Genomic DNA, 72,089 nt, shown 5'->3' on the forward strand with positions numbered 1-72,089 from the left:
AAAACAGAGCTCCTCATACTTCCTCCCAAACCTGGCCCTACTACCTCCTTCCACATTACTGTTGGAACTACGATCATTCACCCAGTAGCCCAAGCACCCTGCCTAGGGGTCACACTCGACTCCTCTCTCACATTCGCCCCTGACATTCAAAACATTTCTAAAACTTGTCGCTTTTTCCTCCGCAATATAACAAAGATACGCCCTTTCCTCTGTTGCTCGACTGCTAAAACTCTGACTCAGGCCCTCATTCTCTCCCGTCTTGATTACTGTAACCTCCTGCTGTCTGGCCTTCCTGCCTCTCACCTGTCTCCCCTACAATCTATCCTAAACGCTGCTGCCAGAATCACTCAACTCTTTCCGAGATCTGTCTCAGCATCTCCCCTCATGAAATCCCTCTCCTGGCTTCCGATCAAATCCCACATCTCACACTATTGTTCTCCTCACTTTTAAAGCTTTACACTCTTCTGCCCCTCCTTACATCTCAGCCCTAATTTCTCGTTATGCACCATCCAGACTCTTGCGTTCTTCTCAAGGATGTCTTCTTTCTACCCCCTTTGTATCTAAAGCCCTCTCCCACCTTAAACCTTTTTCACTAACTGCCCCACACCTCTGGAATGCCCTTCCCCTCAGTACCCGACTAGCACCCTCTCTATCCACTTTTAACCCAACTTAAGACGCACTTGCTTAAAGAAGCATATGAATAGCACTGTGGATATTCTGAACACATGATACATAAAGCTTGGCCCCCTGCAGACGCACTTACCAGAACTCCCTCCTACTGTCTCTGTACATTCTCCCTACCTACCAATTAGACTGTAAGTTCCTCGGGGCAGGGACTCCTTTTCCTTAATGTTACTTTTATGTCTAAAGCACTTATTCCCATGATCTGTTATTTATATTATCTGTTATTTATTTGATTACCACGTGTATAACTGCTGTGAATCGCTATGTACATTAATGGCGCTTTATAAATAAAGACATACAATACAATAAAGACATACAATACAATCCTTATATCTAGAGAATTGGCTGGCCGGATAACAAAAGCAGATATAGACAATATAACATGGTCAGATCACGCCCCGGTATCATTAACCATAAGAGACATGCACCAGAGGCTGACAAGCACACTCTGGCGTATGAACGACCTTCTGCTCAGGATACCAAAAACCAAAAAAGCCATAGAAACTGACATGTGAGATTATTTCTCACTAAACGACAACGGCCAAGTCAACGACTGCACACTATGGGCAGCGCACAAAGCCACTCTAAGGGGCAAGGTAATCTGCATTGCCTCTTATAGGAAAAGGGAGAAAATAAAGAGGATAAACAGCCTCAATTATAGCATTAGTAATAACGAAGAGATTTATCAACAAAATCCAACTGATCCCGTTAGAGCCATGATTGATAAAGATAGATCAGAACTTAAAGGTATAGTGATAGAAGACACCGAGAAAGCAATGAGGTGGACAAACCAGACCTTCTATGAAAAAGGCAACAAAGCAGACAGACAATTGGCAGCCAAACTCTGAAATAAAACAGCGAGCCTTAATATATGTAGCATTAAAACAAACCAAAATAATTTAACTTACTGTCGCGGCCAAGTTTATTCTAACATTTGCCCGGTCTCGGCCGCGACAGATACTGGGCGCTCGCCAGGTTGTCCCGCACGCGCGCCAGAGCCTCGGAGGATCGGTCCTCCGATCGAGGCATCCCGCTCCCCTCTCCAGGTCCACCGGGTCCCCCGGAGCCCCCCACCACCTTCCCCCACATCTCGGGACACCAGGGCTCCCTTCGGGGAGCCCTGGGCATGCGCACGCTCCCGATGAAGCGTGACCGCGCATTGGTGACGCGCGGCACGCCGAGGGAATTTAATAACAAAGCCGGGAAACCTCGCGGCTCTAGTCGCATTAGAATAAACTGTGTCGCCACTGTATAACCCAGCCAAAATCAATAAAGAGTTCGTTCAATACTACAGCGACTTATATAACCTGACAAACCCAGCCCGAGATAATATGGAGCTAGAAACAAAACTACTGCACCGACACACTTTATTCGAGCAAATACCCAGTATGTACCTGGCAGATACCTGGAATGCGCCGCTCCTCACCTCTGGCAAGCCCCGTTGCGTTTGCCTTCCCAGCCTGGGTTCATGCCTGGCTGACGGGCGGCTGATCTGTTAAATGATAATGATTAGGATTTAATAGGCTGCAATGCTTCGCGTGTCTACCAGATGGCATAAATTCATGAATTGTAATGCAGTATATATATATATACTGTGCAGTATTGCAGCCAGCGGGAATAAAATGCTTCAATCCCTGCTTGGAAAATACCTCAATGCACTCGGGCAGAAAACAGTCACAAACCTCAATACACCCGGGTATACCCGAATTCGTGGGACTAGCCGAGCTCGAATAAAGTGTGTCGCCAGTGTAGATGAATACATAAAAGCATAAAAATTAACCAAACTAGATGAAATAGAATCTGCCCATTTAGGAGCCCCAATAACATTTGAGGAGTATCAGCAGCTATTAAATCCCTCAAGAACTCTAAAGCCCCGGGCCCAGACGGGTTCACTAACTTCTACTATAAGAAATTTGAAAACATATTGAAACCATACCTAGTCCGATGGTTCAACAAGATTCTAGATGGTGAAGCCCCGCCGAAAGAATCCTTACAAGCCTCCATTATCGTCATACTAAAAGAAGGGAAAGATCCTGCGCTATGTTCTAGCTATAGGCCCATCTCTCTGATCAACACAGACATAAAACTATTCGCCAAAATTTTAGCAACTAGATTGAACCGAGTACTAAACACCTTGATCCATCCGGACCAGGTGGGGTTCACCCCAGAACGTCAAGCTTCCGATAACATTCGGAGAATAATTAATTTCATTCACAACAGTAATACGAACCAACGCCCCACCCTGATCCTGGGGCTAGATGCCGAGAAGGCTTTTGACCGAGTGGACTGGTCGTTTATGTTTCGAGTTTTCAGAGAGATGGGCATACACGAAAATTTCATCATGGGCATTAAAGCGTTATACTCCAACCCAATAGCTACAGTACGTACCTCAGGCTACACTTTAGCACCATTTAAAGTCTCCAACGGAACTAGACAGGGATGCTCACTCTCACCTATGCTGTTTGCCATGTGCATTGAAGTATTAGCATCAAGGATTAGAGAGAACCAGGGGATAGAGAGAGTGCCTATAGGAAGCAATATATACAAATTGTCCTTATTCGCAGACGATACCTTACTTTCCATGACTAACCCAGAAACTTCTCTAAAAAACCTATTTGATGCATTAGACGAATTTGGCAAATTATCAAACTTCAAAGTGAATCACACTAAATCAGAGGCTATAGGCCTACACATACCTATAGAAACAGAAAGTGCACTAAAGAAAACATTCCCAATAAAATGGATGCCAGACAAAATGAGATATCTGGCAGTGTACATAACTAGACATTATGATGTCTCCCGGGTGCTCGGGTTTGGCACATTGCGGATCGGGTAGACAGATTGTTGGGGGGGCTGGGATTGACCCGGCAGTCTTGCTACACGTTGGCACCAATGACAGTTAGAGAAAGATGGAGGGTCCTAAAACATGATTACAGGGATCTAGGCCAAAAGCTTAAGGCAAGGACCTCCAAGGTAGTATTTTCTGAAATACTACCCGTGCCATGCGCTACCGCAGGGAGACAGTCAGAGATCAGGGAGGTTAATGCATGGCTAAGAAAGTGGTGCAGGAAGGAGGGGTTTGGGTTTTTAAAGCACTGGGACTCCTTTTCTGAGAGGTGCCATCTATATTCTAGGGACGGATTGCACCTCAATGAAGAGGGATCTTCTGTGCTAGGGGGGACAATGCTAAAAAGGTTGGAGGAGATTTTAAACTAGGATAGAGGGGGGAGAGGAATGAAACAGATAATGAACTAAATGGAATAGATGAGGATACAAGGTGGTATGGAGGTAGAATGGGGGCAAGTGCAAGTTTGACAAGCAGTGAGACACCCATAGTAAATACAGATAATACTAGAAAACTTCGAAAAACTAAACAAAGTGGGCACAGTAAAGAAGGAGCAGATAAGATAATAGTACAGGCTGAAAAAAAACTGAAATGTATGCTTGCTAATGCAAGAAGCCTGACAGATAAAATGGGGGAGCTTGAATTAATAGCTGCAAGGGAGCAGTATGATATCATAGGCATTACTGAAACATGGTGGGATGAAACTCATGACTGGACAGTTAATTTAGAGGGTTATTCTCTTTTTCGGAAGGATCGAACAAATAGAAGGGGAGGTGGAGTATGTTTATATGTTAAACCGGATCTAAAACCTATTATAAGGGATGATGTCTATGAAGGGAATGATGAAAATGTAGAGACCTTGTGAATAGAAATTAGCAGTGGAGGTAAAAGTATAAAGAAAATGTTTGTGGGAATATGCTATAAACCACCAAATATCTGTGAGATTGAGGAAGCTAAAATACTTTTGCAAATGGAGAAGGCCTCAAAACTGGGTCATGTTTGCATAATGGGGGATATTAATTATCCAGACAGAATGGGGCAATGAGATTAGCGCTACAACAAAAGGGAACAGGTTTTTGGGGGTGCTTAAAGACAATTATATGACCCAAACAGGAACCAACAAGGAGAGGGGCAGTTCTGGATTTGGTCATATCAAATAATGTAGAAGTAATAACAAATATTCAAGTCCTAGAACATTTGGGTAACAGTGATCATAACATGGTCTCATTTGAAATAAATTATCAAAAAACAGATTACTTGGGTTCAACAAAGACTTTAAACTTTAGAAAGGCAGATTTTAATAAACTGAGGTCTAATCTAGTAGTAATACATTGGGATGATGTTTTTGCAGGGAAAAATGTAGAAGATAAATGGGCAGTCTTTAAAACATTGTTAGAAAAGCACACTTATCAGTATATACCCTTGGGTAATAAGTATAAAAGAAATGTCAAAACCAATGTGGCTAAATAAACAGGTAGGGGAGGAAATGGACAAGAAGAGGAAGGCGTTTAGATTCTTTAAGTCAGAAGGGACAGAGACATCATATCAGAATTATAAGGAATGTAACAAAAATTGCAAAAGGGCAATCAAATTAGCAAAAATGGATAATGAGAAAAGGATTGCAATAGAAAGTAAGGTCAACCCTAAAAAGTTCTTGAAGAACTTAAGAAAATATAGGACCCTTTCAGTGTGAGATGGGTAGGCAGATTATTGGAGATAAGGAAAAAGCTGAGGTATTAAACAAATTCTTTGCCTCTGTGTTAACCAGGGAAGACTCAAGTTCAATAGTAGTGCCGCAGGAGGACGCCACAACCTCCATTTTAATGAACAATTGGTTAACTGAGGAAGAAGTTCATAAGCGACTTGAAAAAATTAAACTAAATAAGGCACCTGGCCCCGATGGCATACATCCAAGAGTTCTCAAGGAGTTAAGCTTAGTAATAGCAAAACCATTATATTTAATATTTAAGGACTCAATTTCCACAGGCTCAGTACCACAAGATTGGCGTAAAGCAGATGTGGTGCCTATATTTAAAATGGGAGCTAGATCACAACCGGGAAATTACAGACCTGTAAGCCAGACTTCAATAGTAGGGAAACTACTTGAAGGTTTAATACGGGATAATATTCAGGAATACCTAATGGAAAATAAAATTGTTAGTAATAGTCAGGATGGATTTATGAAGGATAGATCTTGCCAAACTAACCTTATTTGTTTCTTTGAGGAGGTAAGTAGGAATCTAGACCAGGGTAATGCTGTTGATGTGGTCTACTTAGATTTGGCAAAGGCTTTTGATACGGTTTCACACAAGAGGTTGATGTACAAAATAAAGAAAGTTGGACTCAGTAATAATATATGCACCTGGATTGAAAACTGGTTAAAGGACAGACAACAGAGGGTTGTCATAAATGGAACTTTTTCAGGTTGGGCTAAAGTCGTGAGTGGAGTACCTCCGGGATCGGTACTGGGACCCCTGATTTTTAACTTTTTTATTAATGACATTGAGGTTGGGATCGAGAGCAAAGTCTCCATCTTTGCTGATGATACTAAATTGTGTAAGGTAATAGAATCAGAGCAGGATGTAATTTCTCTTCAGAAGGACTTGGAGAGACTGGAAACGTGGGCAGGTAAATGGCAGATGAGGTTTAATACAGATAAATGTAAGGTTATGCATTTGGGATACAAGAATAAAAAGGCGACTTACAAATTAAATGGAGAAAAATTGGGGGAATCCTTGATGGAGAAGGATTTAGGAGTGCTTGTAGACAGGAGGCTTAGCAATAGTGCCCAATGTCATGCAGTAGCTGCAAAGGCAAACAATCTTATCTTGCATCAAACGGGCAATGGATGGAAGAGAAGTAAACATAATTATGCCCCTTTACAAAGCATTAGTAAGACCACACCTTGAATATGGAGTACAATTTTGGGCACCAATCCTAAGAAAAGACATAGAACTAGAGAGTGCAGAGAAGAGCCACCAAATTAATAAAGGGGATGGACAATCTAACTTATGAGGAGAGGCTAGCTAAATTAGATTTATTTACATTAGAAAAGAGGCGTCTAAGAGGGGATATGATAACTATATACAAATATATTCAGGGACAATACAAGGAGCTTTCAAAAGAACTATTCATCCCACGGGCAGTACAAAGGACTCCTGGCCATCCCTTAAGGTTGGAGGAAAGGAAATTTCACCAACAACAAAGGAAAGGGTTCTTTACAGTAAGGGCAGTTAAAATGTGGAATTCATTACCCATGGAGACTGTGATGGCAGATACAGTAGATTTGTTCAAAAAAATGTTGGGCATCTTTTTATATGGGAAAGGTATACAGGGATATACCGAAAGTATACATGGGAAGGATGTTGATCCAGGGATTAATCCGATGGCCAATTCTTGGAGTCAGGAAGGAATTAATTTTTCCCCTTAATGGGGGTTTTTGTTTGCCTTCCTCTGGATCAATAAGTATAGATATAGGATAAAGTATCTGTTGTCTAAATTTAGCATAGGTTGAACTTGATGGACGGAAGTCTTTTTTCAACCTCATCTACTATGTAACTATGTAACTCTGTAACTATGATGATATCTATAGAGCAAACTACCCAAATCTTATCAAAAGCTTGAAAAAAGACCTAGGGATCTGGTCAAGATACCAGATATCCTGGTCGGGCAAGATTATATCAGTAAGTAAGTTATTTTCTGTACCCGCTCCCCACCCCTCCCCCCTCTCTTTTGTTTTCTCCTTTGTTCTTAGTTTGAAAAACAATAAAAAAATACAAGTTACAAAAAGAAATGTTGTTGCAACGTAGCACTAGAACTAGTGAAATTAACTTAAATGTGTCTGGTTTTAGTGTAATTGGCAAGTTTTGCCAGCAAATATATAATTTTAAAACATTCAGACCCTGAAAGAGTAATTTTGCGGAAGAACAGAAAGAAAGAGTGTTTAATAGAGTACCATTGACTTACATACTTCCCAATAGAGTCACTTACATTTCAAATGGAAAGATATCTGTGAGCATACACAAGATCATTTAAATATGCCAAATATATTCATATTTAAATTATTTCAATTACCATATTTCCCATATCCCTTCGTGTATATTATATGTGAGCCACATTTCGTTTTTTTGCGACAGAACAGTTTCAGGATGATCCTCTGGTTCTGGTGCATTGCCTGCTGGATCTCGTGGCTCTGGTGAACTAGTATAGCAGTCAGGTGGATCAGAAAGGTGGGTGTTGCCTGAAAATGATACACATTACTTGTCACTATGGTTACTGCATGGAAGGAGCAATGATCAGCGTACTTTTATTTTGTATGACTTGAGAAGGTTCACGTTGATGTGGAGTTGACAGATTATTAAGGAGATAAAGAAAAGCTCCATGTACGCCGCACTAGAGATCACCTATATCTATGTTAAAACTTAATATTTAATAGTAAACAGTTAAAATTTGTTTATTGCAGCAGTAATGTGAACCAAAGTAATTAAAATAATGAAATAAAAACGGAGAGGTGAACTGTGTACCTAATAGAAATGACAGTGTAGAACAAAAACCACTATCGTCAATTAGAGTGTCCCACCACTATATAATTATACTAGAGGTGGTAGTGATTAAGCTACAATATTCTGTCATATGAAACCTACTCCTAGATGGTAGTGAGGGGTGTAACCTGAATTGATATGTACGCTTGGTTTGACAAGTAGATACAGTAATAGATCAGGTATACATACACATTTGTGCCAGACCGTCAGGTTCAATATTTAGTGAGCCTGTGGGTCTGTCATGGTGAACACTAGCAGTTGATGCAAGATCACAAAGTATGTGTCTTGTACTGTGAACCATGAACCATAATAGTTAAGGAGTAGTCAGTGTTGTGCTTCCTAATGAAGTCTCCGAAACACTCTGAAAGGAATAGGCAACAGACCTCTCCGATATAGCCAGCGTACTAGGTGGTAACGCTTAGCTTGCCCTACATATGTTTCACCTGTAGTGGCTTCAACACCCCTCACTACCATCTAGGAGTAGGTTTCATATGACAGAATATTGTAGCTTAATCACTACCACCTCTAGTATAATTATATAGTGGTGGGACACTCTAATTGACAATAGTGGTTTTTGTTCTACACTGTCATTTCTATTAGGTACACAGTTCACCTCTCCGTTTTTATTTCATTATTTTAATTACTTTGGTTCACATTACTGCTGCAATAAACAAATTTTAACTGTTTACTATTAAATATTAAGTTTTAACATAGATATAGGTGATCTCTAGTGCGGCGTACAGGGAGCTTTTCTTTATCTTTTTGATCAACATTAACCTTTTCCCTGCCAGCACCACTTATACACTTTATTGCAGTTTTTGTTCCTATATCACACAGGTTATATCATTTAGGTTTTTTCCTCCTTTCACATTAGTATAGTGCAAGGTGCACACATTATGACCTTCTAGTCATTCCACTCCCCCCCAGATTATTAAGGAGTATCAATTATTTCACAGCACCCAATCTCCAATGACAATTGGAGGCTTTTTGTTGTGAAGATGAGGGTCTGTATATCTCCTAGTCTGATGCCATGGAAATAATGGCACTGTTGGAGGACTTGGCCGCTTGATACGTAGGGGTCTGTTAAAACTTGTAACTTCTAGCGCTGTAATTATATAAGAATGTAGCGTTGCACTCTAGATTCCGAGCAATTTGTACAACTCTTGGTTCAGGTCCTTGTGTTAGATGGTAGCAATTTGTTTTAACGTTTTCTTTAACGTTTGCATGAACCTTTGTACTTTCCCATTGGCTTGAGGCCAGTATGGAGTGATTCATCTGCAGTGAAATAAAGATAGTGTAGGTTGCAAACAGAAGACTGGACACTTTCCTCAACTTTTGCAGCAATGCTGTGACAGTGCTCGTCTTCACTCAGGAAACGGACCCGTAGGGATGCAGAATAACGGACCAGAGCTCTGGGACAGAGTCCAGTTAGAGTTTCCGAAGTCGGAAAGCAGGCAGGTCAGGACTGGCGGCAGTGGTGCAAAGTCCAGTGAACAGGCAAAGGTCAGGGCAGGCAGAAAGCAGCGTGGTTGGGGTCACGGTGCGGGGTCTGCAACAGGGAAATCCAAACAAATGAAAGGGTAAGGCGTGACAGCGAAGACAACAGTAACTGTATACTATACATTAGAACCTTGCTCGGCGACTCCCACCAGGAACTGCAGCCTTATATAGCTGGCTGCCAGTACACACAATGGCCAAATTGAGCAGAAAAGGTAGGCAACCTGGAAAAACCGAACTGGCAGCAAAACCTGGCATGGATCGGGCAGAATCCTTACAGTACCCCGCTCTTTCTAGGAGAGACCTCTGCGCGATCTAAGCCAGTTTGGTAGGAAATCTCTGATGAAGCACCCGGACCAGTTTGGGGGCATCGACATTCCTGGATTTAATCCATAAATTCTCTTTGAGTCCATAACCCTTCCAATGGACCAAGTACTGTAGCCCACTACGGGATCTACGTGAATCCAGTATCTGGCGTACTTGAAATTCCTATTGGGCCTACACCAGAAACGGTCTAAGATTAAAACGAATATGAGGAGAGAAAGCGTTCTGGATTAACGGTTTGAAGAGGGAGACATGGAACACTGGAGGTATCCTTAAGTTATCCTGAAGTTCCAGTTTTAACACCACCGGGTTGACCTGTTTCAGAATTTTGTAAGGTCCAATGAACTTGGGCCTGAATTTGGAGGAAGGCGGTTTCAGCAGGATATTTTCTGTAGACAGCCAAACCTGATTTCCCATTTGAAATGGGGAAGGTGGTCATCGACGTTTATCCACCTTGGTTTTTTGCTGGATGGTGGCTTTGGTCAGATTGGTCTGGATCTTCTTCCAGAGTGATTGAAATTCCTGGATCTTATCATCCACTGCAGGAACTCCGGAGAGAGGACTGGAAGGAGGATGGGCAGCAGGGCGGTACCCGTTTGCACAATAGAATGGAGATTCCAGTGTGGAATCGTGCTTCATAGAGTTGCGGGAAAACACGGCCCACGGGAGCAGATACCCAGATGTCCTGTAGTTTAGATTAAAAAAACATTGCAGGAATTGTTTATGGACTGATTGGCCCTTTCCGTGAGTCAGTTGGGCTGAGAATGGTACAGTACGAAGAAGAAAAATGAAGGGAGAAGTCCATTCTTAAGCAGAAGGCCTTCCAAAATCTTGAAACGAATTGGGATCCGCGGTCCGAGACTATATCCGTCGGGACTCTATGAAGACGAAATATCTCTTTAATAAAGATTTCAGATAGTTCTGAAGCTGTGGGTAGCTTCTTAAGGGCAACAAAGTGGGCCTGGTATGTGAAGCAAGCTGTGGGTAGCTTCTTAAGGGCAACAAAGTGGGCTTGGCGTGTGAAGCAATTTGGTAGTCATACCCCTGGCGAGTGGTAGCTCCACAATAAAATCCATGGAAAGGTGGGTCCATGGGCGGGTGGGGACTGGCAAGGACTGGAGCAACCCACAGGGTAATGTCCTCGGCACCTTAGTCTGGGAGCATACAATGCAGGCTGCCAAAAAATCTTTCACGTCTTTGCAGATCTCTGGCCACCAAAAGATCCGTTCAACGAAATTACGTCTTCCTAACTCTCGGGCGACCAGCCGTCTTGGAGTTATGATCCCATTGTAACACTTCACTACGAAATTGGGGAGGGATAAATAGTTTGAACGAGTGGATGTTGACCTAGGATCCTCTGCCTGAGCCTTTGAAATCTGTTGCAGAAGTGAAGATGATACGGCAGAGATAATCTGTGAAGATGGGATGATGCGTCCCTGCTCAATCTCCTTGGAACCGTCAGGAGTGAATTACGTGGATAGCGCATCTGCCTTGACATTCTTGGATCCCGGATGATAAGTGATCATAAAGTTGAACCGAGTGAAGAAGAGAGCCCACCTTGCCTGACCCTTCCCGAGTCTCTTTGCTCCTTCAATGTATTTGAGGTTCTTGTGATCTGTAAGGATTGTTATCGGAGAAGTTGACCCCTCAAGCAAATGTCTCCATTCTTCTAGAGCCATTTTCATGGCCAGAAGTTCCAGATTCCCAACATCATACTTTCTTTCGACGGCAGACAATTTTTTGGAAAAGAAGGCACGGGGGTAAAGTTTCCCCTGAAAATCCTTTATTTGAGAAAGGACAGCTCCGGCTGCCAGATCAGATGAGTCAACTTCAAGCACGAAGGGTTTCGTAGGATCTGGATGGATCAGCACAGATGTGGATGAAAGGGCAGTCTTGAGCTTCTCAAAAGTTAGAAGAGCCTCCGAGGGCCATATCTTAGGGTTCGCCCCTTTCTTAGTAAGAGCCGTTATTGGTGCAACCACCTTGGAGAAGTTCCTATTAAAACGTCGGTAGTATTGGCAAACCCAAGAAATCGTTGAGTTGGTTTGAGGCCTGTCGGTAAAGGTCAATTCTGTACTGCCGATACTTTTGCACGATCCATCTCAAACCAACGAGATAAACTACCCAAGGAAGGAAATCTTCTTTTGTTCGAACTGACATTTCGAGCTTGGCAAAGAGGGAGTGGTCCCGAAGTCTTTGGAGGACAGTCTAACCTGTGCCCGATGTTCGGTCAAAGAACTGGAAAAAAATAAGGTCATCATCCAGATACACTACGAGAAATTGGTCAAGTAAATCCCGGAAGATCTTATTAATGAAATTTTGAAATACGGCCGGTGTGTTGCATAAGCCGAATGGCATGACTAGATATTCATAGTGACTCACGGTATTGGAGGCTGTCTTCCACTCATCACCCTCTAAGATCCTAATTAAATTGTAAGCTCCTAGAAGACCCAGTTTGGTGAAAATCTTGGCCTTGCGTAAGCGGTCTAACAGTTCAGAAATGAGGGGTAGAGGATACCAATTTTTTACGTTTTTTTTATTTAGGCCTCTGTAATCGATACATGGTCTGAGAGAATGTCTTTTTTTTGGAAACAAAGAAGAAACCCTCATCAGTGGGAGAACTTGATTTTCAGATAAACCCACACTGAAGGTTCGCCGAAATGTATTCCCGCATAGCCTTGTCGTCAGGTTCCGAAAGGGGTAAATGCGGCTTCGAGGAGGGATGGCCCCTGGGAGCAGATCGATTGCACAATCATAAGGTCGGCAATAACTCCCCTGTGTGTTTTTGTCGAATACATTGGCAAACTCCTGGTAAGAAACTGGAAGGCATGACGAGGAAGTCTCTGTAGGTAGTCGAACCTCGGAGATGGTGCGAGACACCAGGATCCATGGCGATGTTGTCACCAGGCTGTCACTTAAATGGTCACCCAATCGATTTTAGGTTTATGGTGCCGCAACCAGGAAAGTCCGAGGACCACTTGAGTCAAGGGAGAGCAAATAACATAGAATTACAGTGTCTCTTTGTGAAGTGCTCCAACCGTAACCAGCAAAGGCTTAGTCTTGAGGGTGTTGGTCCCAGGTATCAGAGGTCTTCCATCAATGGCCACTACCGCTAATGGATTCTCCCTAGTACGAAGAGGAAGGGAGTGGAGTTGCGCAAATGCCTGAGCAATAAAATTCCATGCGGCCCCTAAATGCACAAGCCTGAGTGAAGATGTAGGCTGGTCCCCAGGAGAGTGAAACCGGCAAGAGCAGCCATGAAGGTTGTGATGGAGGAGGAATAGAAGAAATGCCCAGAGAATATTCCTCTATCTTCACTGGCACTGGAGTTTCCCGATTTAGGACAATTTCAGGCAAGATGACTTTTGAGCCCACAGTGCCGACACAGTCCCCTGACACATCTCCTAGCAATCTCCTGCTCAGATAATTTTGTATCACTCCCTCCCACATTTAAATGGTTAAAAGCTCACTCCATGGCATCTCCCACTCTCAGGGGAACTTGTTTGCATACAGTGTGATTGTGACAGATCTATTACAGAGTGCTTTTCCTGGTAATGTACAGGTTAATAAAAGCTTCAATCAGACTTAGAACTTTGCAACTAATTTTGACATATTTATTATAAATCATTCTTCCTGGCAATGCACATTAAGAATCTATATTAGTGTTAGGGACCCTTGAAACGTGGTCTGCCGTGCAGTTGGCTCAGGGGCTTACAACAATTTGGCCAAAATGTTAAACTAAAAGACAATTTTATTTATTAGTTATCTATACATGTATATTTAGGCACTGTACCATTTATAAGTTTTACTGGATGTGCACTGAGCTTTGTCTGTGTTTTATGTTATGTCTTTGGTTTTAAACGTAATCTGGTGGAGCCAGAACTGGAGCACTAGCCAGTGCTGTCTTCAGTGCCTGAAAAGCTTTTTCACAGGCAAGAGACCAGCCTATCAGAACTGGGAGTCAATTCTATGTTAAGTCGGGGGTTTTGCAAGGGCACCATTCAGAGGGGCAAACTTCCTATAGTAGCCTGCGGTACCTAAAAAAAAGCCATGACCTTCTTTTTGGTCCTAGGTGTACTGGCCATTGCACTATAGTTTCCACCTTAGCTGGTTCTGGCTTAAGGTGCCTGTCACAGGAGACCAATCCTTTTAACACCAAAATACCCGGATCCTTTGATTGAGCAAAGCAAGAGATAAAATAAATTGTAATTTATTTACAGAATGAACATACACACAATTTTTTGCAAAAAACACTTGAAATATACTTACTGAGACGGGGCAAAATGAAATCTCCTATTTCCAAAACGAAATCTTTAGAAACTGAGTCTTTAGGCACAATTCCCAGGTGCTTGAGTTGTGCGCAAATAAAACCGAAAACAGTCTTTGGATAGGGGCTCCTCTCGCAACCCCTGTTTCTCCTCCGCAGCTGCTTACTATTTTCTACCGCCGTAGAATTGGTTCTGGATTCTTTAGTTCTTACGAATTCTTGACTTGGGTTACGATGTTGCAAAGTTTAAAATCCAGCTTTGATGAATCTGACTCCCGGTCGGCTGCAGGGATTTTTATGCAGTAAAAATCCATATCTGTAACCTCTGCAGCCAATCTCGTTTGTGGGAATAATATTCCTACCTATCCCAGGGTTGCCCTTACTTGGCAAAACCCGGCAGAGGGCTTTGTAGTTTGCTAAGGCCATGTGCGAACCTCGCACCTTTGCCGCTTAGCATACCAGACCAAGTCCCTTTACCTGGCGACATTTTGTCTGAGCCGACCGGACATCTGGGACATTTGCTAAGATGGGTGATACTTGAATTGCCCCTCCCCACTTCACACTTTTGGTCGGCTAATGCTTTCAACTACGGGCTTTTCCAGACATTGGGGAACCAAAAGCAAAAAAGGAAATGGAGTGCGCCAAATATAGATGCTACTAAAAATAGGGGACTAAAAATATTGAATGAATGTACAATAAATCATGTGACATGAACCAATCCGGAGCGTGAAGGGTCTTGAAAAATTAAATTGATAAGTGTGTAAGAAAATCAAAACCCAATTTGTAGCGCAGCTTCCTAAACAAGGAACCCCAGTCCCTGATGATAAGGTACAAAAAGAAAGAAAATGATTTGGAAGTGCAGTCAAAGGGGTAGTGGTAAAACTAAACACTTTTATAATAGATCGTGTCCACTGATGATCCGTGGGGGTCCGATGGTTCTCTCCAAAACACAAACTTTCCGGTCACGCTGTAAAGGTTGCAGGCACCGCACAGCCCTCCGGGTGTCCAGGTCTCACGTCACTTCCGGATATGACGCATAGACCCTTTCCGGTTGTCTCTGGGCTGTGTCTGACCTCCTCCGATCCTCCTCCGCAGTGAAAGTGTTGCCTCTACTCCGTGCGGCTTCCAGGTGATGATCTGCAGGGCCTCTTTGTACACTGTAGGGTTCTCCCTCCAGTCAACGTCCGCTCTCCCTCTTAGTGGGACTCAGACTAGCTCCGGGTCAGTCTCGATCGAGCCTGAACTCATCCAGGCTCATGCAGATCTCCTGTAGCAGCTATCCCCTTGCAGATGCTGCCAGGTACTCCTCAAGGCCCCTCTCTTAGCGGGAGCTTCTCCAGAGTCTAATCTCATTGGCTGATCAGTGGATTCAGGGTGAGCACACTGAGCATTGGCTCAACCCTGGGGCACCTCTCTCAACCAACATATGCCCTGACAGTTCACGTTTTCATCTCGGGGCAGTCTCCTGGGTCCCAAGGACTCTGATCTTAAGCCAGGATTTTCCCGTTGTTAACCCCTCTGAGACTCAACAAGCAGGAACTTGCTTCATTTGCACACCAGTATTTATTTTAATATAGTTATTGTTTGATTCAATTGTGATCTTTCGTTGGTATTGATTGTGATCTTAGGGACACGATCTATTATAAAAGTGTTTAGTTTTACCACTGCCCCTTTGACTGCGCTTCCAAATCATTTTCTTTCTTTTTGTACCTTATCATTGGGGAACCAAACCAGCGGGGTGGCTTAGAAGTCCTAGCTACATATGCATTGCTCACCTCGCAGGAATTTCCTGCCAAACATTTCTAAAGTACTGCAATTACAACTTGAGTGTTTCCCTCCTTTCCGGCTGTCTGAAGGAAAATCCCCCCATGCCTATAATGTTGGTACAATTAAAATAGGGGGACTTTCATTCATCAATTTTTATGAAACTTTATAAAAATTGTGTTATAACCTTTTGTCATGATTTTACTCTCCCAGGAAATCTCAGCGCTCTAGGACCTTCCTAGCAGAAGTTAGCCAAACGCTATGCGTTGTGCTGCGGGCTTCTTGGTTTTAAAACCATTTTTCCTTTGTGCGGTTACAGGAAAACACTGCTATTGAAATACATTTTACAATAGAAATAACATTATTCTCGCCACCTTACTGTATATCTGGTGGGAGAGAGACAGACATTTTTATTAAAAGCACAGTTTTACTGCCATTACTGGGCTGAAGAGCTGACAATCACAATTCCCCAATATGGCTCAGGGGCACCCAGTCAGGCATAGTACATTTATTTACTGGCCTGGGTACACCTTCACCGTCACCGTCACTGTGCCCTCCACCCACTCTGTGCCATAAATACAACACCTCTGACATACCCACTAGATACTTGGCAGGCTTCAGTGTCAGCCCTGCTTCCTTGATCCTTGTCAGCACCGCAGCTACATGCACTAAATGTGAAGCAATTTCTTCTGTTCTCTCCATATTCATGGGAGAGTGCCCACATCGTTATCTGGGGCTCCAGCACCAAGGAGGACTTTTCTTCGTGCACGATTACCAAGAAGGATTTTTTGCCTTCTAGTCTTCTAGGCTGCAGGACACTGGACACTAACAAAATCGGTATTGTAATAATCGCCTTTACATACATCACTCTGACTAAGGTTGCATTCGTGCTAAAGTTGTGTTGTTTCCATCATATCAAGGGAGTTTGACACCCCTGCCTTAAAAGTTGTGACACTGACTAGATCTGTAATTAAACTTCACACCAAAGAATAATTATACTGTATGGTTGTTTAGCCAGTTTGATGCCAGAGGCGTTTTGGGAATCTGTTGAAACACCTTGTTCTGAGAATACATAGCCAGGGCCGCCGACTGGGGGGGAGAGCCAGGACAAGTGCCACCTGACCCAGGCTCCCCCCAGATGCTGATAGCCTGCGCCTCTCCCCCGCACCGGGCCTCTCTTTTGCGTCGGAAGCTGAGGCCAGCTTCTGGTCGGGCCCAAATTACGGCATGCACCGGCTCGGTGCGGAGGAGAGGGGCAGGTGCGGCGCAGCATGGGAGAGAGGCTTGTAGCAGCTGAGAAGAGCGGCCCGTAGCAGCTGAGGAGAGCGGGAGCATCAGTGGACTGAGACTATCCCCAAGGTAATTGGGTGATGTTTTATTTGGGGATGTGGGGGAGCTTGTTTGTATTTGGGGGTGGGGCATGTCTGGGTTGGGGGTGTATGTATTTGTAGATGTTGGGGGGTTATGCATTTGGAGATGGGGAGGGTGTTGGGGATGTGGAGAGGTGTGTGTATTTGGGGATGTGGGGGGTGTATGCATTTGGGGAGGGTGTACACTACCGACACACTTTATTAAGAGATTTCCCGGCTTGCTAGTGGCCGCCCTCATGACGCGCGGTCACGCGTCTTCGGGAGCGTGCGCCCCCTGCACGCGCGTCCAGGGGCTCCCCGAGGGAGCCCTGGTGTCCCGCGATCGCGGGACAGCGGCAGGGGGTTCCGGGGGACCCGGCGGACCCGGCAGCGGTAGGGAGAGCGCCCCGATCGGAGGGCGCTCTTCCGCTGCTTCGGCGCGCGCCCGTCACTCTCGGGCGCGCGCCAGGCTACTGCTGCGGCCAAGAACGGGCAAATGCTCGAATAAACTTGGCCGCAGCACTATGCATTTGGCAATGGGGAGGGTGTATGCATTTGGGAATGGGAAGGGTGTATGCATTTGGCGATGGGAGTCTATGCATTTGAGAATAGGGGCAGTGTTGGATGCATTTGGGGATGGGCAGGTTGTTGTATGTATTTTCTGGGTGGGGGTGTAATTATTGTGGGGGGATTGTGCGTGCCCATGGGGAATTGTGTGTGGGTTTGTGTATTGCCAGGGTGGGAGGAGGGAATGATTGAGGAAACGGGATTAAGTAATAGCGGGAGTGGGGGAGAGAGTGATAGGGGTGAGTGAGGAAGACAGGGGAAAGAGTTAGAGACAGAGGGGGGAGAGAAATAATAATAATAGCATGTTCTTGTATAGCACTGCTAGTTATACATAGCGCTTTACAGAGACATTTTGCAGGCACATGTCCCTGCCCCGTAGAGCTTACAATCTATGTTTTTTTTTTTTTTTGGTGCCTGGGGCACAGGGAGATAAAGTGACTTGCCCAAGGTCACAAGGAGCCGACACCGGGAATTGAACCAGGCTCCCCTGCTTCAAACTCTCAGTGCCAGTTTCTCAGTTACTCACTGAGCCACTCCTTCTCCCAGAAATGCATTCGGAGGAGGTTGACAAGGGGCGGGGGGCTTGCAAGGCTGCTGACATGGGGGGCAGTCAAAACTCTAGTCCTGGGCCCTCAGGAACTCTGTCGGCGGTCCTAGACATACCTGTAGCTAAAGAAATGCAGGGATTTTTGTTTGTACATAGATTGTAGGTTGATTAAATGCAGTAACGTCCCTGGAAAACTTTCCCAAAGTGCTCATCATGTTTCTGATTAATTGTTCTTAACATTAGTATATCAGCATACACTACAAAAGTGTGTTTGTTGAACATGTTGCATCTTCTTCTCTGATTAACTTACTCCAACTGCAGACTCAAAATAGGTGTTCCCATGCAAGAATAAAATGTATTACGTTTTTATTTTAAGACTGCGAAGATTAATAACGTATTCACATAGACCATGTCATGCTTGGCACACACGCTTTTCTCTGGCAAGTAAAGTAGAGAAGATAGGAGGAAATCCATAAAAGGAAATAGTCTTTAATCTTACTGATATAACAAATTTGCAATGCTTGTTAGTGTCATCACACATAACCAGCGCATTTGCAGAAATTCTTATTATAGCTGATTTATGGTGTGCAGGTGCCCAACGGCTTTCAGTAGAGAAAGAAAATAAGCAATAGGCTATGAAGGGGGAGAGAATAAGAAACAGAACCTTGTGTTTGCTTGTGTGTCGTCTTGCATAGAGACTAATTCAAGCACCTCTGGAATTTTGAATGTTGGAAATTGAATGTAGATCATTCCATGAAGAGGAGAGTTAGGACTTTATTTTACCTGGAATATTCTGGCGGATGGCTAAATAGTGATAAGGAAAGGACACAGGAATATGGCCACTTTAAAGCATAGGGAAGATTGTTTCCTAGCCTTTTGAAAGAGGCAGCAGCATCTAGAATTAATAAGCAATGTGGATGCAAATGTTGCTAAATTTGGCTTCCAAACATGAGGCATATACAAAAACTTACCTTAGGAAACATCATCAGGTGACGCAGCTAAAACTGAAATACTAATCCTATCAAGTAAAAACCATATGAAATGGGAAGGAAAATGCCCCTTCAAGATAACTAGGAAACTACTTATATATTTAGGAATCTATATTGATCCGGAGGGTAAATAACTTTACAAAAATAATTTCAGGGCACTCATTCTTAAAATAATCACAGAATTAGAGGGGTGACAAAATGTACCACATCATTTGTCCAGCAGATGTCAGATGTTAAAATGATCAGTTTCACAAAATAATTTACCCTCTACAGATATTACCAATATTATTGAAACACACTTATGTTAAACTTCTAAATAAAGCAATTTCTAGTTTTATCTGGGGGGAAAGGGAGAAATAGAATCACTATTAATACATTTTGTCTGAAGAAAGAGTGGGGGGCTTAATTTGCCTGTCAAAGCTTAGAAATAAGATCAATGAGTCAAATACAGGGTTCAAAAAGTAACACATGAGTTTATCTGTACCAAGGCACAATTTGGGAGACAAGAATTCAGAAAGAACTCAAGCCTCTGAAAACATATTGCTTAGTATCACATTTTTATACATTTCAAAATGAGTAATACACCCCTTAAGGGGGCTGGCTTATAGATAAATGATGATATGATGACATGCAAAAATATATTTGCTGATACATATATATGCTTTACATTGCTATATTCTTATCGATAATTTACCATAATGTGGGCCTCCCAACCCTGTGACATAAGGGAGTTACTCTGTCCAGCCCTGTATGTGACTGTATCTGTCAGATAAGAAAGAACTCAGATCAGCAGGAATGTCTAATCGCTTACGAATGCTATTTCAATTCTTGCCTGCCTTGTAGGAATTAAAAAGGGTTTGTTATATCTAGGAGCGATACTCTGCAGATTCAAACATTCATAGTTCATTCATTCATTCACGAATGAGACAAATATACATTCATATAGCAAACACTCAGAAAATGGTGGTTTAGGCCAAAATGGAGGTGATGATAGCCACTCACATTATCTCAATCTTCACATGCCTAATATTAGAAAATATAATAGGCCTGTGTAGCAAGCCATGTAGAAGATTAGATAACTGGAAACGGCTATTACTCATTGTAAGGCCTCGGCCAGGGTGGTGCTGAGCAGGCGGGCACGCTCACACTTGCCGCTCTGAAACACATTGTAGCAATGTGTGTGGCAAGCGCCTGCACATGCTCGGCGCTTAGATGCTTTCAGAGCAAGCACATTTGATTTTGCTGCTCGCAAGCGTGTCATGTGAGCGGTTCGCCCAATGAGGGTGAACCAGCTCAGTGACGTGGCCACGCCCCCAGACGAGCACACACCAAGCCAGCAACGAATCGCCCGGTCAAGCAGGGCGCAGCGTACAAGCGCCAGCGCGCCCACTCCCTGCCTGGCCGCAGCCTAAGAGATGTGTACAGAGGTATGCAATGGAGACCATTTTTTTTTTTTTCAACTTTGTCTTTATTGTTTTTTTGTGCATACAGACACGAAAATACAGGGTGTTGATAACTATTCATAGTATACACCTAACTATCGAGGACAAACCACATAAAACGAACACACCTTGGGGAGACAACAGGACAATACATCAACAGACTAATGACGACAGAGGAGAATGAGAGGGAGGGAAGGTGGGGAAGGGGGGGGGGGAGGAAGGGATCAGCGAAGAATAACCTCCTTTATCGTGTTTTCAGGTGCGGAGCATCTCAGCCACTAGCGCTTTGCCCGTCACCACCTCATAGGGGGCCCTAGAATAGTTCCACTTCGAGTTTTCGTTGTTATTTATTTAGTGTATCACTAGACCCTGGGGGGGATCCCTTCAGTCCGTCCGTCCTAACTAGCTCCCTGTCACCTATCCGAGGACAACTCATCTAAATCTATCAAAGCCATATTGTGGCATCATTCACCCCCTGGATATCAGTCTGAGCCAGCCATAATGACCAGACCTTTTCGAATTTATCGGCCGAATTGTTAACTAAGCTCGTTAACTTCTCCATTCGGCATATGAACCAAATTCTGTTTCTGATTTTCGCTATAGAAGGAATTGCATTCTGATTCCACAATGCTGCGGTCTCACACCTCATAGCTGTAGCAAAGTGTGCTATCAACTTGTTACCCGATCTAGATACATCATTTGTAGGTTTGCCTAATAAAAATAGCCACGGGTCCAGCTGAATTTTGAGCCCTAAGAAGATCCTCTGCAGCCAATCGCGGATCTGGGTCCAGACAGGCACTATTTTCGGGCAAGACCACAGCATGTGAACCAAATCCCCCTGTTCCCCGCACTGCCTAGGGCAGAGCGGGGAAGAGCCCGGGATGAATTTTGCTAATCTAACTGGGGTGAGATACAACACTTTATATGAGTTCTCCTTTAATGTTGTACAGATGGAGCTACTAGCTGCAGCTTTAAACACCGCAGACCAGTCCTCGTGCTCTAATGTGCCCTGTAAATCCGCTTCCCACTGGACCATAAAACGGGGTTTGGCTGTCATAGCCGTGTCAGCATTAACCACCCCTCTGTATAAGGCAGATATCAGTCCCCGCGTGTCTGCACCGCGCACGCAGAGCTGTTCAAAATTCGTTAACGGTGGTCTCACCGGGTGTGCGTTGTAGTATGCCCGAACCTGGAGGTACCTCATAAATTCAGTGTTAGGTATGTCCGTTTCCGACTGTAATAGTTCGAAGGATTTAATCTTGCCACTAGCCTCCAGGTCCTTCAATCGCCTAATCCCCAATTTGCGCCATAACGGGAAACTCTTGTTTGCTAAACCAGGAGCAAAGTCTGGGTTGCCATATAAGGGAGCCATAAGTGTGTTTTTGGAGGTTATCGAGCGGTTACCTTTAGTAGCCTCCCAAACCGAGAGTGAGTTAAGAACAGAGGTCAGCGGTATGAGTACATCCTTCACCCGTGTCCTCGGGTACCAGATCAGGTCCTTGAGCTCAAGCGGGGCGCACATCTCCTTCTCCAGCGCCACCCACCTCCTGAGCTCCGGATCTCCATGCCACTGCGTAATTTGGCACAACTGCGCCGCTTTATAGTAGGATATAACACTCGGGACCGCCAGGCCACCAGCTTCCTTAGCTTTCTGCATCATTTTTACTTTAATCCGTGGTTTTTTACCATTCCAAATAAATTGCGAGATTGATTTTTGAAGCCCTGTGATGTCTGCTCGTACCACGGCTATCGGGAGAGTTTGGAACAGATATAGAATCCGGGGAAGGATATTCATCTTGACGCTGTAAATTCTCCCCAACCAAGAAATACCATATGCCTTCCATTCCTGTAGCTATTTTTTGAGAGTCTTCAACAGGCTCGGATAATTAGCTTGATATAGCGAGCCTACCTTTTTTGTGATCTGCACTCCTAAGTATTTCATGGATGTGGGACGCCACTTAAACTCAAAATTGAGCTCAATCAGCTTCTCCATCTCTCTAGGTATGTTGAGGCTTAAGGCCTCTGATTTAGTCTGATTTATTTTAAATCCAGAGATCTGGGCAAAACGCTCTAGGAGCTGGAACAGATTGGGTAGCGAGATGAGCGGCTTAGTAAGAGTTAGAATAATGTCATCAGCGTACAAAGCCACTTTGTGTTCTTGGGAGTGGATTTATACACCAGAGATATCAGCGTTGTTCCGAATTTGTGCTGCAAGTGGCTCGATGCATAAGGCGAATAACAGAGGTGACAGCGGGCACCCCTGCCTCGTGCCACTTTTAATTGGAAATAAGTCTGAAGGGAACCCCTGGTGGACCACTTTAGCTGCTGGTGCGGCATATACTGCTGCGGCAGAGTTTATTCGAGCATTTGCCCGTTCTCTGCCGCAGCAGTAGCCTGGCGCGCGCCCGAGAGTGACGGGCGCGCGCCGAAGCAGCGGAAGAGCGCCCTCCGATCGGGGCGCTCTCCCTACCGCTGCCGGGTCCGCCGGGTCCCCCGGAACCCCCTGCCGCTGTCCCGCGATCGCGGGACACCAGGGCTCCCTCGGGGAGCCCCTGGACGCGCGTGCAGGGGGCGCACGCTCCCGAAGACGCGTGACCGCGCGTCTATGACGCGCGGCACGCCGAGGGGCGGCCACTAGCAAGCCGGGAGATTTCCCGGCTTGCGGTACCGACCACACTCGAATAAAGTGTGTCGGTACTGTAATGCTTTGACTGCCTGCCGGAATATGCCTCCGAACCCAAATGCTCCAAGCGTGGACTCCAAGTATGGTCAGTCAATCCTGTCAAAGGCCTTTTCCGCATCTAGGCTTAAGGCTACGCTTCGGATCTCATTGGCTCCTATAAAGTCTATTATATCAACAATCCTTCTAGTATTATCGTCCGCTTGTCTATTTCTAACGAAGCCAACTTGATCCGGATGGATTAGCCTCGGCAGGATGACACTTAATCTGTTGGCCAGTAATTTGGAATAGATTTTAACATCTGTATTAATTAATGATATTGGCCGATAGCTTTGGCAATTTGTGGGATCTTTGTCCCCTTTATGAATTACCGAGATTGACGCCTGGAGCATCTGTCCCGTGAAAGGCTCTCCTGCTAATACTCCATTAAACAACCGGAGCATATGTGGAGCTAAGACTCCGATAATTTTTTTATAATACAGATTGGAGAACCCATCCGGGCCTGGGGCTTTTGATGCCTTTAAATTTTTCACTACCGCTGTCAATTCCTCTCCTGTAAAGTCGCGTTGGATTGCCTCTCGCTCCAATCTGGTCAATTGTGGCAGTGCAGCGTCCGCTAAGAATTTCCGCAGTTTACTGCTTGTCTTAGCGTTGTGAACTACCTTCTCCCCATTATATAGCTGTGTGTAAAATTTCGCAAACTCCCCTACTATAACTTTGGGGTTAGAGGAGACCCGCCCCTCTGCTGTCTTAATAGAATGAATATTAAAATTTGGTTTCCGATTACGGAGTCTGGTGGCTAGCATAGTGTCCGGTTTATTAGCTTTCTCATAAAACTTCCTCTGCGTCCAACTCATGTCTTTCTCAGCTCTGGAGGTAAGGAGGAGATTTAATTCAATCCTAACATCCTTCAACTCCTTCAGTGTGTCATCTCTACCTGTCCGGTTATGTAGTGTAGAGAGCTCGTGTAACCTTTGATATAGCTGAGTTAATTTGGCTTCCTTTCTCTTTTTTCTACCCGTAGCTATACCAATTAGTACCCCTCTGATCGTGGCCTTGTGAGCCTCCCATAACATAGACTGGGATTCCACACTGCCTTCGTTTGTCTGAAAATAGTTCGAAATTTCAGCTTTGACTTGTTTCTGTATATCCGGTATTTTAATTATAGATTCGTTTAGCTTCCAGTTTGCTCCCGGTTTAACAGACCCAATTTGACTGCATCTTAGCTCTACTGATGCATGATCTGACCATGTAATATCATGGATGCTCGTGTCGGATATTTGTGGTACCATTCTGCCAGACACAAAGAAGTGATCAATCCTACTGTAACTGTCATGGGGATGTGAATAGAAGGAGTAACTACGATCTCCGTGGTGCTGCTCTCTCCATATGTCTACAAGACCATGTTGTTTTAGTCCCTTCAGTAAAGGGACATTTCCCTCACTCCGCGTGGGTTGCTGAGACGAGGAGCGATCAACTCTCGGGTCCATGACCGTATTAAAGTCTCCACCTAAGACTATGTGTCCCTCCGCCCACTGCTGTAGTTTCCTAAAGAACGTGTCGAAAAAGTAAGATTGCCCTTCACTCGGTGCGTATACACAGGCCAGTGTTATTCTATTCTGTTTGAGGTGTCCTATCAGAACAATGAATCGTCCCTTAGGATCTCGTTTGATCTTTTCGACCTGAAAGGGAGTGTTATTATGTATCAGTATAGCTACTCCTTTTTTTTTTTCTTCACCTGAAGATAGGTATATCTTTCGATAATGTGTGTCTAGGAATTTTGGGCTGTTCCGAGAACTAAAATGGGTTTCCTGGAGGAAGACTACATCTGCCCTTCTCCTTTTAAACTCCGAAAAGGCGACCCGCCTTTTGTGTGGACTATTGAGCCCCTTGGCATTTTGTGATAAAAAGGTTACCCCCATTGTATAAGGAGGAGTGTGTGTAGTAGTAGTTTACAATCAAATTTGCGCTTACCCCGACCTATGATCTCTTGACGGACTTGTGAGTTGTAGTGCTGGCACCTGCAGAGCTTCTTCTTTCTTTCACCTTTTGGGGTTGGGGTGAGGGAGGGATAAAACATGAGGAAAGAACACATATACATATCACACATCAAAACATAAAGAACCGTATTGGTCCTGTAGGACCTCGGGTTCAGTGCCCGGTAGAGATATTCTCTCTCTGGACCCCCCTCCCACCCGATCCAGTTCCATGGCCCCGAGTCCCGGCCATGGACATCCGGGTCTTTGCCAGGAAAGTAGGCCAAGCCCATCTTCCTGGAGTTGACGCACATACCTGCAGGCAGAGTGGTAACAACCCCCCCCCCCCGCCGACAGTCATGCCTAACCAAAACCTTACCGCTAACCACTAATCTATCTACTACTGTAACCTTAACTACCCCTATCCCTCCTCTCTCTTCTCTCCTTACGCTATCTCTTTTAACCCTAAACTAAGTACCCCTTTAAGTCGACTACCCCCTTTAGGGACTCTTGCCCCCCCCCCACCCCCGTCCTTCTCGTGCCTTCTTTCCTTTGGTGAAGAGGATCCCGATCTCCTCGGTGAGACCTCCGCCCTGTTCACCTCCGAGTCTCCACCCAGAGCGGCGTCCGAGGTCCCCTTGACCCCCAGCTTTTTCAGGAAGGACGGACCCTCCGAGGGGTGTTTAAGTACATGTTGGCGGCCATTTTTAATGGCCACAAGGGCAAATGGAAAAGCCCATCTGTACCGGATCTCCCGGTCTCTTAATGTCTTCGTGACATGGGCTACTGCTCGCCGTCTGGCCAAAGTGAGGGGGGACAAGTCCTGGAACACCGTGAGGGTAATTCCCTCGTAGGTGATATGAGGGGTGGCTCGGGCAATCCTGCTCACCTCCTCCTTTATGGAGAAGTAATGGAGCCGCAGGATAACGTCTCTGGGGGGATTTGAGGGCATCGGTCTCGACCGCAGAGCCCTATGGCACCGATCCATCCTCAGTTCTGATTCCGGTTTGTCCGGAAGGATAGAAGCCATCCATCGAGTCAGCAGGGCCTCCGGGTCCAATATCTCCTCAGGGATCCCCCGGGACTCTTAAATTGTTCCTCCTGTCCCTGTTCTCTCCATCTTCTTGGTGGGACTCTAACTCAGCCACTCTCTCCTCTAAGGCTTGCATCCTTGAGTTAGTTTCTTCATGTTGTTTAGAACTGACATCCATCCGCTCCTCCAGTTCATTTGTTCTTGTCCCGATCTGGAGGATATCTTTCCGGAGCCCCTCCACTTCCCCCCTAAAGAAGGATTTTAAATCAACCAGCAGCCGAGATATTTCCTTTTTTATTATTTTGGACTGTTCTGCAGCCGCCGCTGTTCCCTCCATGTCTTGGGCTGAATCGGAGTCAGATATCGCCGAAAGCTCTGCTGTTCCCGCCTTGCTCTGGCCAGTGAAGTAGGCCCGTACATCTGACTTTCGCCGGGTCTTTTGCCTCGTCGCTGCCATAGCTCTTCTGGGCTTAAATTCTGATCCGGGGAATGTTTATGATTCCTTAGCGCTATTTCGAAAGTTTCCTAAATCGGTTTTGTTATTGTTTAATATCTATTTTCTGCCGGCGGTTGGTGGAGCTGTGCAATTACACCACCATCTCCAACCTGCTACGCATGCGCATCCACCAATGGAGACCATTTTTAAGGTGAAATTAAAATAAGGCTTTGACTGTTCCTTTAAACCATACAGCAATAAAAAATATACACAACACAATAAACGCCTATCCCTGTGTAAAGGTGAACTTACTTCCCCAGTCCCTTTCTGCAAGGTTGGGGGGGGAAAGCACCTTACCAACTTAAAACCCCAAAGTGACAGCGGTACCTTAACACAGATGGCCTTTCAGGTCAGTGGTGTCCGGGTAGGTGTCTGCTTGAGGGTCCAGGTATAGAGATCTGGTCCCCTTGTGTCTTTCTCTCAGGACACGGCCCTCCTTTTCCTTCTGTCGGCTCCCTTGTGAGCTAAGGAATCTCTTTCCTGTTACTCAGACCAGGCTTTTTCTAACCGTCCTAAACAGCCAGTCGGAGTCTGATTTCTTGCCTGTGTAATTAACCAGCTCCCTGCTGGATTTAGAGGCAGTTTCTCTCCAACAGTAATAAATCCCTGTTACATACCTCCCCTGTTTGTGGGAAGCTTGGGCTTACCATGGCCAAAGCCCATCCTTCCACTCTTCCTCGAGATTTCTCTGCGGCTTGAATGAGTGTGGATGGAGTATGTGAACCCTCAGTCTCACGGAGATTGGAGCCCTACCTCCAGGTTATTAGTGTCTCCTCCAGAAGGTTCTTGAGAGGACTTTTTCCACGTACAGTCTTTCTACTGGCTGCTTGGTCATGAGATTTCCTCTGCCGATCCTGTCTATGTAGGCAAACTGTATGGCGACAGTCGCAAAGCGTTTACACAAATAACTTTCTCTCGCTATCTTATCTATGGACTCCAATTTAGCACTAAATGTCCATTCCTTGTAACCCTTGCTCAGGTCTTGAAAAGCTTCTGTCAGCATACTTTTGAATTCTGTCTGTCTGGAATTTATTTCTACTATCCTAGGCTCATGCCATTTCATGGTATCACTTAAAGAGTGTTCAAGAATAGCTATTTGAGTTTTCAGCTCTTGAAGCTGTCCTTCTGCATTTTTTCCACTCAATGCAGTTGCCAGTTCAGCTTCTTTGGAATTGAGTTGCGATTCCACATCCATTTCCAGAGAACATCCTATCTTTTCAGCTTCATCAGATAAGGATTCTTCTGTTTTTGATTCTGTACTCATACTGTACCTTGGTTTGTTGCCTGTTGGGCAGCTGAAGGTTTAGCTAGTGCTTCCTCAGGCGGTTCAAACTTTGCAATCTCTTTTTGCAGTTGAGTGGTGTCTTCAGCTCTTACTGAACCCTTTTCTTCATGGGCATTAGTTGATGTGGGATACCGATGCTTGGGCAGGGCCAGTACCTTTTTCTGTAGTGGAGACTCTGTACTTAATTGGTCCACAGAGCCTCACTCTGTTTTAATTCTGTAACCTTTTTCTCCAATTTGATCTTTTCAGACTCCAAGGTTGTAACCACTGACCGTAAAGTCTTTGCATACTCTCTCTCCCTGCAGTACTGTAATCTAATTTCTCAGTCTTTCAAGCTCTTCCACTTCTAGGATTTTCTGCAAGTTGAATTCATCCGCGAGAGATCCCTGTTTCATTGAGTGCATCCTGCAATTCTCCTCTCAGGCTCTTTATCTCTTCACTGTTCTCACTCTGAGCTTTCTTCCACGCCTCTTTCGCCTGGGCGTAATGACTTTTGGGGATGGAGCATAGTCTCTTTATTTTTTGTAGCTCGTGCAGCTTTTCCGTTTCATTGACGAGGTCAATCAAATCAGAATTTTCTTCTTTCAGCCTTGTATTTTCTCTTTTTGCAGTCTCTGTAATATTCAGGGCCTCTTTGTAGTCCCCATCAAATGGAAAAATCACTCACCATAATTATAATACAAATTAATTATGTAGAAACCGGTGCATGTAGGAATAACATATATCAAATATGTGAAAAAGGAGGGATCAAAAGCTGACAACTCGCCAAGTACCCTACTTCCTGCACTCAGTATGTGTCCACCTTATTGGTGCTGTATAAATACCCGAATATACTTGGTTGTAGGTGACCATATGGCATCAATCACAGTTAGCAACTGCTCCCATCACTGTGGAAGGACAGATGCTACTAAAAGCTATAATTGGCTAAAAAAAATTTTTTTATTAAATCAAGGGTGCGTCTTAGAATCGATGGCGTCTTACAATCGAGGAAATAGGGTATGTAGATATGTAGATATCCTCCTTGCTGAATAATTGGTCATGTTTGTGCTGTATTTAATCTGATTACAGGTCTTTTTTCACTTACCTTTTGAGTGCTGTCTTTTGTTTGCTCTAGCTGGAGTGGACTGCCTTTTTTTCTGTTTATCTTTACAGGACATGCACCGCACTGTTTTTTTAGGAATTGGAGTGCCAGCTGCTCCCCTATTCTCATATATGTATGTGTGTGTGTGTGTGTGTATATATTGTGTTAACACACATTCCCAGATAGCTCAAACTCCTACATCCACCACATCATGAATACAGTGTATTTATATGCCAAAATGAGTGCTACTGAGTGTGGCAAATGTATACGTACAACAGAAGATACGGGTACCCAATGCTACATCAAATTGACAAAATATATATGGTAATGAGTATAAAGTTTAAATACTTGAATAATAATAGTAATTACTTGGTTTTTTAGTTAAACCCTTTGGCCAAAGCGTCGTAAGCCTGCATGTCAAGGTAAACCAAAAATGCAGGTCCTAACACTAAAACTGTGAACCCTTCCTGTTACCTCTGTATGAGGGGAAGGAACTGCAGTGAGTTCTGTCCATTTAAGCAAGTTGCCAGAACCTCCCAAGTTAAAAAGGTGGGGAGTGGTGAGCTCTGGGGGGAGGTGCCACCTAACCTCCATAGACTGTTACCAGTCAGAAATAGATTAACACACATTCCCAGATAGCTCAAACTCCTACATCCACCACATCATGACTATATATCTATGCCAAAATGAATGCTACTGAGCGTGGCAAATGTATACATACAACAGAAGACACGGGTGCCCAATGCTACATCAAATTGACAAAATATATATGGTAATGAGTATAAAGTTTAAATACTTGAATAATAATAATAATTACTTGTTTTTTAGTTAAACCCTTTGGCCAAAGCGTCGTAAGCCTGCATACCTTTAAGACGACGTCATCAAAAGAAAGATGGCCGCCCTCACATGGTACAGTACTTGAGCAATCAGAAGTGGGTTTTACATCCCACTTCTGATTGGCTCAAGTACTGTACCATGTGAGGCGGCCATCTTTCATTTGATGACGTCGTCTTAAAGGCAATTGCAGCACAGCCATTCTGATTGGCTGGCATCAATGCCTTTAAATGATGTCATAAATTTTTTATTAATTTTTTTTATCACATGGTTTTCACGGCCCAATCAGGGCCGTGGGAACCATATGACGAAAATGTGACGTCATGGGCCTTTAAAAGCCTATGTCGTCTCATTTTAGAGCCAGACGGCGTGGAGGGAGGACCTCCCCTCCAAGAAGAAGGCCGGGGCGTGGCCGCGGAATAGAAGAAGAGCGGAAAAAGAATACAGATGAAGACTCCACAGACGGAATGGATTACAAATAGAAGACACAGACCCCTGGATTGTTATGGTTTATTATTTTATGGTTTATTATTTTATGGGTTCCTGTGCGTGGATTGGTTCGAGAATAAGCAGTATCAACGGGAGTCGGTGAGTGGGACAAGTAATGGTAAGTTTACAAAAGAAATGTATTTTATTTAGCTTGTACAGGTTTTGAATTTTTTTTTTAATGTGATTGATTTTTTTTAATGTCCATTTATTGCTTCTCTATTTATGTATGTCCCTATGGGTATACATAATACAGAGCAAATAAAAGCTTGTATTGCTCATGTTTGCTTGCTTTTTTTGATGCATTTTTAACTATATTTTGCAGCTTGGTGTGCAAATGTGTTTGCTATGGTTTATTTCAGGGGGGGGGGGGGCTTGCTTTTTAATAGTGGCTTATTGTTGGTTAGATTTAGTTGATGGTAATTTATTTCTGATTCCTTGTTTTGTTTCTAGGATTTGAATAGTGAATTGTGTACAGTAATTGATTTGTATTGTATTGTAATTGATTTGTGAATGGATTGATTTATGGTAATTTATTTATTTTATTTAGAGCATTGCTTGGCATACAGTACTGTAGTGTAGTATGTGTCAGAATGTACTGTATTGCAGTGGTAGTAAGTACTGTACAGTAGAACTGTATTTATTTTATTATGCTACTGTAGTTAATGTGTTTAATAATGAGCCAAATAATCTATTATCCATATCTGGATAAGTTATTTGGCCCATTAATGTACTGTATGTGTGTTTGGTGGTACGGGGGGGGGGTGATTTATTTAAATGTACTGTACTGTGTAGGCCATGTTTTAGTTTTTTTACACACAGGGTTGACACCTGTGCCTTAACCCCTTCATTGCCTTAGCGGGCATTGCTAAGGTAATGAAGCTGCTTTTATTTATTGTGTGCGTGAGCAGGGGGTCTCCTGAAATGAACAAAGTTGATTTCAGGTCCGCAGACCCCCTACTTCCCGAGTTACAGGCCTAGTTATGGGGTGCCCGTATCCCTCTAGTCCCGCGGTCACGTGACTCACAATTGTAACATAGCGGGGATACCGGCACCCCATAACTGGGCCTGTAACTCGGGACGTAGGGGGTCCCCGGACCTGAAATAAACTTTAAGTTCAGGAGACCCCCTGCTACAAAACTGTAATTTTAGAATTTGAATACAACCCCCGCGATCGCCTGTGAGAAGCGAGCAGTTAGAGGGACTGATTCAGACTCTCTTTCTGCGCGTCTATTACACACAGGCTGAGGCCGGTAGCATTCACAAAGCAGGTCCCTGCTTTGGGAAGCTAATGCGCCACGGTCATTTCATTAAACACAGCGAGCTTTGTCCCCATTGTGATCACGGTTTCCCGCATTAATTGCCGCGTGAAGTGTTCGAATAACGGCCGCTGCATCAGTACATCCAAGTGTTCTTAAGGAGCCAAGTTCAGTAATAGCCAAACCATTACAGCTGATATTCAAGACCTCCATTTCCACAGGCTCAATACCACAAGATTGGCATAAAGCAGATGTGGTACCTATATTTAAAAAAGGAGCAAGATCACAACCGGGGAATTACAGAACTGTAAACCCAACACCTATCGTTGGAAAGCTACTTGAGGGTTTAGTACGGGATATATTCAGGAATACCTCATGGAAACAAAATTAGTGATAGTCAGCATGGATTTATGAAGGATAGATCATGCCAAACTAACCGTATTCGTTCTTTGAGGAGGTAAGTAGGAATTTAGACCAGGTTAATATAATTGATGTTGTCTACTTAGATTTTGCAAAGGCTTTTGATACAGTTCCACACAATAGGTTATTGTACAAAATAAATCAAATTGGACTCAGTAAAAATATTTGCACCTGAATTGAAAACTGGTTGAAGGATAGACAACAGAGAGTTGTAGTAAATGGAACTTTTTTAGGTTGGGCTAATGTTGTTAGTGGAGTACCTCAAGGATCGGTACTGGGACCCCTGCTTTTTAACTTGTTTATTAATGACCTTGAGGTTGTCATAGAGAGAATAATCTCCATCTTTGCTGATAACACTAAGAGCCTCATGCTATAAGCAGTGATAAGCCCCTTATCGCCAGCTTACCGCCAAAAAAGCTTACAGCGATTCAGTTATACCCCGATAAGATGGCAATGAGCAAAAATCGCCTCTTTTTTTAGTTAAGAAAAAATGCCAAATGCGCGGCGATAAGCCGCTTATCGCCAGCTTCTCAAACTCGCTATTTTCTATTAACCCTGATCAGCTTATCAAGGCTGATTGCGACTCTAGAATGGAGATTTCCTCTCCAAATCGCCTCACCATAAAAACTTGGCAAGAAGGTGGGGAGAAGCTGTGAGACGACACTTAGACAATAAAATTCATTTTTCCTGCATTGGATTGATACCGGGAGACTCCAGAGCATAAATCTCATGCAATAAAAATAAATTTACAGGCACTTCTTTAACTTAGTGGCTAACCGCGATGGCAATGAAGGGGTTAATCACCAGTGCCATACTTATTGTGGGTAGTAGGGTGGGTGAAGGTGGTGGTTGTTGGCCTTGGTGGGTGTTTTGGCCTTGCGGGTGGACTTAACCCCTTTATAACCTTAGTGGTTAATACCGCTAGCGTACTGAAGGGGTGAACCCCTCCTGCTACCCACCCAGTAGACGACAGAGAAGCCCAATGAGAAGCCCCTCCCACTTCCCTAGTTTGCAAGTTCCTCATTCTGTTGGATAGAGACCCACTGTGGTCTTTCTCCCTCCTAATAGAGGTAAATGAGAATTTTAATCCTAATAGAGGTATATTAGTATTTTATCTGGTAGTGTTAGGACTTGCGAACAGGTGTCTGCCTTGACGTGGCTCGCAAGCTTACAACGCTTTGGCCAAAGGGTTAAACTAAATGACCCTATTTCAAGAGAATATATAAGTATTTTACGGTGTATTTCTGTCATGTTGGATGTAGCATTGGGCTTCTCTGTCGTCTGTTGTATACATATGCCACGCTCAATAGCACTCCATTTTGACACATATACATATTTATATTTTGTGGGGGCTCAGGGGTTTCCAATAAGAGCTTGCTGGGGTTCTGTGTTTTGTTTACCCACCCAGTAGGTCTAAACACCCATACTTGGGGTTTATACCCCCTTCACCCACCACCGCTACCCACAACACACAGCCCTACTAGCCACCTCCTAGGCCCCAAATAAACATGACAATATCTAATAAACAACAATACACAACCCAGCTGTGCCCCCACATAAAACCATGATTTATTTTTTTAAACACAGGATTAATACTACAGGCCGGCGGGGGTCACCGGGTGGTCCCCACAGGTGTCCGCATGCCCCACAGTGCACACTGGGGTGTTCCTACAGGTGTCTGGGGGCCCTCGGGTAGGCTCTGTGGGCCTACACGTGTTCCCGCGGGTGGTGTCTGGGGGTGTCTTGGGGTCCCTGGATCATCCCTGGCCCTCGGGTGTTCCCACAGGTGTCTGGGGGCCCTCGGGTGGTCCCCGCGGGACAGCGGGTCCCCAGGTCCTCCCTGTAGGTGTCCGTGGGTCCTGAGGTGGTCACCGTGGGTTTCCGGGGGTCCCCGTGGGCGTGTCCGTGGGTCCCCACTGCCTGCGGTACCATTCCTGTATTTAAAAAAAATAAAACATTGCCTACATTACAATAAATACACCTCCCCCCTCCCCCCACCACCACGAAACACATACAGTGCAGTAATGTGCAAAATAACTATTATTCAGATATGGATAATAGATTATTTGACCATTATTAAACACAACATTAGTCAGCCAGCATAATAAAGTAAATTAAACCATTCTACTTACCCCTGCCAATGTGAAGGGCGTCCTCGTCAGCATACTGCAGGTCCATGCCCTCCGTTGCCAGAAAGCATACATAATAAATACAATCTAATGGCCCCTAGCCCCTTAATCACCTTGGCGGTTAATAACATAATAGTAATTAAGGGGTTAACCCACCCTCCCCCGCTACCCACCCGGGAGGCCTAACCATCCACCCCGGACCCCATATACCCACCCTTACCTATTGAGTGGCATAGTAGAACATCATACCCATATAATATTGGCATAAGCTACTATAGCAGTCAATGGGCACCCAAATCAAAATACATGAATGTCCAAAAGACACAATAATAAAACATACACAAACGCCTGAACACCCCAATTAAATAAATAAAAACACTAGCCAATAAATGCAATTAATAAAAGCACTAACCAACAAAACAATGAATTAATTGAACCACTAACCAACAAAACAATTAATTAATTTAACCAGTAACCAACAAAGCAATTAAGAAAACAGCTAGCCAACACATCCATTAAAAGCAGGACCCAACACAAGACATAAATTAAAAACGAAAATCAAACGCACAAAAAAAATTCAAAATAAGGCAGCAAAATGACAACGACTTATATCCACAGAATAAACAGAAATAGTAAAAATAACACTCAATACAAAGCAAGCATTTGACAAAAAAAGCATTGGCTAATAATGTCTAGATCTGTACTTTAAAGGGGTACAGATTAATACATGATCACTTAATAAGCAATGAAAAATATAAAACAATACATATCCAATCGAAAATCCTGAAAATAAATACATTTACATACATTCAATATTTTACTTACCTTTAGAAGTGTTGGCCCTCCGACTCCCGGGGAATCAGGAAGCTCACATACCACGAAGGCCTCAAACTCCATTCGATGCCATCCGCCATGAAGATCCTGATCAGGTACCCAAATTCTTATTTCTTTGATCTTCAATCAGCTTCTTCTATCTTCTGTAATTATTACGTTATTTTCTTAATCTTCTGTCTTTATCTGTCAATCCAAAAACCCAATGGTAGATCCACAACACAATGTCTCACCGACTTCTTGGGCTCAAATGAGGCGTCACGGCCTTAACTATGGCCTGTGACGTCACATTTGGGTGGCAAATGGTTCACACGCCATTTGATTGGATGTGAAAACCATGTGCTCTTTTTTTTTTTTATGTGACGTCATGAAAGGGACTGAAGACAGCCAATCAGAATGGCTGTGCTTCCTTTCCCTTTAACATAATGTCACTAAATCCAAAATGGCCAGCGTCACATGGTACTTCTGCCAATCAGGTTGAGGCTATAGTTCTCACAATTTGATTGGCTGAAGTACCACATGAGGGCAGCCATTTTGGATTTAGTGACATATTAAAGGGAAAGGAAGCACAGCCATTCTGATTGGCTGGCTTTCCTTGCTTTACATGATGTCACTTCCAAAAAAAGAAAAAAACACACGATTCCCAAGTCCAATCTGAGGCGTGAGAACCATTTTACAATCAAATGTGACGTCACAGGCCATATTTAAAGCTGTGACGGCTCATTTTAGCTCATGAAGCAGACATCAACATCGTGGATTTAACATGGGGTTATTGGATTGACAGATGAAGAAAGAAGATTAAAAAAAAGAAAGAAATAGTCACAAATGAAGAAAGAAGGTGGTGATACGAGATGAAAGAAATAAGATTTTGGTTACCTGGTTCGGATCTTCATGGTGGATGGCGTTGGATTGAGTTTCGTGACGTCACCGGACGAGAGCTTCCTGATTCACCGTGATTCGTAGGGCCAACATTTCTAAAGGTAAGATCAATATTGAATGTATGTACTTAGATTTTTACAGTTTTTTTCATTTGATTTTTATTTTTTTAATGTACAGTTTATTTCCCATTGACTGCTAATGTATTAATCTGTACCTGTTTAGGATACAGATGAATACAGTAATAGACAATGCATTTTTTGGCAAATGCATTTATTCGTTTGACTGTTATATTTTCTATTTATTTGTTTTGTTTAAATTAAATTCTTTTGGTTTGTGATGGCTTGAATTTTTTTTTAAGTTCAGATTGTTTTGCGTTTTTATTTAATGATATATTTTGTTGGCTAATGGTTTAAATTTGTGTTCTTTAGTGGTTGTATTAATTAACTGTTGTGTTGGTTAGTGGTTTTAGCTATTACATTTAATTTGGGCTAGTGGTGTGATTTTATTTAATTGATTTGTTAGTGGTTTTATTTAATTGATTGACTAGTGGTTTTATTTAGTTAATTGCTTGGTTGGTTAGTGCTTTGAATTTTTGTTTATGTGCCTATTGTTTCTGTTTTATTCTTGTGTATTTTTGAGATTCTTGTGGTTGTATGAGTGTGACCATTGACTGCTATAGTAGCTTATCATGCCCATATTATATGGGTATGATATACTACTATGCTAGTCAATGGGTACAGGGTGGGTATAGTGGGTCCGGGGTGGGTGGTTACGCCTCCCGGATGGGTAGGGGAAGGGTTGGTTAACCCCTTAATTACTATAGCGGTGATTAAAGGGCTTGGGGCCATTAGATTGTATTTATTATGTATGCTTTCTGGCAACGGAGGACATGGCCCTGCAGTACAGTATGCAGTCAGTCAAAAGTCTGTCAGACACCCAGGAAACCGGTTGGTGTAATATAAGAAAAACAAGAAAAAAATATATAGTGCAACAACGTTATGAACTGTAAGCTGGCTTATTGAATAGATCACCCTAAAGATGTACACTCACACTTAAAAGGATTAAAAGCAGCATTTTGTGCCCCTCTGGGGTAACCCCTTGATGGTAATGCAGATGTGATGCTGGATAGTTGTATCAGTTCTCCAGTCACCTTGGCAGTTCAAATGGAAGTTTGGAACAAGAAGATATGCACAAAGGAAATGGACTAAGTGTAGGGAGTAACACTGTATTGGTAAATAGAAGTAAAGGTACAAATGACCACTCACATGTAGCCCCCCAAAAGATAAACGTGGTGCGAAGTTCGCCCTCGTGGATACCGGGAAACTGCTGGGGATTTCGGATAGAGTCCTCCTGCACTGGCAGCTGGTGTGCTCGCAGCACTTTACAGGTACTTCTCTTCCACGTTCCACAGCGATAGTTAAGATGCTTCAGGAGACATCACAGGTGATAACGTCACTCACAGGTTCCTTCTGGGCTTTACTTGAAAAAACTACGCGTTTCGCAAAATCGTTTGCTTCGTCAGGAGTTCATTAGTGCCCAGTGTCCAATAGTGATCACCAACCAATCAGATTCCCATAGAATAAATTCTCAGATTCTCAGCTGAATAAATTAATAATACTTTAACCCTCAGGTCCATACTTAACCCCCCCCCCCCCCCCCATACTGAATCCTCCCAGGCCTTTTGTCACCTTGGATGTACCATTGGGTATCTTTGTCTTTTGTTGAAAATATTAAAATAAACAGATTGCATTGTAATGTTTTTTTCTGTATTACTATAAGAAGAAAACAGTTAAGTAAAAGTTGCACGCTAAAAAAAAAAAATCCGTAGTAGGTGCACTATAAGTTGGGGGGGGGCTGCTCCATTCATTTGTCCTGGTCCCATGATTTCTATTGGTGGCCCTTCAGGCAACTTCCAAATTAAACAGGGATACCTTTAGAGGATCCTTGATGGAGAAGGATTTAGGAGTGCTTGTAGACAGCAAGCTTAGCAATAGTGCCCAAAATCATGTAGTAGCTGCAAAGGCATGCAAGATTTTATCTTGCATTAAACGGGCAATGGATGGAAGGGAAGTAAACATAATTATGCCCCTCAATAAGGCATTAGTAAGATCACACCTTGAATATGGAGTCCAGTTTTGGGCGCCACTCCTTAGAAAAGACATTATGGAACTAGAGAGAGTGCAGATAAGAGCCACCAAATTAATAAAGGGGATAGATAATCTTATTTATGAGGCGAGGCTAGCTAAATTAAAATGTGTTTACATTAGAAAAGAGACGTCTAACAGGGGAAATGATAACTATATAAATATATTTGAGGACAATACAAGGAACTTTCAAAAGAACTATCCCAAGGACTGTACAAAGGACTCGGGGGCATCCCTTAAGGTTGGAGGAAAGGAGATTTCACCAGCAACAAATGAAAGGGTTCTTTACAGTAAGGGCAGTTAAAATGTGGAATTCATTACCAATGTAGATTGTGATGACAGATACAATAGATATCTTCAAAAAAAGGTTGGACATATTTTTAGAAAGGAAAGGTATTCAGGGATATACCAAATAAGTATACATGGGAAAGGATGTTGATCCAAGGAGTAATCTTACTGCTTTTATTTGGAGACGAGAAGGAATGTATTTTCCCCCTTATAAGATATCATTAGATAATATTTCACTAGGGTTTTTTGTTTGCGTCCTCTGGATCAATATATTGCAAGTACGGATATAGAATAAAGTATATGTTGTCTACATTTAAAATAGATTAACTATGTAAAATGATATATTACGGAGTGTTTTAACTTGATTGCAAACCCAATATATATTACTACGTGGTATCAGGCAGGACGTTGGCTCCTTTCAGGCAATGGTCCTGCACACAAACCAACAGAGAAACGTTTGAACTCCTGCATTAGCACTATATAACACTCCCATTATAACCGCAGAATTAGTGAAATCTAAGCTTTTGATACGTGATAACAATGGCTGGAAACTGCTGAGAAGGAAGGAATTAATCAAAAGGTTTATATTTTGCATAGTCTGACAATCCTTCCTTACAGTAGGTGTGTTTGAAGCCCTTCATTAATTGGAGACGATTTCTTGTAAGTAGCAGAGAAATGCTCAATAAAGATCAAATAATGCCTTGAGTGCTGTGCTGTTTCTGTTCTGAGAGGAGTTGAAGTGCTTTGTTTGCTAAAAAAATTGTTTTTGTCTCAAAGATTCATGGAAAAATTCTGCAAATATACAGTACTGTATACTACGGAAAGTGCAGCAGCATTACAATATATACAATATATACTGTTTTATTTAGGATACATGCTCTCAGAATCGGTGAGCAGAGGAGGTGGTGGGGGGGGGAGGGGGGAAGAGTCCCATTTGAGGGTAGGGGGCTGGGGGCAGAGCTAGTTGGAGTAGGGGGGGGCTAGTCGAAGTCCTTCTATACTCTGCCCCATCCCTGCTCTTAATGCACACTGTGGCAGAGAGTGGTGTGTGTGTGTGTGTGTGTGTGTGTGTGTGTGTGTGTGTGTGTGTGTGTGTGTGTGTGTGTGTGTGTGTGTGTGTGTGTGTGTCAGTGTCACAGACACACACACAGACAGTGACACAGAGCCCCCCTCTCCCCCGCCTAACAAAGCGCTGGCTCTTAAAAAAAAAAGTTTCCCCGATCTAAGTGTGAACTTTTAGTCCTAAAATGGGACAGCTTAGCCAATAGAACAGAGTTGGGCAAAATCTATGGAAGCATCTTGCCAGTTCAAACTACTAATAATTTGCAATGGAAAAGTAAAGTATTGCAAACTTCCTTTAAAGAGTCATGTAAATAAATGGCTAATGTGGGTTGACTCATCTAACGACTACATAATTTGCTTTAATGGGTGAAAAATATAACTTGTTTATTAATACATATTCAGTGTGTCCATAATTACTAATGATTAATTATTATTTGTTTATGTAGTTTTTGTAGGCATTTAACCTCTTTACTGCTGGAGTGAGGCATTTCCATACTTGGACCATACTATATTGATGGCAGGGTTGATGGTACATTATATTTAGTAATAACTATTTCTGCATTTTTTTTCCTATTTTAATGTTTATTTTTTATTTAATAAACCTTTAAAAGTGTTTAATGTTGGTATTTATTGAATTCCACTAATGTGGTGTTGAAGGGTGAAGCAATTCCAAAGAGATGAGGGAGTGGGGGACATCAGGTAAAGGAATAAGAAACAGAAATAGACCATACAGTAGTATTGTCAGAGTAGATGGAAATACAATGTAGAAAACCTCCAAATGTTATACTCGCATCCTGGTGAGTATCATTGAGTGTAACACAATCTGTGGCAAGTAGGGGAAATGATGTAGATTACCTCAGAATTAGAGAAGATAACACCACCGCGCAAGATGTGTGTAAAACTTTATAAGATAATAAACACAAGTCTCTCAAATGCGCACTCACATTTAGGCCATTCTTTAAGGCGTGTAACAATAAAAACAGAATCTCTGTGGAGCGGCGATCCCTCCACTTCAGCGACACCGAAGGGATCAGTTGTTAGATGCCAGCTGGTGTTGCTTCCGGTAGTGGCCACCTGGAAACCTCGACAGCCTTGGCAAGAGTTCCTTTCCCCAATCGGGTGCTTCGTCTCAAAGATTCTACGCGTTTCACTTAGCAAAAGTTTAGTCAGGAGTCGAATTACTATCCACATCATGATGAACATATAAAGGCACCTTTTAATTTCCATTGGTTAATTTGTTCAAGAAGCGGAGTTTGGAATTTAGGGCTTTGAGGGTTACTGATACATTGAACCAATCAATTATTATGACATGCAACCAAGTACTGTACATGAATCACAGAGGAGTTTGTCACAGGAGACCAGGACTTTTAACACTTATTTATATTTGTACTGGGATCATTCACTAGGCAAAACAAGGTAGTAAGCATAAAATGCAGTTTTCTCTGGTAAACCTGCGTACAACACAAAGAATTATACAAAATAAAGATAAATACACACTTACTGGGGGTGAAATCTAGGCTTAAATAGGTACAGGGCGCCTGCTTCGGTAGGCTTACCCTGACCGGGATATACACTTGGGCTTCCTGGTACTCTTTTCCCCTAAAGAACCTACCTGCGACTGCTACGTTCAATTCTCAGAACTTGGTCCAGATGCCTGACTTCCACCTTCCGCGATGCAACAGAGGGCGCTTCTGTCTCCAATACACGGCGGCGCCGTATTTCCAGAACTACACGAGGGATTAATGCTGTAAATTACTCCTCACCTGTACTTTCCCCCACCCCTGCCTATCAGTGGACTGAATGTCTGAGGGGCGGTTCCCTTTCGTTACCTTGCAGCTGTGTGTTGCCTTTACCATTGGCTGTCTGCCCTTTAAGTACTGAGCCAGTCGTCCCACAAACTGGTTGAGCATAAACTCTTGTTTGTGTACCCGTGCTTGCTGTTCGTTGCTGTTACTGTGCCTTGCCTGACGTTTCGTTGTGATCCCTGCTCGTACCTGGACTTCTCTTCTGTGCCCCTGGACCTCGGCTTGCTTCTGAACACCCACTCTCTCCACGACTACGGATTACGACTACTCTCCTCTCTCCAACCGTTGACTACGGCAAGTACCACGACTTACCCGAACTCTCCTACCCTGACCTGGCTACACGACCCAGAATCTGAAATCCAGACCTGGTCTCACGGTTGTAGGGCGGTGGTTATATACATCCCCACCTCAGCCTCGCGGTGTAGCACGTTTGTGGTGAGCACACATTACACCTCCTTACATACCCTCTGCTGTACTATGTTCAGCATGGAGGAAGCAGGAGCAACCAATCAGAGAGTGAGAATTCCCTCCCACTAGCCAATAGGAATAGGGGCTTGTGCTTTGGCTGACGTCAGAGGAGGGGGCATGCCAAACCAGCTCAGGATGCCCCATGGGCGGGACATATGAATGGACCAATGGGAAACGCATCGACATTCTGCTGCTTCCCCCAGTCAACCCGTTGCCACCTACTGGGCAGGCTCCGCTGAGTCTGGCAGACCGGAGTGTCCTCCCACGCAGCGGGTCTCTGTTACCTGGAGCCAGTACTCTGCCCTGCCCCGGCCACTTAACACCCCGACACCTCTCAACATCCCGTCTCCTCTTTGAACTCAGATATGGATGCCCAGGCTGTCTGAATAGACATTTATAGTAAATGCAAAACTATAATTAAACATACTTTAATACATATGATAACTTGGGGAGACCCATAGTCGTAAGGGAAATAGGACTGGGATATCTTGAAAACCAGGAGTCAGGGGGACATTGGGCATCCCCGGTGTAATTCAGCCCGCGTACCGACAAATCATGCCTGCACGCCGTAGAGAATATGGGGACTACCGGTAATTTTGGCCCCCGAACTCCTGCAAACAAAACAATTGCATTTGTACCCAAATATCCCACATAAAACTTACACATAGAAAGTTTCATGAGTATAGGGCAATGGGAACATGAAATGTGGAAAAGCAGGGGTACTTTAACTTTTACATGTGATAATACATGGCCCCTGGCTTATTTTGCTATGTAGCTGCCAGGGACCCACGGTTCCCAGGGGTAACCAGATAGGCGTAACCTTTATTGTATAGCCTGGTTACCCCATTACCGTCACAGAGTTATTGAGTCTAAAACTTTATAATTCTACTTAAATAGTTATAGAAACTTTGTGAGGTCAAAATAGCAGTCACGCATCATCAATATATATGGCAGATATTACTATTAAAAAAAACACATTAATGGGTGTTAACTTAATGTACCACATATTAAGGTTACAGAGTTCCACATACATGAAGAACTTCCCAAGGGATATCTGCACACTAATAATCTAGTAATTAGTTTAGCACTAATGGGGAAGCCATGATCAGGGGAAATTCCAATGAGCACAAAATGTCATTTATCCGACAAAACTTTGACACAATATTATTAAAATGACTCACATTATTTGATTTGAAACAGTTGTGTGCATTTAATTAATTATGAACAGCATTTGGGGGAGTGGCATAAAATAATTGGTATTGTTTTGAGCAAGTAGAACTGCACCTTTAACAGAAAAATGCCCTGAAGGAATACTGCACAAATATGACACTAGCTAAAATGTAATTTGCTGCTTTCTTTCCTGTCTACGTGAATTCAAGCGTGAGCAACTGAATGAAGAATTATTATTTTGAGTTGCTGAGAATAAATGTAACGTCACCTTTTTTGAATGAACAGGGCTAAGTGATGCATTCATTGAGTTTCAAAGCATGTGTAACTGCACAGTATGGTAAATTGTAGCACCTTTGTATCACTTTTCCAGTTGAACAGACTACTCTCGAAGTAACCACTGTCACTGTACTGAATGGAAAAGAATGCACTCTACCTGACATTAATGCATCCAGTATTTCTATCCCTTAAAGGGACTGCTATCACAAGTCTAAAAATGCATTGTTTCATGTCTGGGACAAATGATCTTCCACGGAAACCATGCAGAACATCCAGGCTATCTAATAAATCTGTTTCCAAGTCTTATGGATCAGCTAGAGGCTGCTTGCCATATTTAATGCATGAATAAAGCCAGTAGTGACTTAAAGACAGGCTTCAAACCCAATAAAGAAAAACTGTTATTCGAATCTCCATGTCAGGCAGCCTTATTTGGCCCAAGGCAAGCTACCAATTCCAAATATATCTAAAATCGGACTCTGACGTCTATCATTGACATTGTATTATAATTACTGTGTAATGTTTTCTATTACTAGGATAGAACGTTTTCATTCTAAAGTAGTAACCTGGAGAATGGTCACATAAGTGCACCAATTACCCTTTGACAGAGATTTTACATACACATAACCAAATTTGTGCATGACATTACTCACATTCTGATTTTCCCACAAATTGAAACCTTATCTTCCTTAACGAAGGTAGTATACTAGGTAATTAAATTAAATTCACCATCCATATTATAGAAGGGGGGATTTCCCCAATATGTATACATGACGTGTGGCGTCTAGGGTTTAGGGAAAATCTATCTATAGCTATACTGTACCCCTCTCACTACATTGTCATATAGGACTTTTTCAGTCCCACCCAAAGGTGTAGGAGAGTTCACCTCACATGGGCCCATACGGCACATGCCTACAAATGAGGACTACTGTAAAATTTTGAGTTACTGAGAATAGTCCTCCCCAATTAGCTTCCAAGCGTGATGTTTTCCCAAAATTTGTAACTATCACTGTAATTCCTGGACTTACACTCTCTAGAGGGGCATCTGTCCTATCCTTCAAGGGTCGGTAACAGCCGGTGCTTCAAGGGTTAATTGTATCCTTATGACTTTTTAAAACACTCCGCAAGACAACTCCAATGAGTAATAGAGTTTATGATCCGTTTATTCATTAAATACATTTTTCTGTGTTGGCCTCCTCCTAGTTTTTGGCAGTGCTCTGCCTTTTTTCCAATTTTTGCTTGCCTATCCTTCAGAGGGAACATATCCCTTTGGCAAACTGAAGATAGTTTGTCACTTGTTCCTGTAATTGAGACAGGAAAATATTGACCCTTATGTTATCTTGCAGAGTGGTGGGCAGCTGAGGGTCAGAGGGAAAATGCAATGACTTATCCCTTCCTGTCATAGGCTGGTAAGGGATTCATCTTGTGGCTTTACTTTGAGGTTCTCTAATGGCCATAATAATGCTAGGTAAGTATGGTGTAATGAGAATTAAACTTCTTGTGTTTCTGATGGCCAAGGTGCATGATGGGTTAACTTCTGTCTCTTACAGATATACTTAAATGTAGTAATTTTGCTGTGAACAGGATACTGATGGAAAATAACAGTTAGAATAATTGTTATGAGAAAGTGTGAGATATAGCTGGACTCTCTTGCCTCCCTAACTGGGATGTTGGCTGAATGCCTGGATGTGTTCTCTGATACATTTGTACAGCATAGAAATGTGCCAGACTCTCAACTGTGGCAAAGCTAATGGTATACTCAGGACTGCGCGCAGTACAAATTGATCAGAGAACAGCAACTATTGACCAGGCAGTTCATCTTAACCGATGATGGGAGTCCCCTGGTTGTTGATGACATCATGAGCGGTATCCTGAGTGCCATAGATTGCTGAAATATATCCGAAGCCAAGTACCCAATAAATTATATTTTCTCATAACAACTGGTGTTGGTGTTATTCATGTGTGCACTCGTGGCTGAGATCGGAATTCCGAATCAATCTCTTGAACAATTAATTGTCTTGTCAGAACAGTATGGCAACCAGTGTTTGCCAGATTTGATTAAAAACTGACTCAATTTCTTTTTGTGGGTGCAATTAATTTGCTCTCCCTAGGGGACTGTTTTTTTATTTTTTTATTATTACTGCTGCGGCCAGCTTCAATCTAACAAATGCCCGTAAATTTCCGGGGCTTTTTTTGGCTGGTGCCGAACTTGCCCGCGCTCATCCGCATCTTCCCCTCCCCTCGCGACCCCATGGCTGCTTGGCTGCTCTGCCTCTGCTTCGGCAGCTTCGCGCGTCTTCCCCTCCCCTCGCGACCCCCTGGCTGCCTCTGCTCCGCCTCTTCCCGCATCTTCCCTCCATTCCCCTGTTCCCCTTACCCAGGGATGCCGGCGGAACGTGTGACCGGCGCCACAGTGACGCGCGGCACGCGTCACCAGCCGCGTCTGCCCGGAGTCTGCCCGCACATTGCGGTGGCGGCCGCAGAAGACTCAGATCGGCCGCCACTGTATTACATGAAACCTTTGCTTGATCCCCAACATAGAACACAAGGCTCATATTATTATGGAGGTTAAGTGAGTTCCTCTGTCACTTTCTATCCCCTCATCGCTGCAAAACATGAGTAAAATCAATGCAAAACAATTGCACCAGATTCATCCAAGCAAACAATGAAATTGCTTTCTATTAGACATATTTTTCTTTAATAAAAACAGTGCTGTTTTTTGTACTGATTTTCCCCAGTTTTCACAACTGCAACCTTCTCTTGGTTGGGATTCCCCTTGTCCGCCTGTCCCAACTTTAATCCATCACAAATGCTGTTGCCAGACTCATCTACCTCAATCACCACTTCACTTCTGCTGCTCCGCTATGCAAATCCCTACACTGGCATTCCATATCCCCTGAAATCAAATGTAAACCCTATAGTAGCTCTGACTTATAGTACAAAGCTCTCAACTATGTTGCCCCCCACTTACATCTCAGCCCTCGTCCCCAAATATACCCCTGCTGCACAAGACATCCGCCTCTCCTCCTGCCTACAACACTTACCCTGTGCGACCCCTACTCTCCGGAATTTCCTACCAAATACCTTATCCCCTCTAGATTGTAACCTCTCAGGAGCAGAGACCTCATTACCTGCTGTATCAGTTGCGGCGGCTATCTTTAGGTTGGGAATGGACACAGGGACACTGTATTGCGGCAGCAATGTTGGGAATGGTGCCACAAGGAGGGCTGTGGTGACCATGTTGCTTATGGGTGGCTGGAAGGAAGCAGGAGGAGACAGGTTTTCCTCAATGGGACTGAAGGTGACTTGACCAGTCCTGTCTGAGGCAGCAACGGAAGAAGTGGTGTCCAGGGACCTAGTAAGCCCCTGGACTAGACCAGATTTGCCCGCAGGCCCCAGTTGGCTTTCCCTGCACAGAAGATGGGTGTTGTAGGGTTGGCCATAGTTTAGTGATCCCCATTAGTGTTAGGTTGCAGCTCGAGCAGGATGTCCGACTGCATGGAGTTCCTCTGGACGGAGACCCCACCACGTGTGCAGGCCTAAAGGACGGACATCATCCGTACCCTAAGCTGTGAAACTTCATTGGGGGTAGCGCTACCCTCACACTTCGGGGTGGGATTTGTCCTGCGGACATCAGGGTTCCAGCTTCTCAGGGAACCCTCAGTACTTTGGGGTACAACCATCATTGTTGTTACAGTATTGTATTGTGTGTACTGTATTATTTGCCATACTTTGGGACCACAGTATAGATGACTGGTGTGATATTGTTTATTGAGACAAAAGAGAAAAAGGGGGAGCACAGGTTGAGGTATATTAAATGGTAACAAATTATTCAGCTCGGGAGTGTAAGTTCCCGGGCTAACAAACGTGGGGACAATAAAGTGTGTGATAACGTAAACACTTACACGGCCTTGTGTAAATGCCGTCACATCAAGGTTTCTTTTCTTTCTTTCTTCTGGTGTCTCCTGGTGCGAAGTTTCTTTTCTTCGGGTCTTGATGATGGATTCTTCAGATGTCCGGCTACCGTTAAATCCGAAGTTCCCCTCCAAATAAATGGACAACACAGAATGTTTAGGGACAATACAGTTCAAATGAACAATGGTTAAATACAAATGGTAAGGGGAGTATATATAGAAAGCAGAAAAAATGCTGCAAACACTCACACGGGCAGATGTGAGTGCAATCTTGAGGGAGGTATCTCTATCCTCTCCGCATCCAAAAAATATATAAATACAAGGGATACTCCTATTAAAATGAAGGAGATAAAGGTTAGGTGAATAAGGGGATGAAATTACAATACTCACACGGCCACGTGTGAGCTCACACATAGAATGGTATCTTTTCTTTCAATCCCCAAAGTGAAGTAGAATAGTTCCTCCGTGTGCTTGCACCAAGTCACAAAAGCACTTGGAGGGGATTTTAATTTACAGTACAGCCCCTTTGGTGTTAGACCCAAGGGCTTTTTTCCGTTTTTTATGTTTTTTTTAATAAAGCCTATACGTGGTTTGAACTCCGTTTCCAAGTGCTTTTACATGACGTCACTTAAAGGGAATGATGCCAGCCAATCAGAATGGCTGTGCTTCATTTGCCTTTAAGATGACGTCACGAAATCCAAGATGGCCGGCGTCACATGGTATTTCAGCCAATCGGTTCCCAAAATCTGATTGGCTGAAATACCATGTGACGCCGGCTTCGTGACGTCATCTTAAAGGCAAATGAAGCACAGCCATTCTGATTGGCTGGCATCATTCCCTTTAAGTGACGTCATATGAAATAAAAAAAAATTAAGTCGGAACATGGTTTGAACAGCCAATCAGGTGGCTGTTAACCATTTTGAGGCTAAATGTGACGTCACTAGCCATATTTAAGGCCGTGACGCCTCATTTGAGCCCAAGAAGCCGACGAGACAGCATCGGCTGGGATTTAACATGGGGTATTTTGGATTGACAGATGAAGAAAGAAGATAAAGAAGAACAAGAAATGGTTACAGATGAAGATAGAAAAAGGTGATTAAAGAAAGAAAAAAGAAGATTGGGGTACCTGATCCGGATCTTCATGGCGGATGGCATCGGATGCTGTTGGAGGCCTTCAAGGTACGTGAGCTTCCTGTTACCCCGGGAGTCGGAGGGCCACCGCTTCTAATGGTAAGTAAGATATTCAATGTTTGTAAATGTCTTTTTTTTACAGGTTTGTTCATTGGATGTGATTGTTGATTTTTTGGGGGAGGCACATTGACTGATAATATATTAATCTGTACCACTTTAGGGTACAGATTAATACATTATTATTACAATATTTCTGACTTGGTATTGCTTTTGGTTTTTTTAATGTCAGTTTCTTATGTGGATGTAATTGTTTGTATTTTTCCTGCTTAATGTAATAAAATGTTTGCGATTGGTGTTCGTTTGTAGTTAATGTTGTATTATGTTGGCTAATGCGTTTTATGGTTCTTTCAGAGATTGTTTGAATGTATTTCTTTGTCTTTTAATGTTTACATTCATTAATGTTGTTGTAATTAATTGGTTTGATTGGTTAGTGTTACTATTCATTTTGAGTTGGTTTAGGAATTAATTGGTTTCATTGGTTAATGGTTTCATTAATTCATTGTTGATGTTGTTACTGCTTGTATTCATTGGATTAGCTGGCTGCTGTTTTTATTGACTTTATTTAGGAATGCTAATGCAGTGTTTAATAATGGGCAAATAATCTATTATCCATATCTGGATAATAGTTATTTTGCACATTATTGTACTGTATGTGTTAGGGAGGCGGGCGGGAGGGGGGTCGTGTATTGATGTTTGTTAATTCTTAAATAAATATACATTTTGATTATAGTGTAGATGTGCAGCGGGTCTCCTGAGCTGACCCGCGTTGGTTTCAGGTCCGAGGACCCCTTACTTCAGGAGATACAGGCCCCATTATGGGGTGCTGGTATCCCCTGCACTTTCAAGCGTCCGCGTCACGTGACCAGGACATTGAAATTCTGCAGGGGATACCGGCACCCCATAACGGGGCCTGTATCTCCTAAAGTAGGGAGTTCTCGGACCTGAAACCAATGCGGTTCATCTCGGGAGACCCCCTGCTCATGTACACTATAATGAAAATGTATTTATTTATTGTACGATCGCCTGTAACAGCCTTGCATGGAGATGGCAAATCTCCATGCAAATGTTACAAGCGGCTTTTTTTTCAATCAGTTATCGTACGGGAACTTTAAGTGCGATAGCAGGGGGGAAATACATTGCACGCACGATAAGCCAGTTTTGGGCACGTCCGATAAAAAATGGGCTGAGGGCCTTAGTGAATCGCGCCGCTGGCTTCATTTTTTATCGGACGTGCTAATTTTTTTCAGCCCGGCGCGAAAGTTCGGAGCTTAGTGCATAGTCCCCCAAGTCACATTCAAAGGCAAATAACAAAAAACGAGAGGATTTTAAGACTCCCAGCAAGTCAATTCTTAAACACTGACAGATGGAAGATTCTAGCTTCGAATCAGACTTTTCTGATAATAATAGTCGTTCCCAAGGTGTTTCTTTCTGTGATAATGAAGAAAATTGGAGAGAAAGATATATCTCCCCTGAACAAATCCCTTCCCAGAATCCCTCTGCGGGGCCATCTAGGAATGAAGATCGGCCATCATACTCTTTATTTCAACGTGAGTCAGAAAATGAGCGAGGACCAGGAGATAATCAAAGAAGAGGGGGAGCCAGAGGCTCAAGCAAAAGGAAGAAATACTCCTAGGGGAACAAGTGGACAATGTCATTAATATTTCCAACAAGCATTAACGATGGATCAACTAACTATTCTCAACAAGGGTCTTAGCTTTGCTCCCCATCAAGATTTTAATCTTTTTGAAACTATAATTGACCTTCAAAAATGTATTAATAAACGGTCTCTTTTAGGCTGCGTCCAGGGTTGCAGCAGCCGTGCGGAGACGCGCTGAGGGAAAACGGGTGCTTTCCCTGGCCTTGGTTAGCGCACCATCCGGGGGTGTGTCGGGGGGTGGGCCAGTGAAGTCACGGAGCTGGTTCGCCCTCATTGGGCGAACCGCTCACATGATCGGCCCTGCGCTCCCGTGAGCGCTTGAAACGAAAAAAAATTCTAAGACCTACGCTTCCACACGCTTGCGGAAGCGTGCGTGAGCCCCTGCTAAAGCCGCTCTCATTGCGGCTGCAGGGGCTCACAGGTAAGCGTGCCTCAGCACGGGTCAGCGCCTAAGCGCTGTCCATGCCCGAGGCCTAAGAAATATTTTTGTGGGCATGCTATATCTTAGGTTTCGCTCTATTCCACATCTAGGGTCTTTCCTTTTGATTCGGTTGTTGGGGTGGAACCGGATCCTGTTGTGGATTTATCCACATTCAAAGATCAATGTGCATTGTCTGACGTTGATGATTTGTATGCTGAACAATTTCAGGAGCTAGATCCAGAGATCCCTTCTTCTTTCAGTTTCTTTGGTCAGTTACATTCAGGACTTAAAAGTGATGTCAACTCCTATAGACTAATACAGGGGTCTCCAAACCTGTCCTCAAGAGCTGCACACAAACCAGCTTTTATGGATATCCCTGTTTTAGCACAGGTGGCTCAATCAGTGCCTCAGTGCCTGACTGGGCCACTGATTGAGCCACCTGTGCTGAAACAGGGATATCCATAAAAGCTGGTCTGTGTGCAGCTCTTGAGGATAAGTTTGGAGACCCCTGGACTAATACCTCAAAATCCCACTTCAAGTTTTTCACTTGCTTTAAAGGAATTACTTGATATGGGTAAGATTCTTCTTGTTCTGAATCCCAAGAGTATGATTATTTGTTTAATCCTTCACCTATTGTGCCCATTTTCATCAACTCCCAAAGATCCACAAGTCACTGGTCCGCCCTCTGGGGCTGCCCATTGTGGCTAGTATTGGATCTTTGGGAGATGGGTTGTCGCGCTATGTTGATGGCTTTCTGCAGCCATTAGTTAAAAATTAACCGTCCTTTTTGAGAGACTCTTTGGATCTGTTATCTGCCATCAAAACTGTTACGTGGCATATAAACTATATGATGGGTCACGATGGATGTGATGTCTCTATACTTCATTATTGATCATGACTAGGGTATCAAAGCAAGCCAATTATTTCTTCAGTCTTCCTCACTTTCTATTTCACTTCGCACTTTGCTTTTGGATTCTTTCACCTTTCTTCTCACGCACAATTATTTTTCTTTCGATTCACAATTCTATTACAAACACGGGGCACTGCTATGGGCACTTCTTTTGCCCCTTCTTATGCTAATTCGTTTATGGGTCTTTGGGAATCCAGACACATTTTCGGTGATGTTAATGCTTTGCGGCACCATATCATTTTCTACAAGTGTTATATTGATGACATGATTTGGGAAGGGGATTCACAAGCACTGGACACCTTTATTCAATCACTTAATTCAAATTTATTGAATCTTACATTTACTTATGAACAACACTCTATTCACATTAATTATCTTGATATTTCTTTATTCATTGCTATCACAGGTAGTATACAAACTGATATTTTTCGAAAGCCTAACTCGAGGAATACACTACTTAAAGTTGATAGTAGTTACCCGAGGTCACTCTCCCGTGTTATACCAAATGCCCAGTTTCTCCGCCTCAGACAGCTTTGTTCCAGTGAGGAATCTTTTGACCATCAAGCCATTGAGCTGTCAAATAGATTTTCCCTCAATGATACAGAAAATAAGATATCGAGGAGGCTCACATGTACGTTAAATCATTTACACGTGCGGAATTATCTCAGCCACTAAATAAATCTAGGCAAAGATATGATAGTTCTAATATTAGTCAGGACAGTACAGTTGAGTCTTCCCCTTTCTTTGTCACTCAGTATAGCAGACAGGCAGATCAGATCCACTCTATCATTCATAAACATTGAGGGGTACTCACCTTCGATAAAGATTTGTGTACTGTATGTCTATTGAACAAGGTCAAAGAACTACCTTTAGGAAGGCCAAATCTTTTTTTTATTCAATTTGGGATACTTTAATGTTTCTTTTTAGTGACATTTGATGAATTGTTTTGTATCCTTTAAGTTGCATACTTTCTCTTATACTGTAGCATCATATATATCTATATATACGGGAAGATACCATTTTTAGAAGCATTTGACTGCATCTGGAGCTGGTGAGCACACTATACGGTCAGGAGGCAAGGGAGAGGAGTTACATGCCCAGATTGGGAGGATAGGTGACCGGCAGGAGAAGAGAGCGTGACGCCACGTCCAGGAAGCTCTACACAGCATCTGCCACACGTGGGGAAGCCGGAGAGAGAGCTACGGCCGCCATCTTGGATTCGTAAAAGTGATTCCAGTCCTGCTGCCTTTTATTGTCCATAATTCTGTGAGTAGGGTAACGATTTTACCCCCCCCCCCCCCGGATTGGTGTGTGATAGCCACATCCAGAGTCCAACATTAGTTGATAATACTGCTGCGGCCAAGTTTATTCGAGCATTTGCCCGTTCTTGGCCGCAGCAGTAGCCTGGCGCGCGCCCGAGAGTGATGGGCGCGCGCCGAAGCAGCGGAAGAGCGCCCTCCGATCGGGGCGCTCTCCCTACCGCTGCCGGGTCCGCCGGGTCCCCCGGAACCCCCTGCCGCTGTCCCGCGATCGCGGGACACCAGGGCTCCCTCGGGGAGCCCCTGGACGCGCGTGCAGGGGGCGCACGCTCCCGAAGACGCGTGACCGCGCGTCTATGACGCGCGGCACGCCGAGGGGCGGCCAATAGCAAGCCGGGAAATCTCCCGGCTTGCGGTACCGGCCACACTTTAATAAAGTGTGTCAGTAGTGTAAATAGCTTTTTTATTATTTTTAGTCTGGCCTGTTGTTGTTGTTAGTCTGTCTTGTATGTTTCATGTTGTTAGTGTTATATGTTTTTATGTCCCTATGTATTGGCATACTGCACTATAATTATTTCTTTTTATTTTTCATATATCACGTCACGTCCTGGAGAGAGTTTGCATTTGCCCACCCACCTGTATCATCCAAGGACTTTGATTTGGACTATTCACCATATGGTTTGATTCATTTTTATTGTTTGGCGCCGACATTGTCTTTTTTCCTTTTCACTTGTGTTACTGACTGTACAGTCAGTTGTTGTCTGGCTGCCATTTTTTATTAATTGTCCCAATAGGGGCTTATGTTCTTTAGCGCTGTTTTGCACCGTCTTTTTTGCTATTAGATCAACAAGACATCATTCCTAAGAGGCCTTTGGCTGGGTACACAATTAAATTATACATTTATTTTTCACATATGTATTTAAATGGTTGCACGACATTAAATATATAATAATTAGTACACATAGATTTACATAGTAAATCATTTTCACTTCCCTTACAATCACTTTATACTAAATATAGGTCAAATTAAATCACTTTTTAATTATTTTCACAAACACATACACAATTCACAGGATTAAAAAATATGTTATTTAAATATATTTTTTATATAGATAAATCAAAAATACACAATTTATAATCAATAATATCACATAATTTAATTTATTTCATTTTAACTCACAAACAAAGATCACTAAATTAATATTGATTTATGATATCTGGATTGTCTAGTTTTGTGACTTGTCCTCTTTCTTTCTTTGACGATCCCTCCAACGAATTTATAAATTTCTGATATTCAAACGATGGAATTTCTATACTATACCATCTATTCGTTGAGTTTAATTTCTATTGGTTTCTATATGTCTTCACTTGGTACAACCTGTAGATTATAAAATCACTGGAAAACCACACTATTTTTTATAACCATGGTGTGGTTGACTAATGGTCTATATAAATTACATCAAGTCTTATCTATTGATATTGTTTGAGATAAGTCTTGTGGTATGGTCCATCTTATGTCTCTACGATCGTAGATATATAAAAAAAATCATTTACTGTATGATTACTTTAGTATTTTCAGTATAAGTTTTGAGTTAGGGTCTTTTTGTTATATTTCTTTATTAATATATTAGATTTAATATTTCTTTCATTTTTTTTATTATTGTATTATCTGTTTGACATATGCCACCAGTGTTTTTTAGGTTTAAATTCATGTTTATCATTGTTTAATGTATATATTTTTATCAGTTATATTTTTAATTATATTTGTGGTTCTATTGAGGTTGAATTGATTACTTACATTTGTATGTTTTTTATTTATATTTTAATGGAGTCTATTGATAATTTATGTTCATCTGTATATCTTTTTTCATTTCTTTTAGTAATTGAATATTGATTATTGCGGAATTGGTTTCATAAATAAATTCTATGAATGAATTACCCATTTAGAACAATAATAAATATAACCTTAATTTTTCATAATTATTCATTGCTAACATTATTTATATGCTTAAACCATCACATCTATACTATCCTATAAAGCAGGGGTGGGGAACCTTTTTTCTGCCAAGGGCCATTTTGATATTTATAAAATCTTTCGAGGGCCATCCAAAATGATCAACTTAAAAATTAGCCTGCTGTATTTGGTGAAACATTTAATGAACTCACCACTAATGTGATGGCTGGAACTGCTTCTCTTTGGGTGACTGACTGACTGTGGGTTGGTGTCTGTGCACACGCAAATGCAAATGCACACGCGCACACACACACAGAAATCGGGCAGGGGGTAGGGAAATCAGACTCTCAGACCCACTCTCTCTCTCAGACTCTCAGACCCACTCTCTCTCTCAGACCCACTCTCTCTCTCAGACTCTCAGACCCACTCTCTCTCTCAGACCCACTCTCTCTCTCAGACCCACTCTCTCTCTCAGGCTCTCAGACCCACTCTCTCTAAGACCCACTCTCTCTCAGACCCACTCTCTCTCAGACCCACTCGCAGACTCTCAGACCCACTCGCAGACTCTCAGACCCACTCGCAGACTCTCAGACCCACTCGCAGACTCTCACACCCACTCGCAGACTCTCAGACCCACTCGCAGACTCTCAGACCCACTCGCAGACTCTCAGACCCACTCGCAGACTCTCAGACCCACTCGCAGACTCTCAGACCCACTCGCACACTCTCAGACCCACTCGCACACTCTCAGACCCACTCGCACACTCTCAGACCCACTCGCACACTCTCAGACCCACTCGCACACTCTCAGACCCACTCGCACACTCTCAGACCCACTCGCACACTCTCAGACCCACTCGCACACTCTCAGACCCACTCGCACACTCTCAGACCCACTCGCACACTCTCAGACGCACTCTCACTCTCAGACGCACTCTCACTCTCAGACGCACTCTCACTCTCAGACCCACTCTCACTCTCAGACCCACTCTCACTCAGACTGTCAGACCCACTCTCTCTCAGACTGTCAGACCCACTCTCAGACTGTCAGACCCACTCTCAGACTGTCAGACCCACTCTCAGACTGTCAGACCCACTCTCAGACTGTCAGACCCACTCTCTCTGACACACACTCTCTATCTCTCTCTCTCTCTCTCTCTCTCTCTCTCTCTCTCTCTCTCTCAGACACTCTCTCTCTCAGACACTCTCTCTCTCAGACACTCTCTCATACACACACACTCTCTCTCTCTCTCTCAGACACACACTATCCCTCTCAAACACACACTCTCCCTCTCTGTCTCAGACACACACTCTCCCTCTCTCTCAGACACACACTCTCCCTCTCTCTCTCAGACACACACTCTCCCTCTCTCTCAGACACACACTCTCCCTCTCTCTCAGACACACTCTCCCTCTCTCTCAGACACACTCTCCCTCTCTCTCAGACACACTCTCCCTCTCTCTCTCAGACACACTCTCCCTCTCTCTCAGACACACTCTCCCTCTCTCTCAGACACACTCTCCCTCTCTCTCTCAGACACACACTCTCCCTCTGTCTCTCAGACAACACTCTCCCTCTGTCTCTCAGACACACACTCTCCCTCTCTCTCTCAGACACACACTCTCCCTCTCTCTCAGACACACTCTCCCTCTCTCTCTCAGGCACACACTCTCCCTCTCTCTCTCAGGCACACACTCTCCCTCTCTCTCTCTCAGACACACACTCTCCCTCTCTCTCTCAGACACACACTCTCCCTCTCTCTCTCAGACACACACTCTCCCTCTCTCTCTCTCAGACACACACTCTCCCTCTCTCTCTGACACACACTCTCCCTCTCAGACACACACTCTCCCTCTCTCTCTCAGACACACACTTTCCCTCTCTCTCTCAGACACACACTCTCCCTCTCTGACACACGCTCTCCCTCTCTCTCTCTCAGACACACCCACACACACACACTCGCTCAGACACACACACCCGCTCAGACACACACACACACCCGCTCAGACACACACACACACTCTCTCAGACACACACACACACACACACACTCGCTCAGACACACACACACACACACACTCGCTCAGACACACACACACACTCGCTCAGACACACACACACACACTCGCTCAGACACACTCTCTCAGACGCACACACACACTCTCTCTGACACACACAGGGGGAGGGAATTCTGATTGGGGGGGATCGGAGCAGGTGCCCTCCGCAACTGCTTCTCGGTGTGGGGAGAAGGAGGACCGTGTAAGTGTGCAAGGGTGGGGGAATCTGAGCAGGGGGAGATCGGAGCAGGTACCCTCCACAACTGCTGCCCGGTGTGGGGAGGAGGAGAGGCGGTAGTGAGGTGTCTCTCCCACCGCAGACTCGTTCTTCTATCCCCCAAGCCTCTTATACCCCCTCCCCCCCTCATCCCCCACTCCTCTTATACCCTCTCCCCCCTGGAGCGCTGCGTATCCGCGCCGCCCTGGTGATACTCAGGTCCTTAATCACCTCAGGCGGCTGCTGCCACACACAGACAGTGACACACATACACAGTGACCGTGACACAGACAGTGACTCACACACACACAGTGAGAGTGACACACACAGTGAGAGTGACACACACACACAGTGAGAGTGACACACACACACAGTGAGAGTGACACACACACACAGTGAGAGTGACACACACACACAGTGAGAGTGACACACACACACAGTGAGAGTGACACACACACACAGTGAGAGTGACACACACACACAGTGAGAGTGACACACACACACAGTGAGTGACACACACACACACAGTGAGTGACACACACACACACACAGTGAGAGTGACGCACACACACACACAGTGAGAGTGACGCACACACACACACACAGTGAGAGTGACACACACACACACACACAGTGAGAGTGACACACACACACACACACAGTGAGAGTGACACACACACAGTGAGAGTGACACACACACAGTGAGAGTGACACACACACACAGTGCGAGTGACACACACACACAGTGCGAGTGACACACACACACAGTGCGAGTGACACACACACACAGTGAGAGTGACACACACACACAGTGAGAGTGACACACACAGTGAGAGTGATAGACACACACACACACAGTGACAGTGACACACACAGTGAGTGTGACACACACACACAGTGAGAGTGACGCACACACACACACAGTGAGAGTGACGCACACACACACACAGTGAGAGTGACACACACACACACACACACACACAGTGAGAGTGACACACACACAGTGAGTGACACACACACACAGTGAAAGTGACACACACACAGTGAGAGTGACACACACACACAGTGAGAGTGACACACACACACAGTGAGAGTGACACACACACACAGTGAGAGTGACACACACACACAGTGAGAGTGACACACACACACAGTAAGAGTGACACACACATACACAGTGAGAGTGACACACACACACACACACACACACACACACACACACACACACACACACACACACACACACAGTGAGAGTGACACACAACACACACACACATAGTGAGAGTGACACACACACACAGTGCGAGTGACACACACACACAGTGCGAGTGACACACACACACAGTGAGAGTGACACACACACACAGTGCGAGTGACACACACACACAGTGAGAGTGACACACACACACAGTGAGAGTGACACACACACACACACACAGTGCGAGTGACACACACACACACACAGTGCGAGTGACACACACACACAGTGAGAGTGACACACACACACACACAGTGAGAGTGATACACACACACACACACACACAGTGAGAGTGACACACACAGTGAGAGTGACACACACAGTGAGAGTGACACACACACACAGTGAGAGTGACGCACACACACACACACAGTGAGAGTGACACACACACACACACACACAGTGAGAGTGACACACACACAGTGAGTGACACACACACACAGTGAGAGTGACACACACACAGTGAGAGTGACACACACACACAGTGAGAGTGACACACACACACAGTGAAGTGACACACACACACAGTGAGAGTGACACACACACACAGTGAGAGTGACACACACACCCAGTGAGAGTGACACACACACCCAGTGAGAGTGACACACACACACAGTGAGAGTGACACACACACACACACAGTGAGAGTGATAGACACACACACACACACACACACACACACACACACACAGTGAGAGTGACACACACACACACAGTGACAGTGACACACACAGTGAGAGTGACACACACAGTGACAGTGACACACACACACACACACACACACAGTGACATTGACACACACACACAGTGACAGATACACACACAGTGACACACACACACACACAATAAGCCCACCTCTGTAAACACACACAATAATAAGGCCTCTCCCGCGTTGGGGTGGGTAAGGTGTCTGGGAGGGGGTATGTGGGTTACCTGGGGCCCGGGGATGGGCTGCTGGAGCAGCATGGCCAGTGCAGCTGAGACTGGCAGGCCCGCGGAGCCTCAAGGGAGGGACAGGGGGGCGGAGCCTAAGGAGCCCGGCATTACTGGAGGAGAGAAGGGAGGGGGCAGTGCTGTAGGAAGAGGCGGGCCAAAAAAAAAATCTTGGCAGAGTGACAGCACGGGCAGCCAATCAGGAGAGGGTGAGTTTAATTTTTTTTTTTTTTAACCATTTTTGCTGGCTTCCCGGGGGCCGGACCAAATGACTTCGCGGGCCTTATACGGCCCGCGGGCCGGACATTGCTATAAAGCCTATCCTATAATGATACAATAAATGATATTTCAACATTCAATTATTTTATTAGTAAAGATACAATGTTTATTGGATAAATAAGAATTGTTTGTAAAAGTAAAATACATATATTTAAAACCAAAAAAACATTTATTGATCATTGACACTTTATTAGCAACTTCTGACGTCTCTATTATTGTATGAAATCTAGATAATGCAACTAAAATATATTGCTATATATTCATGTAACTGTAATTAGCTATTAATTCACAATCATTAGAAGTTGACATTTAAATACAAACCCAGTAATCTAAAAACAATAGGGCACTGTTTATATAATTACAGTTATATGTATATCAATGTTTAATCAACATGTATCTATATTTCTGATATAATTTCATCTTTCTATGTTATTGTATTATGCATAGTCTATAAGCTGTTATATAATAATTAGTTGATATTACAATCAATCACTGTTAGCACAGATGACCTAACTTATGGTAAAATTGGGCGTATTTTATTCACATGCTGCAATTGGACAGAAACACTCTTAAATAGCAGCCCAATGAGAATACACGTTATCCCCTGATGAAATCCGTTAACTGGAAGAAACGCGTAGGGCACGTGGTTTTGCAGAGCTACGGTGGTGGACTAGCTCGTGCGTCTTCTGCCAGGAAGGGGAGGACATTCCCTGAGCCGCACGCAATATCCAACACAACCTGCCAGGAACCACAGGCTGTTCATCTGAATTGCCGGAGGGACATCTGATCGTGATACATCGGCAGCAGTGAGGTCTGACGTATCAAAGCAAGCGGTCGGCGAGCAGACACATGTTGGCGCATGGGTTTACCCATACAATGCTTATATTGCATTGACAAATTGTGAGTGTGCATTTGTCTTTATCTTTTATTAAAATTTTGTATTGGATTTTACACATGGATCGGGCGCTTTTTTTCTCTTTTTTCTCTACTAGAATTTGCTGGGAGGTTGCTGACCCCAAAGAAGAAGCAGCCCGGACATTTTAATTTCCATACAAAGATCATCTATCATCTATGTGAAGGAACACACATTTTTATTCTATTTTATACACATAATTTTTTTATATATTCTTGTTTTTTATAGATTTACAATATATTTTTTTATGTTTTTTCATATATTTTTTTTAATGTTTTTTATATCATTAATTTTTTTTTTTTTTTTTTTTTACATTTTTACACTCACCATTCTTACAACTACCATCCGAGTTCCCATTTAAATTTTTGTACAATTACATTTTTACAGGTCATCTGTGCTAACTATTTCTGGTGATCTGTGTGTTATCAAGAGTCTGCTGTGGGGCTGATACACATCCAGGCGTTGTCAAACTTTTCATTCATATATATATATATATATATATATATATATATATATATATATATATATATATCTTTTTCTTTATCTAATGTCCCTGCTCTGTTTATCAGGATATATATTCTAGTCTTTAGTTATTGGTGTATTTACATGTATTATTAATATTATAATTTATACTATTATATCATTTGTTCTATTATTGATTATTATTATTTTATCCACATTCTGTTATTATTTTTTATATCGTTCTATTTATACTTTTTTTAAGTCTTTTTATTATATTGTGCCAACTTTTTATGTTTTTTTTTTGTACGTTTTCACCCTTCAGTCATGTTGCCTCCTTTCCGTGTTTTCATTCTCACTGATTGTTTGTTTCCCAGGGGTTCTTGTACCTGGGATGCAGGTAGACAGCATTTCCAGAGGGGAAGACCTATAAAGATACTCCGTTTAGACTTAAGAAACCACTCTTTGATGAAGCGCCCCTGACGAGAAACGCGTTAGAGGCTTCTCTTTTTAATTAGGCTACATGCCTCAATACATTTTTGTTATTTTTGTCTCCAGTTCTCTTTTTTCTGTAGTGCTCCCCATTTCTTTTTTATTTTTGCTGAGTCCTGTACATAGATTTATGTGTATACTGTAGCTAACAGTACTAAGATGTGTCCTGTCACTGTTTGTTTTCTGTTAGGAATGCGCCCTTTAAGTAAGTGCCAGTAAGTGCTAATAGTACTATTGAAAAGGAGGGCGCTTCCATAGTTCCCAACCTAGTAACTACAGAATATGTTTGGACCGGTCAAACCGGAAGGTCGAAACAGCTGTCTGTTGGTGGGTTTTCTGGCTATGCACCTTAACCCTGGCTGTGCTCAAAGCTGTGACCATGCAGCAAACTTAAGCCTATAGGGAACCATGTTTAAAATGGTTTTTGAAGCAAAAAGTGGCAGTGTGCGCTCATTTGCATGTCATTTCCCAGAATCCCTTGCTGCAGTGGAAGTGCTGTGTGCTGGGTGATAATGGTGAAAGACAGGGTTGCAGACCTGTCTAAGACATGCAAATGAATATACAGGAATATTTACAGTTGCTTTATCCTTTACTGTGGAGGGTTTTTGTCACTTTTTTTACTCACCATAACTTAACTCAGTATATATATATATATATTTTATTTATTTATTTATTTTTAAAGAAGTCAAGCAGATACAGTACTTTTAGCTTATTAAACATACCACTGTCCTTAGTTCCATTTTATCCTTGGAAACACTGCCCCTTTAACCTCTGGTCTAGCTACAGTACCACAGTTCAGTGAATGAATCAGAACAGAACAGTGATATTTACTACATTATACAGCTTCTATTCAATTTGCTATAATAATAGCATGTTTTTGTATAGCACTGCTAGTTGTACGCAGCGCTTTACAGAGACATTGCTACAGTATGAAGTCTTTCCCCTGCTCAGGAAGATTCAATCCCCTATTCAAATGGTTGGAGCTTAAATCTTCACAAGCAAGGAGAAGACAGTTGCACTACACATGTAATAGGGGCCTATGAGCATTAAATATGGATTTAAAGAGTATGCAAGACATAAACCTTAAGTTCAGTGTAGGCTCTGGAAAATTGTCGAACACTGTTAAGTAAGGATATGCATCAAAACTGACAAAGCAGCGTGCTCCAGGAACAGATAACACGGAGCATTACAATTTACGTCTGGTGGTATAATAGTGCCTGTCATTTTGTAACCTCGCAAAATAAAAAATTTATCTGTGTCAGACTTGGATTACTGGCAACATCATCTCAATTACTGTAAGCTTGTTCTCTGTCTCAAATTCAGTGCAATAGAAACAGTTAGTTAAAGGTTGTAGTCACAGTACAAAGGCAGCAAAACAGCTTAGAAAATGTGCAATAGGGCAAAGCTGAGAGACTGAGAGGACTGTGGCTGCAATGCCAGCCCTTCAGCCCTCTCAGTGTTCTATAGACATGCTGTACGTCATCAGGGTTGGCTCTCTTTTTCCTGGAAGCAATCGCATGAACACTCACGTGATCACTAGTGCTGGCAGGACCCCAGGCACTGAGGGGGTTAATCTCTTTGCTGATGGATTTTCCCGCCACGCAAAGCATTGTGATGGCAGCTGATGAGGTTAAAGCAACATTTCCACTTGCATAGAGACTTCTGTTTAGTAATCGCTCGGCTTGGTGGAGCGGTAAACTGCAGGGACGTCATCTGTTCGGGTTTTGCGCTGAGGACTCACTACTTACTTTTCTCTGGGAAGGATCCAGAGAGGAGACAGTGGAGGACGTTAACCTGTTCTTTTTCTTCTACACCTCGGACATTGACTACTGGAGTCTGCTGTGGGGGTTAAAAACTTACCTGTTATACTGCTGCTGCTGAAGAAAAGATGCTTCCATCCGGATTGGAGGCAGCTGCATTTAAGGAGTCCCCAAGAATCAAGTCATCTGCTGTCCAGTTGTGGTAATATGTACCCTGAACATGGCATGCTCGATTAACTGTTCAGGGAAAGTAAATGACCCAATTCAAGCTTTTTGTGACTGCTTGCATTTTTATACCTGCCCACTAATCCTAAATGAACGGCGTGATAATCGCCCTGCCCGGGTTTTATTTTCCTGTTTGCCACTATGTTAGCAACTGTGTTATAAGTTAGAAAGTCCAGAGTGGATGGTTATCATCCAGGTGGGACTATTTATGACTTTTCACAAGTTTAGTAACAGGCTGGTGTGGGCTTGAGATGCACAGAGTGAAGAATGTGAAGGAAAAGGTACAGGAAGATAGCCAAATTGTTTAAGCAGCTTTTGGTAAGGATGTTGAAGATAAATAATGGCAGTTCTCTATCGTACCACTTTTTCAGTTAAAGACAAATGCAAATTTTGGAAGCAATGTTCTTGTTCTTAAAAAAATTAATGAATGTAACAGGGTATGTATATTCTGCCTGTCTTTCCCCCTGTTATCTTGTTATGTAAGTCCTGTTAGCTGCAGGCATTAACAGGTTAAATCTATGGGCTCTTGACCTCCCTCATGCCTCTTTTATGAGTGATAGAATGAGGTGGTGACTCATGGCCTATGTAAGCCTATCTGGTATAGGTATAGATCATGAGCCTGCACCTTCTTGATCCTACTAGGAGGGTGTGACCAAGTTAGTGAGAGTCCTGCTCTCGAAGAGAGAGGAAGTCCTGTTCCTGCTCTGAAAGAGAGGGTAAGCAGAGAGCTGTCAGTCTCTCCTATGGCAGGATGAGCATGCTCGCCCTCAGTCTTTGGACTGAGGGAACATCAGACTCAGCCACTGTGTTGCCCTATATTACTAGGGCAAAGCACCACCCAGAGGTATGGAACCTCTGAGACCTTGCATCGCTGTGAGAAGATCTGCAGTGTATGCCACCCAATAAAGATCCTGTTCAGAATATACCCCTGTCTGACTATCAGTCCTTGGGCAGGGGGAGAAAGAGTGCAATAGTGGGGGCTGACTTCTGAACTCTTTGGAGCCCACTACTGCTGGAGGCGCTACGCACCAGTGAGAATAACTTTGAGAGAAGAATCTAAGCCTGTCCTGATCTCCCACCAACGCAGATCAGCTCAGCTCTTCTGTACCTACAGGTATGCCTCAGCACCACAGGGTAGCAAAGGAATGGATCTCCCAGGGAGGGGGCAGAGGGAGAGGGAACTGTTACATGAACATTATGCATTGTTTGATTTTTTTTAAATGTTTAAAATGTTTTGAAGTTATGAATGTTAAAAACAAAAAAAATGAGACCTGAGATTAACAATGCTACCACAGTGGTGATGTCATTGATGGTACAGAATGATAGCCCAGAGGGGTCACGGGGAGGGCATCTTAACTTCCTAGGGCCCTCTCCCCAAGGCTGGGGTTTCTCTGATGTTATAGAGAAAATTAACTTCACCTGTAGAGGTCAAGGCGTTGTAGTGACAGCAGCTTGTTGGCTGCAGTTTGAGCTTTGTGGGCAGAGGGGGTAAAAATACTTGGCCCTTAAGGGGCTACTAACATTTATTCCTGATGAGAGCAGACACATACAGTAGCCGTGCGAGGAGAGCAAAAATAAAAAAAGAGATTAAAATGTGTGGGAACCTTGCTAGAAGTCTGGGTATGGAGAAAATGATTGATTGGTCTCGAATTTGGGGTGCATGTGGCAGGTAGCATGGGAACATGGCCTTGAGGAAGCCTTATGTAGTCGCCTCCGAAGGTTTGGCTATGGTTTAAGATACCTGTAATCGCTTCTTGGTTTAAGGAGGGGGGTCGGGGGGGAAGAGAGACTAGTGTCTTCAGGGCTGGCAAGGTTCAGGTGTTGTTATATATATATATATATATATATATATATATATGGTACTGCTTAAATTGGAAGAGGGCTGGAGGCAGGTACTGTACCGACACACTTTATTCGAGCAAATACCCAGTATGTACCTGGCAGATACCTGGAATGCGCCGCTCCTCACCTCTGACAAGCCCCGTTGCGTTTGCCTTCCCAGCCTGGGTTCATGCCTGGCTGACGGGCGGCTGATCTGTTAAATGATAATGATTAGGATTTAATAGGCTGCAATGCTTCGCGTGTCTACCAGATGGCATAAATTCATGAATTGTAATGCAGTATATATATATATATACTGTGCAGTATTGCAGCCAGTGGGAATAAAATGCTTCAATCCCTGCTTGGAAAATAACCCAATGCACTCGGGCAGAAAACAGTCACAAACCTCAATACACCCGGGTATACCCGAATTCGTGGGACTAGCCGAGCTCGAATAAAGTGTGTCGCCAGTGTATGACAATAAAACTATTTCTTAGGCATATTAGTCAAAAAACATACAAGACAGGGGTCCTCTAACGCATTTCTCTCCACAAAGGAGCTTTTTTGATAATGTTTTTTGGCTAATATAATTAATAAATAGTTTTATTTTTATACCTGCCTCCAGCACTCTTCCAATTTTTGCAGTGCTCCATCTTTCCCCCTTCTACATCGATTTACTTCTTCCAGACGGAGGCACGCTTAGACGGAACCGGCGGGAGTAACTTAATGGGACTAAAGCGGCTGTTTTTTTTTTATGTGCAGCTGCGTTCTGCAGCCAGTGTGGTCACGGCGGCTGCTTTACAACACAGAACAGTGGGGAGAGTGTTCGGTCACTCAACGGAGGTCTCTCTGCTACACACAGAGAGAACTCAAGGGTTTACTGAACCAGCATTGCATTGGTGAGCACTTGTTACACCTAGTTAGCACCCACTCTTAATGCTCTAAGGAGGTATCACTATACATTAACTAAACACTTAAACATATTATATTAAGAAACAATGAGGCCCCTCCACCTGTCACTCCCAGAGACCTGAGTTCTAGAACCTTCGGTGCAGTCATATATACCCTGCTGGTGACATCCCTGATTGCCAGATATAACGTGGGCGTGGCTTCTTTTCTGCCAAGTCATTCTTTACCATGTGATGGGAGAGAGGCAATACCCTGCGTGAGCCCACACAGTTAACCCATTAGGGCTATTAACCCTTTAACTCAGTAGTAATCCTAAAGAGGGGCTGCATATATTATTATGGTTGTACATACAGTGAGCTGTCCCGGCTGTCATTTTAGTGAGCTGTCCCGGTGCCCCAAAAATTGTGAAAATGTCCCGGTTTAGCTGGAACTGACCCCTAAAGCAGCAGCAAAAACACACCTACGCGTTTTGGGCAGTGTGCCCTTTATGAAGGTGTTGATAACCTTGATAAAGGGCACACGGCCCGAAACGCGTAGGTGTGTTGTTGCTGCTGCTTTAGGGGTCAGTTATGATCCACTTACTGAATAAATAACTTTATTTTATCTGTGAGCCTCCTCTTGCTATTTGGCAGTGCGCTGCCTTTTTTTTCTCCATTTCTTCTATCCCTAATTCCTGGCCTGTTGGTGGCCCTTGAGAACTGGAGTTGCCCCCCCCCCTGCCTTACTTGAATTATTAAATACACTAAGTTGTTACTTAACATGAAAACATTCAGATTGCAGTCTTTGTTAATTGGGAAGGAATGGAGTCTAGCTTTATATAAGCTATAACGAGAATAACTAATGACTGAATTCAATAACGGACTGATGATTTCTTTCAGGTGATACTGAAATAGATGTTGACTTTATAAACTGCCCACTTCTTGTTTGCTGGGATTGAGAGAGCAGCCTTCCAACACCTTCCTGAGCAGTATCACTGCGCCATATTGTCCTTCACATCAGCTGAATTTGGCAGGGCTTTGGCAATATGATTTCTGAGCTATTATTTGCGGTAGGATTAAATACAAACCTTGTGAACTCAATATGAAATTAAAATTGGCACATTTGTTTAGACTAAGCATGCGGAACAGTCAAACTTCTTGTGCAGAAAGGAAAAGACTGAAAACAAAAATAGTTTTTATTTAACCATTAGAGTGCCTTTGTCATGTACCAGGTAGATCCTTTTCTAAGGGTATGTCAGGCTGATCTCTCCAATGGAGTGTCCAGCCTAATTGAAAAGGAAGTGGAGTGTTAGGGATTGCTCCACTCTGGTGTGATCGGACCCCCCGCGCTGTAAAGGATAATGATGGTTTGGGCCGAATTAGAATCACAGGAACAAACAGCAGCATTTCATGAACCACTGGGAATACAATTATTCTGTACTACCTCAGAGTAGAATTATTTTTCTTTATTTGCCATCAACCATGTGCACAGGCCTTTACAGAATGAGCACACAGCTAGTCACCTACAAGGAATAGTATGCATAATATAGATTGGAAGGAATAGGATACTGTATATACAAAGTGAACACTGGGAAAATGAACCATTGCCCCACAAATGATTTACAATCAATGTTAGCCAAGCTAATTACTCCAGGACATGAGGTCAGTTTTTCAACATTTCTCTAAAATGACACTCTGTAACCAATTTAGTTACCTTGAATTATCATTAAGTCAACTTAGAAATCAGAGTTGCATTAATATTTCAACTTGTCACAAGATGAACAGGTTATTTATCAAAGTGATTTTGCTCACTTTTGCTGTAGAGCAAATGCAACACTAGTTTGCACTGCTTGAAAGCACATTGTATTTTATTTATATACTGTAGACCCAGTCAGTGTACACAGCACTTTACAGAGATTATACAAGACTTACCAATGTCACGTGCATATTTCTGATCCCGTATGCTCGGGGAGTCCCAGTAACCGATCCCAGTGGCCGATCAGTATTAACACAGCGGGTGTCCCTGCTCCTGAATGGAACTCTGTAAGAGATGGTGCAGAGGTACATACTGTATAATGGAGACTGATTTGGGTGAAAATTCCATCTTGGCTTTATTGAGCCTGTTCCTTTATCCAGGCCAAACATACAAAACATTAAAGAAATACCTGCTCCACTTTGGAGAATAACTAGTCAATACTGTATATGAATACACGAGAACAGAAAACCTAGTTTATTAGCACTCAGTCACTAGTATGATTTCTGAATTAATTAAAAGGTATTTTTAATGTCACAAAACGAATAAAATAATGGGTATTAAAACTGTGAACCACATATGTGTAATAACTAGGATCGTAATAGGAGTACTGTAGGTACTCACGATCATATGTGTTGGAAAACTAGTATATGTCTCCAATTTGTCTATGTAGATAGATTTGCCCTAATATAGGCATAAGGTGTCAGGTCAATAGAACACACACCTCTTAATCCAGCAATATATCTACCTACACTGGCGACACACTTTATTCGAGCTCGGCTAGTCCCACGAATTCGGGTATACCCGGGTGTATTGAGGTTTGTGACTGTTTTCTGCCCGAGTGCATTGAGGTATTTTCCAAGCAGGGATTGAAGCATTTTATTCCCGCTGGCTGCAATACTGCACAGTATATATATATATATATATACTGCATTACAATTCATGAATTTATGCCATCTGGTAGACACGCGAAGCATTGCAGCCTATTATATCCTAATCATTATCATTTAACAGATCAGCCGCCCGTCAGCCAGGCATGAACCCAGGCTGGGAAGGCAAACGCAACGGGGCTTGTCAGAGGTGAGGAGCGGCGCATTCCAGGTATCTGCCAGGTACATACTGGGTATTTGCTCGAATAAAGTGTGTCGGTGCAGTACACATAGTTGCTCTCTAATAGTGAGTTAGGATTGATATGGTAGCATGTTCCTATACCAATGCTGATTCAGGGTCTCTATCACTGCCTGTGATAAAGGATAAGGAGTATTATTTACAGCTGTGTTAGCTTAGTTGACTAATATTATTAACACTGCATCATTACATTGACAGTGTCATGAACACAGTATCAATACATGAACACTGTTGTAAAATAACATTGTCGATTGAAGCACAAATCAAACCTCGTAGCTAGTGAACTTTAAATATCAAGGAGGAACATTGCAGTGTAGTGCATACAGTGTGTCCAACACAGTAGCTGATGAGTTGGTAAACAGCTCAGAAAGAACCAATTAGGCTTTAGATATCAGGAAGGAACATTTCAGTATTGTGCATATGTCCAACATAACAGCTGATAAGCTTGTAAGCAGCACGGAAAGAACCAATTAAGGGCTTAATTGGTGGCACACTCCTACATCAATAGTTAATCTTTATGGTATCTGAGCTGTTGTCTGGTTGGAGAAGTGCTTGTCATGCAAAAGAGAGTGACCTAGTGTGACATAATAGATAGCCGCCCCCCTGCATCTGCACTGATCATATGCTCAAATTGGAGGGGTGCTTGAAACATTGTAGTGAAGAGCCAATTAGATACAGTAACTAATAAACTCCTGCATCTACACTGATTGTAAATCTCATATCAGTGCTGATATCGTCAATGAGGGTATCCCAGCTTTAGACACAATGGATGTTGAGGTCCTGGACAATATGATGGCACTGGTAGCTGAATCAGACAGACAACCAGGGGAGGGACCATATACGGATTTTAGACCTAAATCCAAATTCATCCAATATGGTGACCAATATGCCAACATACAGTACTGTAGACACCTTTGTCAATCTGGTTACACAGGATTTAGAATCCTTACCAAAAGCCAGGATGGTAGACAATATGGATGCCAATGAGAGATTAGCCCTAAAAGAACTAGAGTATAACAAAACAATAGTTATAAAACCCTCCGATAAGGGGGGGGGGGGGTAAACTGGTGATTATGAAATCAGAAGACTACATCTAAGACAACATCAGGATTCTATCAGATACAGCCTGTTATGAGACCCTAGGGGTAGACCCCACATAGAAGTACAATAAGGAACTTGTGTCTATACTTAACAGGAAGCTCACACAGAAGCTTATCTCAGAGCGAGAATACAACTACATTCTGGTAAGGACCCCCAAGATATCTACCTTTTTATAGTCTACCTAAGATTAATAAAAAGAAATCAGAGTGTAACGGATGTGCTCGCCACAAACCGGAACCGACTGCGGGGCTGAGGTGGGGGATGTAAATACACCGACCTTAGACCACGAAGCCGGTTCAGGATTGCGCAGTCCATAGTCAATTGTAGCAGGGTCAGGGTTGGAGACGGTAGAGTAATCCATTGACACGCCAGGGTCAGGTTTGGAGATGGTAGTGTAGTCGATATCCAGGCTGGAGTTCGGCAACAAGGAATCAGGTACGCAGCGCTTCAGCGTAGCAGCAGCACTGCGGGAATGGCCTCTGCGCGAGGAGCGAGAGCGGCCCATAACGAAGGCCTTTGCAAGGCAGGAATGCAGCAGGCCTCAGGAATCAGGAAGCTGAAGGTTTGCGCTTGGGATCCAGCGCTTCAGCATAAGAACCAGGACACGGACTCTGCTAGGAGAAATGCAGCTGGCCTCAGGAACCAGACCTCTGCAGGGAGAGAAGGCAGCAGGCCTCAGAGTACAGGAAGCTGAAGAATTGCGCTGGGGATCCAGGGCTTCAGCACAAGAACCAGATCTAGGAGCTAGAAACAATAATACATGAACAGGACGGCCAAACAGGTAGCTTGTGGCAAACACAATTTCATCCTATGAGAAAGTACTATGCTCGGCACTGAAGCAGTGTGAGAGAATAGTATAAGGCGGCCAGCGGGGCATTCCTCCAATGAGAGAGCACCAAGGCAGGACTTCAGTAATTGCCAGCACAGGTGGATGTGAGGGGAGGTTGTCTGGAAACAGCACAGTTCTGTAAGGAAAGGGTTTCCACCAAACCCAGGAACGGATTCCTTACATAGAGGGAATTTCTGTAACAGATGAATGTATCCTTGCAAGCCTAGACGTTAAAGGCTTGTACTCTAGCATTAAACATCAATTAGGACTAGAGGCCATGACTTATTTCATCACTACTAGAGGACAATGGCACAAGGCGCGTAACTCCTTTGTCACAGACCTGTTAAAATTTGTGCTCACAATAAACTATTTCTGGTTCAACAATACCATCTACCACCAGATACAGAGTACGGCAATGGGTTCGAAATGGGCCCCTACTTATGCCAACCTGTATCTGGGGTGGTGGAAATTAGAGGTCATTTTTTCAGAAGTCATACACAGCATGCATAGAGATATGGCTTCGCTTCATAGATGACGGTACTCATCATCTGGCGAGGCTCAGAGGACAGTCTGAAAATGTTTGTTGACATCCTGAATACAAACATATTCAACCTACGCCTGACTTTAGAATGCCACCCTGAATCTATATCCTTTCTGGACCTCACAATATCCAAGGGTGAAAATGGTGTACTTAAAACTACCATGTAGCGCAAAAGTACAACTACCAATAGAATCCTGCAGGCCAGCAGTCATCACCCAAGATCCTTAGTTACTGGGATCCCAATAGATCAATTCCTTAGGCTTCGAAGAAATTGCAGTGAAGACTCAGAATTCGAGAAACAAGCATTGGACATGAAAAACAGATTTTTGGAAAGGGGGTACAGCCATAAAACAATAAAAAGGGCATATAAGAGAGTGAAATACCAACAACGCCTGGATCTTATTAAAAACACGCCCCAAAAATTTGAGACATAGGTTGTGAGGTTTGTTGACACCTACAACAAACTGGAACCTTACAAAAAGACATTCTGCAGACACTGGCACATCCTGAGAAATTATTGTGATATCAAGGATGTACTACTCACATATCCATCTATGATAAGTAGGTGAGCCAGGAATCTGAGGGACATTTTGGTTCACAGTCACTTCTCTGGCGGTAAGACGGCACCAACTTGGTTACCAAAGAGATCAATGGGATCCTTCTGATGCCAGAGATCTAAAGGTTGTGAACATGTCAAAGTGACTAAAGAATTCC

The sequence above is a fragment of the Ascaphus truei genome, chromosome 3 (genome assembly GCF_040206685.1).
Source record: "Ascaphus truei isolate aAscTru1 chromosome 3, aAscTru1.hap1, whole genome shotgun sequence".
In the NCBI taxonomy this organism is placed as follows: domain Eukaryota; kingdom Metazoa; phylum Chordata; class Amphibia; order Anura; family Ascaphidae; genus Ascaphus; species Ascaphus truei.